Source organism: Peromyscus maniculatus, chromosome 1 (genome assembly GCF_049852395.1).
Source record: "Peromyscus maniculatus bairdii isolate BWxNUB_F1_BW_parent chromosome 1, HU_Pman_BW_mat_3.1, whole genome shotgun sequence".
NCBI lineage: Eukaryota > Metazoa > Chordata > Mammalia > Rodentia > Cricetidae > Peromyscus > Peromyscus maniculatus.
The window spans coordinates 41,150,866-41,222,954 of record NC_134852.1 but is presented as its reverse complement, the minus strand read 5'-3'; positions in this window follow the sequence as shown (position 1 = coordinate 41,222,954).

The following is a 72,089-nucleotide window of genomic DNA, read 5'->3' as shown; positions in this document are numbered from 1 at the left end:
GCAGCTGCTTCTTCCAATCTCCCTCACCAAGACAACCATCCCCTATGACAACAGTGACCACTGGAGCCACAAGCCCATGCTGCACCCTAGAAATAGCTGCTCCCTGAGATAGGTTCCACTAATGCCTTTTGGACTAAGAGTTGCTCCCTGAGACACAGAGTCCATCATCACTAATTGGACCAAAAGCCTTGATTAGACCAAGAATATCAAGTTGACCAGGAGAGGCTCACTCAGACACAGACACAGCTTACAATGAGTTGAGGAAGAGATAGGTAGATGCCAGTGCAAAAACACAGTCAACAACATAAATACCAACATGGCACCATCAGAACCTAGTGGTTCTACATCAGCAAGACCTGAATATATCAACACAGAAGAAGCAGAAGTAATTGACCTTTCAAATGACTTTAAGAAGATGATAGAGGCCTTTAAAGATAAAATGAAAAATTCCTTTAAAGAAATTGAGGAAAAGACAAACAAAAAATGGAAGAAATCAACAAATCCCTTAAAGAAAGCCGAGAAAAAGCAATTAAATGGGTGAAGAAAACAGTTCAAGATTTGAAAAATGAAATAGAGGCAATAAAAAAGACACAAACTGAGGGAATACTGGAAATGGAAAATCTGAGTTAATGAACAGGAACCACAGATGCAAGCATAACCAACAGAGTGCAAGAGATGGAAGAGAGAATCTCTGGCATTTAAGATATGATAGAGGAAATAGATTCATCAGTCAAAGAAAACACTAAAGCCAAAAGAGTCATAAGAAACAACGTCCAGGAAATTTGGGACACCATGAAAAGACCAATCCTAAGAATAATAGGGATAGTAGAAGGAGAAGAATACCAACTCAAAGGCATGGGAAATATATTCAACAAAATCATAGAAGAAAACTTTCCCAACTTAAAGAAGGAAATGCTTATGAAGATACAGGAAGCTTACAGAACACCAAGTAGACTGGATCAAAAACAAAAAAAAAGTCCCCTTGCCACATAATAATCAAACCACTAAAAATAGAGAATAAAGAAAAATATTAAGAGCTGCAAAGGAAAAAAAGCCAAGTAACATATAAAGGCAGACTAATCAGAACAATACCTGACTTCTTAATGAAGACTCTGAAAGCCAGAATGTCCTGGTCAGAGGTTATGCAGACACTAAGAGACCATGGATTCCAACCCAGACTATTATACCCAACAAAACTCTCAATTACCATAGATGGAGTAAACAAAATATTCCAAGATAAAACCAGACTTAAACAATACCTATTCATAGATCCAGCCCTACAGAAAGCACTAAAAGGAAAAAAATTCAACCTAAGGAAGTAAGATGTGCCCATAAAAACAGAAGCAATAGATAATCCCACACTAACAAATCCCCCAAAAGGGAAACACACAACACTACCACCAAAAAATAACAGGAATTAGCAATCACTGGTCACTAATATCCATTAATATCAATGGCCTCAATTTTTCTATAAAAAGGTACAGGTAACAGAATGGATATAAAAACAGGATCCATCCTTCTGCGGCATACAAGAAACACACCTCAACTTCAAAGACAAACACTACCTCAGAGTAAAAGCCTGGGAAAAGACTTTCCAATCAAATGGACACAAGAAACAAGCTGGTGTAGCTATCCTAATATCTAATAAAATAGATTTCAAACTAAAAACAATCGAAAAAGATCAGGAAGGACATTACATATTTAACAGAGGGAAAATCCACCAAGATGAAGTCTCAATTCTGAACATTTATGCCCCAAATGCAAGGTACCCACATTTGTAAAAGAAACATTACTAAAGCTTAAATCATGCATCAAACCCCACACACTAGTAGTGGGAGATTTCAACACTCCACTCTCACCAATGGACAGCTCTGCCAGACACAAACTTAACAGAGAAATAAGGGACCTAACAGATGTTATGACTCAAATGGATATCTACAGAACATTCCACCCTAACACAAAGGAATATACCTCTTCACAGCACCCCATGAAACCTCCTCTAAAATTGACCACATGCTTGGTCACAGAGCAAATCTCAACAGATTAAAAAAAAAATGGAATAACCATCTGTATTTTGTCAGATCACCATGGCTTAAAGTTAGATTTACACAACAACAAAAATTACAGAAAGCCCACAATCTCATGGAAACTGAATAATGCCTAATGGAATCACCAATGGGTCAGGGGAGAAATAAAGAAAGAAATCAAGGATTTCCTAGAATTCAGTGAAAATGAATATACCACACCTGTCAGAATGGCTACGATCAAAAACACCAATGACAGCCAATGTTGGAGAGGATGTGGAGCAAAGCGAACACTCCTCCACTGTTGGTGGGAATGTAAACTTGTACAACCACTGTGGAAATCAGTATGGCGGTTTCTCAGAAAATTAGGAATCGAACTACCTCAAGACCCAGCCATCCCACTCTTGGGCATATACCCAAGGAATGCTGATTCATACCATAAAGATACATGCACAGCTATGTTCATAGCAGCAGTATTTGTAATAGCCAGAGCCTGGAAACAACCTAGATGCTCGTCAACGGATGAATGAATGGAAAAAATGTGGTACATATACACAATGGAGTACTACTCAGCAGAGAAAAACAATGAAAGCATGAAATTTGCTGGCAAATGGATGGAACTAGAAAAAATCATCCTGAGTGAGGTAACCCAAACCCAGAAAGACAGTCATGGTATGTACTCACTCATAAGTGGATTCTAGATATAAAATAAAGAACAATCAGACCACAACCCATAGAACCATAGAGGCTATATATATATAGCATGGAGGTCCCTAGGATGACTGTGGCTTATAATAAATTTACTCAATTATTGAAAAAAATAGCCAAATGAATGGAAACACATGAACTATGAACCAAAGGCTGAGGGGCCCCCAGCTGGATCAGGCCCTCTGAATAGGTGAGACAGTTGATTGGCTTGATCAGTTTGGGAGGCAACTAGGCAGTGGGACCAAGTCCTGTGCTCATTGCATGAGTTGGCTATTTGAAACCTGGAGCTTATGCAGGGACACTTGGCTCAGTCTGGGAGGAAGGGACTGGACCTGCCTGGACTGAGTCTACCAGGTTGATCGTAGTCCTCAGGGGAGGATTTGCCCTGGAGGAGGTGGGAATGGGGGGTAGGCTGGGGGTAAGGGGAGGGTATGGGACGGGGGAGAATAGGGGAACCCGTGGCTGATATGTAGAACTGAATGGTATTGTAAAATAAAATAAAGTTAAAAAAAAAGCTGCTAAACAGGGTTCATAAATTGTCCAGAGTAATTAACATGTAAAACTATTTAAAAATATATTGCCTTACAGATGTTACTTGAAGCTTTCAAAAATTTCTTCACTTTGTGCCCACTTCAACAGCATCAAATAAATATGCCATTGTTTCTTTAAAAAAAAATGAAAATACCACATACCCAAACTTATGGGACACTATGAAACCAGTGCTAAGAGGAAAATTCATAGCACTAAATGACCACATAAAGATGATGAAAAATTCTTACACTAGTGACTTAATAGCACACCTGATAGCTCTAGAACAAAAAGAAGCAAACTCTCCCAGGAGGAACAGATGCGAGGATATAATCAAATTGAGGGCTGAAATCAATGAAATAGAAACGAAGAGAACAATACAAAGAATCAATGAAACAAGAGCTGGTTTTTTGAAAAAAACAAGATAGACAAGGTCTTATCTAGACTAACCAAAAGGCAGAGAGAGAGCATCCAAATTAACAAAATCAGAAATGAAAAGGGGGATATAACAACAGTGAATGAGAAAATCCTATTTCAAAAGCCTGTGCTACACAAAATTGGAAAATCTGAAAGAAATGGACAATTTTCTGGATAGGCACCACATACCAAAGTTAAATCAAGACCAGATAAGCTATTTAAAAAAACAAATAACCCTAAGGAAATAGAAAGAAATTTTAAGACTCCCAACCAAAAAAAAAAACCAAAAACCAAAAACCAAAACAAAAACCACCAAGGATCAGATGGTTTGAGCACAGAATTCCGCCAGATTTTCAAAGAAGAGCTAATTGCAATACTCTTCAAATGGTTCCACACAATAGAAACAGAAGGAACATTATCAAACACTTTTTATGAGGCTACAGTTACCCTGATATCCAAACCACATTAAGATGCAACAAAGAAAGAGAATTACAGACCAATCTCCCTCATGAACATTGATGCAAAAATACTTAATAAAATATTGGTAAACTGACTCCAAGAACACATCAAAAATTATTCATCATGACCAAGTAGGCTTTATATAGGTATGCAAGGATGGTTCAACATACAAAAATCTGTCAATGTAATACACCATATAAACAAACTGAAAGAAAAAAATAACACATGATCATCTCATTAGATGCTGAAAAAGCCTTTGACAAAATCCAACACCCCTTCATGGTAAAGGTTATAGAGAGATCAGGAATACAGGGAACATGCTTAAACACAATAAAGGTAATTTACAGCAAGCCAATAGTCAACATCAAATTAAATGGAGAGAAACTCAAAGCAATTCCACTAAAATTAGGGACAAGACAAGGCTGTCCACTCATCCCATATTTATTCGACTCAGTACTTGAAGTTCTAGCTTGAGCAATAAGACAACAGAAGGAGATCATAGGGATAGAAATTGGAAAGGAAGAAGTCAAACTTTCAATATTTGCAGATGATATGATAGTATACATATGTGTACCCAAAAATTCTACCAGAAAGCTCCTAAGGTTGATAAACTCCTTCAGTAATGTTGCACAATAACAATATTAACTCAAAAAATCAATAGCCCTTCTATACACAAATGATAAAAGTGCTGAGAAAGAAATCAGAGAAACATCACTCTTTACAATAGCCACAAATAATATAAAATACCTTGGGGTGGTAACTATAACTAAGCAAAAGAAGGACCTGTAAGATAAGAACATTAAGTCTCCGAAGAAAGAAATTGAAGAAGACACCAGAAAATGGAAAGATCTCCCATGCTCATGGATAGGTAGGTTTAACATAGTAAAAATGGCAATTTCACTAAAAGCAGTCTACAGATTCAGTGCAATTCCCATCAAAATCTCAACACAATTCTTCACAGACTTGGAAAGAACAATACTTAACTTCACATGGAAAACCAAAAAACCCAGGATAGCTAAAAGAATCCTGTACAATAAAGCAACCTTTGGAGGCATCATGATCCCTGATTTCAAGGTCTACAATAGAGCTACAGTAATAAAAAACAGCTTGGTATTGGCATAAAAACAGACATGTGGACCAATAGAATTGAATTGAAGACACTGACATTAATCTACACATCTATGAACACCTGATTTTTGACAAAGAAGTCAAAATTGTAAAATGGGAAAAAGAAAGCATCTTCAACAAATGATGCTGGCATAAGTTGATATAACATGTAGAAGACTGTAAATAGATCCATATCTGTCACAATGCACAGGATTCAAGTCCAAGTGGATCAAACATCTCAACATAAATCCAATAACACTGAACTTGATAGAAGAGAAAGCAAGAAATAGTAGTCTTGAATGCACTGGCACAGGAGACCACTTCTCAAATATAACACCAGTAGCATAGACAATGAAAGCAACAATTAATAAATGGGACCTCCTAAACTGAGAAGCTTCTGTAAGACAAAGGACATGGTAAATAAAGCAAAATGACAGCCTACAGAATAGGAAAAGTTCTTAACTTTTCCTCACATCTGACAGAGGGATGATCTCTAAAATATTATATATTTTAAAATATATTATATATTATATATGTTGTATATTATATATTATATTGTATGTATTATATAAATATTATATATTTTAGAATACAAGAAACTAGACATCAAAACACTGAACAATCCAATTAAAAAATGGGCTACAGAGGCCCACTTTCAAGAACATGGGATGGTCCTAGAAACGCCAGCCAGAGTGGAGCAGCACCACACAATCTTGGAAAACCCAAGCTTCTCCCCAATGGGAGTTCTGCTGAGAATGTACCATGCTATCAGGCACCTCATCCCCATCACTTCCATCACATTGATCTACTATCACCTCAATCTCAAGGAAGTCACCCTTCATCTCTACCTGATCCCCAATGACTGCACCATTCAGAAGGCCATTGTTGATGAAGAAACGAAATTTCAGTTTGTTCGAATAAACAAGCCACCACCACTAGACTCTCTTTATATTGGCTCCCGCTACACAGTGTCTGCTTGTAAGAAGCTGAAAATCATCCCAAAGGAACTAGAGCTGTGCTACCGGAGCCCTGAAGAATCCCAGCTCTTCTCTGAGATCTATGCTGGCCACATGAGTTCAGAGATTAAGCTGAAAATCAGAGACAAGAAACATATGAATCTCATATGGAAAGCCCTGCTGAAACCAGAGGATCTCAGATCTGCACTGCCTATGATTCCTGCAGCCCACAAAGATGCCCGTGCCTTGCTACACTTTGTGGACCGGCATCGGGAGCAGCTGGTGGCCCGAGTGACATCAGTGGACCCTCTCTTAGACAAACTGCATGGTGCTGTGCTGAGTGAAGAGGAGCACGAGGCAGTGTGGGCTGAAGCCACCAACCAAGGCAAGATGAGGAAGCTCTTCAGCCTCAGCAGGTCCTGGACCAGGGCCTGCAAAGACCGAGTCTACCAAGCTCTGAAGGAAATCCATCCTCATTTGATCATGGACCTCTTTGAAAAGTCAGGCGGGATCTCTGTGGGATCCTGACATCTTAGTGGATGAGAGGCAAGTACTCTCCTTTGAGTCCTGGCTCTGCCTGACATTCCTTTGGTCCTCAGTTTATCTATAAACCAGTGGCCATCTGAGTTGCCTTTTTGATGGCACTGTTTCCAGGCCAGGGACCCAGATGTTCCCCCTTGGCCTTCTGCAGCCAGATGTTCTCATGGGATGAGCATCTCAGAAAACTTCCAGTGGAACCAGCAAGTCTACTCAGGCCCTGTTGAGCCTGCTCTCATGGCCTGAGTGGCCCGGCCTGTGCCCATCTGACCCACTGTGATACAAGCAGAACTGGAAGTGTAGGAATGGACACAAGGAGATGGTCCTTTCCCTGGAAAGTCAATATCTTATGAATAGGAAAGGATGACGGCTTCTCACACATTTCCCATCTCTTTTTCCCAAATAATTTTTATATAACTTTAGGTATTTAGATATATAAGTATATAAATCAAACACTTTTACTGAATATAAATCTTAAAGAATTTTATATTAAAACAACTGCTTGTTATAATATAATTTTACCATTTGTTAAAGATGACAGCAAATTTCAAAACTAGTGAGATGGATTATTTATCTTTGCATGTGGAGTTAAATCTTGGTTGAATATTTGATGCCATAGACATAGGGAAACTTCAGTGTCTCTCAGACTCAGTGGATTTTTGCATCTCTTGTGCTTTCCACAGATGTGCAGTGCACATTCCCAGTTGGAAATTCTGTCCTAATCCCAAGCCAAAAATTTACTTATCATCCCTTTGTGTAACTCAAGTCAGAAACTCAAAACAAATTTTAAAATCAAATGGTCTCACATAATACAATGTAAAGATATGCTAATGATACTCACATGTTAAAGAATAAGTAAGAAAAAAATATAAAGAAAAAAATGGGCTACAGAGCTAACAGAGAATTCTCAACATAAAAATTTCAAATGGCCAAAAGTCATTTAAAATAATTGCTCAGCATCTTTAGTCATCAGGGAAATGCAAATCAAGATGACTGTGAAATACAATCTTACACCTCTCAGAATGGCTAAGATCAAAAACACTGATGACAGCTTATGTTGGAGAGGATGTGGAGCAAGGGGAACACTCCTCCACTGCTGGTGGGAGTGCAAACTTGTACAGCTACTTTGGAAATCAGTACGGCAGTTTTTCAGAAAATTATGAATCAATCTACCTCAAGACCCAGCTATACCACTCTTGGGCATATACCCAAGGAATGCTCAATTATACCACAAGGACACATGCTCACCTATTTTCATAGCAGCCATAATAGCCAGAACCCAGAAACAACCTAGATGCTCCTCAACCAGAGAATGAATAAAGAAAATGTGGCACATATACACAATGGAGTATTACTCAGCAGTAAAAAATAATGACATGAAATTTGCAGGCAAATGGATGGAACTAGAAAATATCATTCTACCTGAGGTAACCCCAGCTCAGAAGGACAAACATGATATGTGCTCACTAATAGGTGGATACTAGAAGTAAAGTAAAGCAAAAGATTACCAGACTGCAACCCACAGCTCCAGGGAGGCTAGCTAGGAGGGAGGACCCTAAGAGGTCCTCAATGGACCACTCAATGAAGAAGAAATAGATGAGATCTACATGAGCAAACTGGGGATGAGGTGGGTAATGAAAGGCAAGTTATGGAAGATGAGAACATAGGGAATGGGAGGTTCTAACTAGAACAGGGACAAAGTAGGAGAGCAAGGAAAGAGATACCATGAAGACATCATGGGAATAGGGAGAAATAGGGTGCTAGAAAAGTTTCCAGGAATCCACAAGGATGACCCCACCTTAGACTATTGGTAACAATCAAGAGGGTGCTTAAACTAGTCTATTCTGGTGATCAGATGGATGATAACCCTAACTGTCATCATAGAGCCTTCATCCAGTGACTGATGGAAGCAGATGCAAAGATCCAGGACTGGGCTACAGGCCAAGCTCTACAAGTCCAATTGATGAGAGAGAGGAGGGATTCTATGAGCAAGAACATTGAGATTATGATGGGAAAACTTTCAGAGACAGCGAGCCAAACTAGTGAAAATGCATGAAGTGTGGACCAATAGCTGTGGAGCCCCCATGGTACTGAACTAGGCCCTTTGGATAGGTATGACAGTTATTTAGTTTGAACTGTTTAGGGACCCCTAGGAAGTGCAATCAGGATCTGTCCCTGGTGCATGAGCCAGCTTTTTGGAACCCAGTGCCTATGGTAGGATACCTTGTGCAGCCTTGGTGCAGGGAGGAGGGGCTTGGACTTGCCTAACTGAGTGTACTTGGCTCTGCTGACTCCCCATGGGAGACCTTGCCTTGGAGGAGGTTGGTATAGGGTGGATTTGGGGGCAAGGCTGGGAGGCAGGAGGAAGGAGGAGAGAGGGATCTGTGGTTGGTATGTAAAATGAATAGAAAATTTCTTAATAATAAAATTAGTTAATAATAATTTAAAAAAATAAAATTTGCTTTAATCTTCAATAAGTTGTTAATATGCATTCCAAAGGATTGTTTTTTAAATTTACTTCATTATTATCAGTAAATGCTTGAAATATTTACCTATTTTACACAGTTACATGTCCAAAATGATGTACATATTTCTAGAGTGAAAGGGTGCTGCTAGTAGAAATACTCCAGAAGCTCTGATCTGTGTCTCAGTCTATACATGATGGGGCAGAAAGTCAGGAGAAAACAATGTGTAAGCTTCAGTGGTAGGTAAGAAAGGAGTGGATGATCAGACACTGAGGTTGGTGGTTACAGGCCAGCGAGAAGGGCCTGGCTGCAGGGATACAGGAACTTATGCATTCAAATTTTGTACATGCGTATTGAAGCAATATCATCAAGTATGAACACTGTAGAGTGAAATTAGAAAACTAGACATTTGGTTTTCCTCATAACATTGACTCTGTTGACATGTGGTTCTGGTTCTGAGAATTAAATTAAATTATTAAATTAAATTAAATTATTTAATTAAATTAAATCCTGAGGATTAGTAACCTTAAGGGAGAATGTTTTCCACAGGATTGGAGATTTGAGTTCTACTTATGATTTTTTACTTTTCCCTTCCTTTTCTTTAAGTACGTATCACTGTGTAAAATACTGATTGCATTACACTTTCACACTCATATCACGACCACATTCATCCCTCCATAAAACTCTTTAGTCTCCTTCCCTCCTCCTAACAGTAGTTCCCTTCTTAGCTTTAATGCCAGTCATCCCTTCCAGGTGTCCATGTTATATGATTCTAAGTCACATCCTGTATCCATGCATAAGAGCTGAGTTTCCAGCTTCTCATAGTAGACTCATCCTCCACTCCTGGCCCCAAGCAAAGGCTGTGCTCCTTTGTACCCCAAGCTTTTGTGTTTCCATTGACCTGATTAGCAAGTTACATCTTAGCATTGCCCTTGCTGTATCTCACAGATCCTGGTAAGTGCTACTTCATTTTTATTTGATTCTGGTAAGTTTTAACCCTTCAACTCTGAAATTTCTATCATTGTTCACAGAGAATTGAAATGTATTATTGCTAAATCTCATTTGTTTGTATATTTTCTGTAGTTCAAGTTTTACTTCATTGTGATCTGATAAAATAACATATTATTTAAATTTTGTGCATAGTCTAGGAGTTATTGTGGTTGTCCTCTTTTCCCCCTCAGCCTGTTGGCCACAGATCAAGAGAAGAAAGAAGCAGAAAGAGTGACAGAAAGCTTTGTACATGGCCTATGAGCATGAATAGAGACAGCCCCCCCTGGAGACAGATTTCAGTGAACTAGCTCAATTTTATTTCAGAATATAAGGAATATATAGGATTGGGGATCCTGGGGACAAATCCTAATTTGCATTAAGTGGCATGCTTCTATCACAAGGCTTATTTTGTGGTGCAGTGTCATATTGCAGAGTTCCCAGCACAAGTCTTCTTTACAAGGATCTGTGCCAAGGGTCAAGCTAAAGATAAATCAGGCACCTTGTTTAGAGAGAGGCAGCTTTCAGATAAAGTCAGTCCTCCAAACCCAGGAGCATTCTCCAGATAGGGGCAGGTAGAGAGTAGGAAGATTTATTGGGGAGGAGGAGAGTTCCATATTGCTGAGCTTAGAGAAAAAGCTGCTAGGCTTATGACAGCTTGCCACCTCTAATCAGCCAGCAATGCCTTCAAACAACTTATGGCTAAAATGTGATCAATTTTATGTTCTATTGAATAGGCCCCTAAGATGAATGAGTTTTCAGCTGTTAGATAGAGTATTCATTAGAATGTTGTCTATTTGATTTATGGTACAGTTTAATTTTGTAATTTCTTTGGTGGTGGTGGTAGCATGTGCGTGCGTGCGTGCGTGCGTGTGTGAGTACATGCGTGCATGTGTGTTCTTTCTATTGATAAGAGTGGTATATTGAAATCTACTTTTGGCGTGTCTGGGTCTATCTCCTCCTCTATTTCAAGCAGTATTTGTCTTATGAAATTTGGTGCATATATATTATATATCTGTTACATTTTGATGGACTAGTCCTCTTCTCACTATGTAATGAGTTTTTTTATTTCTTCTGATTGAATTTTGTTGCAGTCTGCTTTGTTGGATATAAGTGTGATACATGGCATCCATTCTTGCTTTCTTTCAGATTCTACTTGTAGGACTTTCCATCCTGCCACTTTCAGTCAATATATTACTCCTTTAGTGAGGTGTGTTTCTTGCAGGCAGAAACTGTTGGGTCTTGGTTTTTAAATTCAATTGTACCATTTGCATCTTTATTTAGGGAATCAAGATCATTTACATTCAGAATGATCATTGATAAAGTTACAAACTAATTCTCACTACTTAGCTGTGTTCTTTTGTTATTCCAAGTAGGCTGTGATTTTCTTTCACCATATTCATCTGAGAGATTCAGTGGTTTACTAAATCACTGCATGGATATAGCCTAATCCTCAGGATGATCTGCCATTTCTTATATTGCTCTGGTTTGCTTTTTTCCCCCAATTTTATGTGGCCACTCAAAGGTTCTGACATTCTATCTTCATTAGCCCATTTGACAGTTTAACTGTGATGAACCACAGATGTTTTTTTCTGGTTCTTCTATTTGGAGTTCTAGATATCTTCTGTACTTGGATTCCAAATATTTGAGACAGTTTCTGGTAGTCTTTGCTGAACAACTTTCTATTCCTTTAGCCAGGACTTTGGAACCTTCATGTGTTTCTGTTTTGCATAAATTTGACCTTTTGTGCCCATTGGCTTTGCATTATTTTATTAATTCTTGCTTTTTTTATTATCAGAGGTGGTAAGTCATCAACCTTTCTTGAAGGTTTGCTGTTCTTTCTTCTACTTAATATGGTCTGTTACTGAGACATTATAGAAAGATTTTGATTCACTGTGATTTCTATTTACAAAATTTCTATTTGACTGTTCTTAGAATTTCTTTTAGCAAACCATTCTTTCAGATCCCACATCATCTTTCTTAGTTCATTCTGCTATTGATTCATGAATTCATTGACCATTTTTAATTTCACTAGCTTGAACAACCATACAACAACCTTAATATCTCAAGACATTATAGTTGAAAGAAACATTGGAATAGCCTCAGAAAAATTTTCCCCCTAAAGTTGAGAAATGACTGGCCAAGAAACACACAACTTGTTGAAACACATGTCATCTCCATACACTCAAGACTATTGCCAACACAAAACTTGTCCCCATGAGAGACTTAGAGACAAGGAGAGATGCTTACCTCCAGAGACTTCCTGTCTCTTTTTGCACTCATGCCTTCTTCAGAAAGCAAGTGATGAAGTAGCAATAACAGCAAAAGGTCTCATACACCTGTAAAGAAACATAGGGAACATTCAATTGGCAGTGGAAAAAATCTTCCTTTTCTAAAAAACTTGTATCTGTATAGGAAAAGCCAGTTAGATATCAGAGAGAGAGAGAGAGAGAGAGAGAGAGAGAGAGAGAGAGAGAGAGAGAGAGAGAATGAAAGAGTCTACTACATACCAACCAGAGTGTGTTAAATAGACTCCTGAACAGGAAATAGAATCTCATCATCTGGTAGGGGGGAGTATCAGCATCTTCAGGCCTTAAGGATAGTTTCTTTTTTTTAAGTTTTAAGAAATTTTCTATTAATTTTACATACCAACCTTGCCTCACCTTCTTTCTCCTACTCCCCAGCCTTCACTCCCAAATCAGTCCCCATTCCCATGTCTGTAAGGCAAGGCCTCCCAAAAGTCAACAGAGCCTGGTACATTCAGTTGGGGCAGGTCTAAGCCCCTCCCCCTAAACCAAGGATATGTAAGGTGTCCCACCATAGGCACTGGGCTCCAAAAAACCTGCACAGGCACCAGGGAACAGATCCTGATCCCACTGCCAAGGGGCCCCTTAATCAGGTCCAGCTACACAACTGTTTTTCCTATGCAGAGGGCCTAGTTCAGTCCCATGAAGGCTTCACAGTCATTGGTCCATAGTTCATGAGTTCCCACTAGTATGGTTTGGTTGTCTCTGTACATTTTCCCATCATGATCTTGATGTACGTTGCTCATAAAATTCCTCTTCTCTCTCTTCGATTGGACTCCCGGAGCTCAGTCAGGTGCTTGGCTGTGGCTCTCTGCATCTGCTTCCATCAGTTATTAGATGAAGGCTCTATGATGACAGTTAGGGTATTCATGAATCTGATTACAAGAGTAGGCAAGTTCAGGTACCTTCTTCACTATTACTAGTAGTGGAAGGTGGAGTCATCCTTGTGGATTCCTAGGAACTTCCTTAGCACTTGATTTTTCCCTATCCCCATGATGTATCCCTCTATCATGGTATCTCTTTCTTTGTTCTCCTACTCTGTCCCTGTTCCAGCTCAACCACCCTTTGCTCTTATGTTCTCATCTCCCATTCCCTACCCTCCATTGCCCCGTATTTCCCCCAGTTTACTCATGGAGATCTCATCTATTTCACCTTTCCAGTGTGATCCATACATTCCTCTTAGTGTTCTTCTCATTTGCTAGCTTCTCTGGAGCTGTTGAGTATAGTCTGGTTATCCTTTGCATTACTTTACATCTAGTATCCACCTATTAGTGAGCACATATCATGTTTGTCCTTCTGAGTTGGGGTTACCTCAGGTAGAATGATATTTTCTAGTTCCATCCATTTGCCTGCAAATTTCATGATGTCATTGTTTTTTACTGCTGAGTAGTACTCCATTGTGTATATGTGCCACATTTTCTTTATTCATTCTCTGGTTGAGGAGCATCTAGGTTGTTTCTGGGTTCTGGCTATTATGGCTGCTATGAAAATAGGTGAGCATGTGTCCTTGTGGTATAATTGAGCATTCCTTGGGTATATGCCCAAGAGTGGTATAGCTGGGTCTTGAGGTAGATTGATTCACAATTTTCTGAAAAACTGCTGTACTGATTTCCAAAGTACCTGTACAAGTTTGCACTCCCACCAGCAGTGGAGGAGTGTTCCCCTTGCTCCACATCCTCTCCAACATAAGCTGTCATCAGTGTTTTTGATCTTAGCCATTCTGAGAGGTGTAAGATTGTATTTCACAGTCATCTTGATTTGCATTTCCCTGATGACTAAAGATGCTGAGCAATTTTTTAAATGACTTTTGGCCATTTGAAATTTTTATGTTGAGAATTCTCTGTTAGCTTTGTAGCCCATTTTTTAATTGGATTGTTCAGTGTTTTGATGTCTAGTTTCTTGAATTCTAAAATATATATTTATATAATATATAATACAATTTATAATATACAATATATATTATATATTATATATAATATATTCTAAAATATATAATATTTTAGAGATCATCCCTCTGTCAGATGTGAGGTTGGTTAAGAACTTTTCATATTCTGTAGGCTACCATTTTGTCTTATTTATCATGTCTTTTGCCTTACAAAAGCTTCTCAGTTTTAGAAGGTCGCATTTATTAATTGTTGCTTTCATTGTCTATGCTACTCATGTTATATTTAGGAAGTGGTCTCCTGTAAGGGCTAGTTTCTGTGTTACAAGTCTTCCTGAAGGGTGATGCTTGAGACTGGAACTTGATGATGTCACTCAGCACCACACAGGTGGTCATACACTAACTTGCTACTCCTTTTAATGTAAGTGTGGGTGGTTGCTTCCCTTGCCTGGGTAAAAGAGAGGATAAAGAATGAATAGCTGCACAATGACATGGACAAAGCTGGTGTGATGAAGATGACAACAAAGTTGATCCCCAGCTGTCTTATCACTGTAGCCAAAGAATGTTTTTGTTTCAGACATTTCATCTGTGTTCACAATGATATTGTTAAGTGCACACAATCACTCATTGCCAATTTTCTAAAGAAACAAGACAATGGGAGGTTTATTAACCTGCAGGTAGAAACAGAACAAAACTTAGGTCTGATCCTGATATCTAGAATCCTATTTCTTTCTTGATTTGCATGCATCAATTGTACAAAGTAAAGAATTTTGCTCCTGCATTTTTATGAATATAATGAACATTTTCTCCCTGTATTACCCATTCTTAATTCCTCTTCCAGTTTTCCTTTTCCACATGCTATATAGTCCCTCTTCTACTTTTATGCCTATTCCTCCCATGGATTCCACATGAGAGAAGAATATACAAGAGTATCTGTTGTAGATGTAATTCTGATCTGTTTTATTAAATAAGAAACACAGAGTCAAATGCAGAGTTAAAGGCCCGAGAGGTCAGAGAGCAGTAGCTAAGAGCTAAGACCAAGACCATTTCTTACCACCTGCTGCCACTGCCATCCTTCCCCTGAGAAAGAGACCTACTTCCTGTGTGTCTGTCTTTTTATTGACTTTCTGTTCTGCCTTCTCATTGGTTGTAAACACAACCACTTGACCTCCTTGTCACTGCTTGTCTATACAGACCCCCAGGTCTCTAGGGTTGGTACTAAGATTAAAGGCATGTGTCTCCAAACTGGCTATGTCCTTGAACATACAGACTCTGCCTGCCATGTGATTGGGAGTAAGGGTGTGTACTACCACTGCCAGACTTCTGCTATGGCTTGCTATTAACTCTGACCCCCAGGCAACTTCGTTTATTAACATACAAAGAAAATCACATTTCAGCAGAAATAAAATATCACCATAGCCTGTTTTGCAGTATCAATTTGTTCTGCTTACTTTGATGACCTTCAATTCCATCCATTTTCCTGCAAATTATGTAATTTCATACTCCCTTTTAAAAGAAAAAGAAAACTCCATAAGAATCATACATTATCTTTTTCCATTCACATACTGATGGACACCTGGTTAGATTCCATAGCTTGCCTGTCATGAATTGTGTCCCAATGATCATGGTTGTATAAATATCTATTGTTAGAGTGCTGCAATTTTGGGGGATATCCAAAGTCTTAGTCATAAACTATCCAGGTGCGCTTTTGTGTCTGAATAATCTCTAGAAAGACTCAAAGTACCTTTTTTTTTCTTTTTAAATCCCCAATTAAATTTCTGAATTGAAAAGCTATATCAGCACATTAGACCAATGTGTTGAAGTAGCCTGTGAGCCTGAACAGAGAAAGATGTGGAGTCCCTTGCAGGTGATATTCAGCTGCTATTACATGATGACATTTCAAAGTGAGGTCATGTTTAAATGTGTACAAGTCATCAGGGCTGGGCTCTCAAGCTGTTCCCCAAGGCTTAGCTTTCATTTTCCCCAGTGTGTACTTTTCCCAGTGGGTTCTGGGAGACCTACTCACGGGCATCCAATTCATAATCAAGCTTTAAAAGCTTGGTAGCATTAAATGATTAATGCAGTCATGATGTACATATAGAAATTAACCCATTCAAAAATGGTAGTCTGTATGTCTGCCGCCAATATTGTTTCATCATGTGTTAAATATTAAACAGGTTTTTTTATTGCTTTATATTATACAGTTAGGGTAGGTTTTAGGGCATCATTTTCCCCAGTTTGAATAATAGAATACTGTTTCTCACTAAACAAAATGTCACTGCCCACCATGTTCTGTTTAGACTTTGGTAAGTAGAAATGCTGTCAACTAACTGGTACTTAAGAGTCACCCCTTTCTGATAAAACTAAAAGAAAATTCTGAAACCTCTCAATTGGTTCTGGCTTCACATTGATGTGACTGCTGTGTGGGTGGGAAGGTCACATCCCTGAGACTCTCCTAGACATGTGTTCCTAGGCTGTGAACATGTGGTATGGTGGCTCAAGAAGAATAGCTGTCCCTACCTTGTCTGGAGCAAGCTCCATGTAAAGAAGGCCACCTGGTCTTTTCATTCTTTGTAGGTGTTTATTAATTTGAGTAGTTCAAAATGATGTTCCAACATAATACTCTGCACTGTAATTGTTCTCATGTCATCTCATAACTGAATGTTTCATTTACCCTGGATGCGAGGAAACAAAGAGGGGACTGGAGAGCTGTCAGGATCATTGTATAGAAAAAGGATTTGAGGAGTCTTTGTTATCTTGAAGGGCAGAAATTGAGAGCCTTAGACAGGCAGAACCAGCTCCCCACAAAAAAGCTGTCCCAGACAAAGGGGTCTGCTGAGAGGCTGACTTGTCTGAATTGTATAGTGTATAAAGTGTGTGCATGGGGTGTGATATTAGCACCAATAGGGAAATGATGAACTCACAAGTCTTGGTGTTGTTGTTTAATTAACAAGCCTATAACAATCAGATTACAAGAGGTATATACTAATATTGCTTAATTCAATCTGACACTATGCAGGTTCTTGTGGTGATATTTTATTTGTGCTGAAATGTGGTGATATTGTATTTGTGCTTTAATAAATAAAGCTTGCCTAGAGACCAAAGTAAAGAGCCAGCCATAACACAGAAGTCATGCAATGTTAGCACATGCCTTTAATCCAGTCATTTGGGAGGCAGGATCTCTGTGTGTTCAAGGCCACACTGGAAACAGAGCTAGGTGTGGTAGCACACACCTTAAATTCCAACACTAGTTAACCATGGAGGTCTGGAGGTCTGTACAGACAGACAGGAAGTGACAGAGCTGGGCAGAAAAAGGAAGTGATGTAGCTGAACAGAGAGAGCAAATCAGATGGCAGAACAGCAAGGCATATAGGCATGGGTAAACAGGAAGTAACTCGCATTTGATAGCTGGAGAGTTGGTGAGGTAAGGTTAGCTGTGGCTTTCCCTATTTCCCTGATCTCTCCCAGGCTTTCACCCACATATCTGGCTCCATTTTTTATTTTATTTTATAAGACCATTTAGAAATTCATCAACAGGTTCTATAGATTAGATTATAAATGTGTAATATAACATTATATAGGAACTGGGAGGTGAATCTGGTAAGAAATAAAACATACATTTCCTGCTTCTAATCTGTCCTCTGATCCCATAATATTAAGTTTTGGTGTCTCCCCCTCCTAATGCAGTTTTATTCTTGGAGACTTGGGTCAGTTTTAAGCTGGATATCTGAGAGTGGAAATGGAAATTGAAGTTCTGTGAGATCCCTGTGATCTGTATCTAAGGGTTTCACAGAGGTTAGGGAACTGATTTTTCCAAAAAGCACAATACATTTTGCCTCTAATACAAAGAATACAAGCTGAAATGGGAGTAGAGGTCAGGCTAGTGAGAGAGTGGGCACCACATAGTGAACTGGTGTTGTAGCCTGGAACATTGAGATTGATTGTGGTGGGTGAGGCTAGGGAGGAAAGTTGGATTAGAGTTGACAAAGCTTCAGTTTTTTTTTTTTTTTGTATAAAAATTTTAGCTTAAATTTCTAGGAGTCACTAATGAATTAAAACACACACACACACACACACAATCACACATATGCAATGCAGAAGAACAAAAACAAAATATAACCATTTGCTAATTTTAAGCAGTGGTACATTAGTTTGCAGTATTTCCTTCCATTTGGCACATTTTGTTTGAGTCTCTAAGATTCAAACAAAATGAAGACTGTGAATCCCCCCTCCCCAAAAATAGCCCCCATGAATAAGTATCAGCTGTTTGGCTCATTGGCTGAGATGGGGTAGCTTCTAGGTAACCAGAAATTTGTGTCTACCCTCTTTTTGAGAAGCAGCTTGTATCAATAAATAGAAAGTATGCCAGGTAGTGGTGGTGCATGCCTTTAATGCCAGCACTAGGGAGGCAGAGCCAGGTGGATCTTTGTGAGTTCGAGGCCAGCCTGGTCTATAGCACGAGATCCAGGAAAGGCGCAAAGCTACACAGAGAAACCCTGTCTTGAAAAACCAAAATAAATAAATAAATGAATCATTCATAATCTCACTGTTACTTTTTGATGTGCTATATTTTACTTCTAGATGGCTGCATAAATTAACATGTGAGACCTTGATGAGTGTACCCATAATCCCCCTAGATGTGCACACAACAAAAAAGAAAGGGGGAAGGTAGGTAAATCACCTACTCTTAAGCAAATATGTCTTCAGATCTTGTTTACAATGGTCCAGTCCATCAATTACTCATCAGGTGCCCATAAGGACATTGCCAGAGTATCTACCTTTACCCTCTGTATTGAAAGGTTGGAACAGGTGTGAGTTTAGGGGTTCTTATAATGCTGAACTAAAATTTGCTTGTTTGGGGAAAAAGAAGATTCACTGAATCTGCCAAGTCTTTAGTTTGTTGCTCTCAGATATTGTCATAATATCCCAGAGTCTTCCATCCCACAAGGGTCCAAAACACACAAGCATCTGCATAGCACTTTTTCACAATAAAGGGCTCCAAGTTGGGGAGGGCCTGAGTTAGAAACTCGACTATCTCCTGTCACCTGTGTCCTCACCCACTCCCAGCAATGTTGGGTTTGTTCTCCTTTGGGTTTTTTGGATTTAAAGGGCATCACTATATTCCTCTGGCTGGCCAAGAAGTCACTATATAGGCAGGATGGCCTCAAACTCTCAGCAATCTGCCTATCTCTGCCTCTTGAGTGCTGGAATTATTAAAGGCATTCTATACCATGCAGACACTTGGCATTCTCTCTGTAATGTGTGTCTAAGGAACATTGAGGGTGGGAGAGAACCTATCATACTCATTATTTAGCCACATCATGCTGAACAGTGCTAATGGATAACATACTGCCATGTGGACAGGTGCTAAAGTTCCATCCATTGCTAAGTTGGGAGAATTAGAGGGGCTACCTTGCCTTGCATGGCTCCCAGTTGTGTCAGTAAAGAACATGCTTATGTTTGTTTATGAGGGTCTGTCATTTCAAGTAGGGGAGCCAAGATGTCATCCTCAGAGGTTTTTCTTGTCACTATCTGGATTCAGGATACTCTCAATAGTGTCTGAATACCACACTGGTCATATAAACTGAATAAGGCATGGGATGCTTCACAGCTCTGGTTTTTTGTCTATATAATGGGATTGATTTTGAAAACAAGCAAAAAGTCAGCAAGCTACACTATCTGTCTCATAAGCATTTTTTTTATGAGAAGGAATCAGGTGCAAATGAAAGAAATTGCCATGTGCCTTCAGAATACATAATTGTCAAATGGTGCATTTGTTTCTTATTCCAGTTAGTTACCACAAATGCAATAGATTAAAAGCACACAGTCTTTGTTAACTCACAGTGCTGGAGATAAGAATGGGTCATACCAGGTTAAAATTAATGTGTCAGCAGAGCTGAGTTCCTTCTGGAGTACCTGAGAGTGGGGGATTCAAGTCATTGCCTTTTCCAGTTTCTATTACCATCCTGCAAACCTTGGTTCATCATTCCTTTTTCCATCTTAAAAACCAGCAAAATAGTTATAAAAACCCTATCTACTCTCTCACATTATGTTGTGTAGGCTTCTGTTGATAGGTTGTCTTCTGAAACAAGGTGCCCTGGGCAGCTTTCATAGTGTAGTGCCACCTCTCCACATTCCTGGACCCTATTCCACCTTGACATCAAAATTTCATCTTGTTTCAGTGCCGTTTTTGAAGTTGTATCTAAAGTGACATTTCTAAGGAAATGTGCACCCTTGGTGACTGATAAGATGAGAAGTAATGCAGATGGAGCTGGTAGATGAGATACTGGTCTGGTTTCTCCAATGTCTGCTCAAATCATAGATGGAAAACAGTACCCATAGAGTCTATATCTTTTTCACTTCTGAGACTCTGCCTTTTGTTTCACCACTTCTTCTCTCTAAGCTCAGCCTGACTCATGACATAGTTATCAAGTCCAGAAGCCAGATGGTGAGGTAGCCTAGGAGCTAGCTTACAACATCACAGAATAGGACCAGGGCATTTTGACTAAGCTGATACCTAAGTGCATTTCCTGTAGGGTGTAGCGGCTCCTGTTAAGTAGGGAGATGTGATTGGTTTCCCACATTCTGCCTACTCACTCTGCTTTAAATGTTTTTCAGGTCCTTCTCATCTCTTTAGTCTCACCTACTCCTCAAATTTCTTCTTTGTCATCATCCATAGCAATAGATATATCAGGAACATGACTACTTGTTGGTATCACATTGTAACCAGGTGGTCAGGATCTATAATTACTTCCTTGCCTACAGAATATGAAACACACACACACACACGCACACACACACACACACACACACACACACACACACACACACACAGCATATATAGGCATTTTTGCCTTTTTTGCTTAAAGAAAATCCAATCTCCAGATTATGTCTTTCTTCTATTCTTGTTGACTGGAATAGTGTTAAAGTCAAATGCTTGAAGGCTGAAGAGTTTATGCTAGCCTGACAAGGCAATGAATATCTGATAAGATGTTGGCTGACTTGATAAATCTTCCTGCCACCATCTTCTCCATGTCCTGAAAGTTTTATTCAGTCATAATTGCCTCTCTGCCTACAACCAGCCTTGAGATCAATATTCAAAAGGAATCCAGCACTCCCATCACTTTGGAGGCCGTTGAAAATTCCCTTTAAAGGGTCAACATTTAACATAAAATCTGTTGTTTTAATAACTTAATAGTGCTTAATAACTAGTAAGGTAGGGGCAAAGCTGTTGTGACTATGGCCACTTCCACTGTCAGCATCTCCCTCCTCTTGCACTGTAACTGGCTGAGGGTACTACTTTGTTTTTCAACTCCTAGGAATAGGCATGAACTTTGAATTGGGTAATGAGAAAGGAAGACATACTGTCTTGTATCATAATATAGAGATATTACTGAATGTGGGGAATAGAATTCCTTTATTTTTATTAACATGAAGGTCAACCACAGCCCTTAAGGCAGGTGGCAAAAAGCACCTTGCCATTTCTGATGTTCCTAAGCTCAGCCTGAGATTCATAGAGTTCAAGGATACACATACCTTGACATTGGGAATCTACCTTAGAGCATAGAGGATAGGGTAACTTCATATGAGGTTAGATTCCTAGATTGAAAAGCCAATTTTCTATTTTCCTTAATAGAATTGTCTTAGTTTGGTTTCTGTTGCTGTTATAATCCTGATGGCCAAAAGAAACTTGGGTAGTAAAGGGTTTGTTTCATCTTATAGCTTACAGTCCACCTTAGAGGGAAGTCATGGCAGAAACTCAAGGCAGGAACCTGAAGGCAGGAACTAAAAGTAGAAGCTATTGAATAAGGCTGTTTACTGGATTTCTCTCCTTCATTCTCCCAGGACAACCTGCTCAAAGTTGATATCACCCAAAATGGGCTGTGCTCTTGCAAATTAATCATTAATCAACAAAGTGTCCCACAGATGTGCCTGCAGGCTAATATGATGGAGGCATTTTTCAACTGAGGTTCTCTCTTCTCACATAAATCTGGCTGTTGTGAAGTTGACAAAATCTAATCAGCACAGGGACCAAGCAATCTATCACAATAGTTAAAACATGGACCAGTTCTCTTTTCCTACTCTATGTGAGGACAAAAGCAATCTAGCAGGAAGCTGCTAAATTCCCTTTGCCTCCTTTGCCTCCTTTGCTTTATGACACCATTCTCTATGTCTTAATTCATTGTCAAACCAGAAAACATCAAACAATATCAGTCAGATAAAAAGAAGAGCTTCTACCTCCCCATATAAAGTGCATTCCACGGTTCCCAGCCTGAATATTTTTAGTATTTAAGACAGATTTATTATTTAAAAGCAGTGCAGAATAGTACTAAAATGGATTATAGAGGATCATAAATACATCTCACAACATTATCATCACATAATGAATATACTAATTCACATGGAATAATAGGCTTATGGAAGGAGAAAATGAAAATGGACATAGACTAGACTTCGGTGGCTTCCTGCTGTGAGCAATTCACTGATTCCAATATGCCCCCAACCAAAAGAACTGGCCTGTTGATGGTGACCTCAGCATACACCTACCATCACTATATGATTTTTTAGCCATAACTAGTACTCTAAATCATCCAAGTGTGTTCTCTGATCAACCAACCTCCTGCTTTCCACTTTGCCATAATCTGTAGCCAAAGCTATTTCTTCACTAAAAACTAAAACAAAATGAACGTTTTGATGAAATTACTGACTATTGGTTTTGTCTCCAAACCCACATATCTCCCATGTCTCACTGCACAGTCTGAGCTTTTGAGACATATGTTCCAAAAGAGCATCTGGGCTGTGTCTATGTTTGTTTTGAACATAAGCATGGGAGGGATTTTGATATCACACATGAAGTGACAAGGGTGAACTCAATACTTCAGAAGACCCTCACATTATTCCTACAAAAGACATGACTTTGCCACAGGGTAAAGCCATATGCTAAAATAGAACCCCAAAATCTTCCTGTCTACTGGATCAAAGTAAAAAGTTGCTTCACATTATCCTTTCTAATCTGAGATGACTCTTATTGGATTGCCTCAGGATTTTAACATACAAAGCAAGATGTGCCTTTCTATGGGAACCCTTCTTCACACTCCTTTTATTTTATAAAGGGAGAAACAGAGGCCAGAGTATGAGGGATGTTTTGCTTAATATTAAAATTTGATGTAGTTGTTAAACCAAGGCTTAAACTTAGGTCTGAGCTCAGCCCTTTTTCAAATGTCACACAATGTGTTTCTTCATTGATCACATTGGGTAAGACACCTGATTTTTCTGAGTCCTGTCTTGTTTGCTTATGCATCAGATGTTATATTCTTTTATCTCACCGGAATGTTGGGAGGGCCCATGTAGGTAAGAAACAGTATAGAACTTTTGTAAAACCTTACTGTCATGTTAAATTAAGACATATTAAATAGTGTCACTTATTTAGCAAATGGGAATATCTTACTGGGGAAGTCATGTTTTACCATTCTGGATACAGGGCCAAGGATGGGGACTGGCTAGATAGATACATTAAATGACCCTTGGGGTCCGCTCAAGAGTCTTAGGTACAGAGTTATTTGGAACAACATTCAGAAGCAACACTTGGGAGCAAAGTGGTTTTCATGGAAACTACTACCCTCATCCCTCGCACCAGGAAGCCACTACCAAGTATTAGAGACAGATTACAGATTACTGAAGATACTCCCCAAACAACCCCAGTCAGTGTCCATTCAATTTTGAAGCTCATAAATCTCTCATATAAGATGTCATTAACTATTATGATGGTGGCACATGAAGACAATAATCATTATTACTTTTTGTTTACTTATTTTTATTTAAAACTTAGTTATGATATGGAGGCAAAGCTACATATATAACCAGAGCAGATGACATCTTGATATAATTATCTAAGTGCTGTCCTAAGGCTTTCAAAAGGTAACAGCCGTGTGACAATACAGAGTAAGGAGTTCTTAGGATCTGCCAGGTAAAATATTCATTTTTAATGAAAGTAACCCCAAATGCCATCAGCTTTTACTCTGTGAATTATCCTGGAAGAATTAATCACTGGGCATCATTTCCCTAAGCTAACCCCTACTAGTGATCTCATATTCTCCCAAAGGAACTCTACCCTTCAGATTAAGACTTTGATGCCTTAAGAAAAAAAATAAGTTCCCTGAAGAAATAACACTTGAACTTGTTAATCACATATAATTTAGTATAACTCTTATGAAATGCCTGGTATAAGCTAATTTTATTTTTAAAAAAAGAGTGAGATTTATGCATTTCAGGTGTGGAGACTCAAAATTCAAACACATGCTATGGGTTCTGGTGATGCCTTAGATGAGTTTCTTCATGGGGAGGTGGATCACAGGAGACATGTGTATCAAGGTTCACATCTCAAGGCAGAAAGCACAGTGCTAAGTGGGTTTTCCCAGAAAGGCTGTCATTAGTGGATCAAGAGAGGCAGTATGGAGAACACTTAAATCCTAAATCATTCTGTGGGTGCTCTCCTCATGACCTAAAAGACCACCTGTTATTAGAATTTCCAACCATCCCTAGTCCTTCTAGCTCTAGTACCAAGCCTCCAACTCTTTGACCTTCAGGAACACTTGAGGACATGATAATGTATCAAAACTACATCATTTCATGAGGAAGATCTCTGAGTGCTCACTCAAATGAGAAAGTCTAAAATAGCAAATTGCATCATACATTGCAAACTTTGTGAGTTCATCACAGAATAATAGATTGCTTCACATTTATTGATGCTAAGTCTGTATAATAATTTTAATATGCATTATCTTATTTAGCCCTATAGCCTATATATAAGGAAGAACTGGTTGTGTTCCCATTTTATAGAGACTGAAGCTTCAATATGGAAAATCACATGGCCACTGTCACATAGCAATTGATCTCTTGGTAGGGGTTTGAGCCTAGTTGATGCTCACTCCGGGGGTCACATGCCAATCACCACACTGCTTAGGGGCTTTTTCAAAATTTAAGAATCCTTCTGATGACAGTCAATATGGGACTGAGGCTAAGAGATGATGAGACAGTCTCTTCCAACAATTAAATCTCTTAGGTTGACTTACTTCAAGAATTATCTTTGCTTTGCCACCAATTTATGTACTGGATGTGTATGTAGTTTTCTCCTGTCATATGTGGTGTGTGTGTGTGTGTGTGTGTGTGTGTGTGTGTGTGTGTGTGTGTGTATTCTGTTTAGCATGATGATCTTAAGTTTCATACATTCCCTGCAAATGACATGATTTTGTTCTTTATGACGGAAGCAAACTCTCTTGTGTATCTATACCTTATTTTCTTTATTCATTAATATGTTGCTGGGCATTTAGGCTAATCTCATAACTTGTACCATGTGAATAGAGTTTTAATAAACATGGACATACAGGTATCACTATTGTATGCTACTTAGATACTTTTGTGTATCCACACTGATTTCCATGGTGGCTAGAATAACTTAGAATAATTAGCAATGTATGAAGTCCCACCTCATCCTTGTCAGTGTTTCTGATAGTTTATTTCCTTATGGTCATGCAATGTATGAGACTTTTCATGTTTCTGTTTTATGAGTGAAGAAACCAATACCCAGGGGGTCACATTACCAGTCAGTAAGCTGAACAAGTCCTCAAGCCTGAATTCTTCAGAGTGCCTTATTTTAATCCAACATTAAGAAATGCTTACACCATTGTTCCTTCTATATCATTGAGTATATCTTACTAAGATGAGTCAGGCTGAAATTTAAGAGAGTAATTGTATGTTTCAACTTAGGAAATGAAAGAATAAATTGGACATTCTGTGCATCTAATGAAGTAACCCAAGGTATATCCATGCCACTTGAGAGATAGGTGGTGGAATCCCACAAATGGCTCAGTAAACATAGAAACTTAAGTGCATATCCCAATGAGCATACACATATCCACAAATAGAAAACAATACGTTCAGTTTTGCCTTTCTGAAGTCATACATATATCAAAAAAGAAGAGCTATTTGGGACAGGTTTGCTCAGCTGGATCTTACAGCACATCTTTTTAAAAATTTAAAAATAAAAATAAATTTATTCATTTATTTTACATCCACAATTTCCCCTTCCTTCTCCCCTTCTATTCCCTCCCCGCCACTTCCCCTTTGTCCCCTCTCCCAAACCACTCCACCTCTGTTTCTGTTCAGAAAGGGGCAGGCTTCCCATGGGTATCAACAAAGCATAGCATATCAAGTTGAGGTAGGACCATGCTCCTCCCCTTGTATTAAGGCTGGGCAAGGCAACCCAGGATGAGGAATAGATTCTCAAAAGCCAACCAAAGCATTAGGGAAAGCTCTTGCTCCCACTGCTAGGAGTCACAGAAGTAGACTAAGCTATACTACTGTCACACTTATATAGAGGGCCAACCTTGGTCTCATGCAGGCTCCCTGGCTGTTGGTTCAGAGTCTTTGAGCTCCTATGAGCACAGGTTAATTGTTTCTGTGCATTCCCCCTGTGATGTCCTTGATTTCCCTGGCTCTTATAATCCTTCCTCCCTCTCTTCAGTTGGATTCCTCAAGGTTGGCCCAGTGCCTGGCATGGATCTCTGCATCTGCTTCAATCAGTTCTGGATGAAGGCTCTTTGATGACACCAACCTATGAGTATAAAGAATATTGTTAGACATCCTTAACATTGACTTTTTCCTTCCAATAGTGTTTGGTTCTATCTTAGGTCTTTGTGCCATCCTGCTTGTGGGTCCTGGCACTCCAGGCAGTGTCAGGTGGGGGGAGGGGGCTCACTCTCTTGGTATGGGTCTGAGTTTGGACCAGTCATTGGTGGGCTATTCCCACAATCAGTTAGCCATTCTTATCCCCCTTCACCCCAGCACACCCCATAGACAGGACAGACTGTAGATCAAAGATTGTGTGGCTGGGCCAGTATCCCAATCTCTCCACTGGAAGTCCTGCCCAGTCATAGGAGATGGCCAGTTCAGGCTACACATCCACCATTGCTAGGAGTCTTATCTGGGGTTATCTTCATAGATTTCTAGGAGTTTCCCTTGCCTCAGGTTTCTACCTGATCTGGAAATGCCACCCCTTTCCAGTCCTCTCTTTCAGTACTCTCTCCCTCCACTGTAGTGGGTAGCTGTTCCAGCTTTGACCTGGAAGTACTACCCCCATTGAGGCTTCTGGTAACTGTCATGCCTACAACGTGGGCCAAGAGAGGAGCCATTAAGACCTGAGATATGGATGTGCCAGCTCTCTTGGTTCCTGGATCCTGGATGCTGGAGGAAGACCAAGCAGAGTTCTCCAGAGAACACCACTAGACTTCACTTCACCTCTCCCAGATCCTGTAACCTATCCCTTTATTTGTAAGTTACCCCACAAAGAAAACCTCCCTTTTAACTACGTGGAGTGGCCTTAATATTTCCACCAATACTCCACCCACTCCAACCTGATCCTTCATGTTCCCACCCCCACCAACCCCCAGTCCACCCATGAGATCTCTTCTATTTCCCCTTCCCTGAGAGGTCTTTCCTTATTACACAGCCTCTCTGAGACTGGAGTGTAGCATGGTTTTCCTTCACTTTACTACTAATATCCATTCATAAGTGAGTACATACCATGTTTGTCTTTCTGAGTCTGGGTTACCTCACTCAGTATGATTTTTTTCTTCCACCCATTTGCCTTCAAATTTCTTGATATCTTTGCTTTGAAGAGCTGAGTAATCCTCCATTGTATAAATGTGCCACATTTCATTCATCCATTCTTCAGTTGAGGGGCATCTAGGTCATTTCAAGGTTCTGGCTATGACATATAAAACTGCCATGAACATAGATGAGCAAGTGTCCTTGTGGTATGATTGAGCATCCTTTAGGTATAACCCTAAAAGTGGTATAGCTGGGTCTTAAGGTAGATTGTTTACCAAATTTCTGAGAAACCAGTATATTGATTTCCAAAGTAACTGTACTAGTGTGCATTCCCACCAGTAATGGAGAAGTGTTCCCCTTGCTCCACATCCTCTCCAGCATAAGCTATCATTTGTGTTTTTAATCTTAGTCATTCCAACCAGTATAAGATGGAATCTTAGAGTCATTTTGATTTACATTTCCCTGATGCCTAAGGATGTTGAACATTTCTTTAAATGTATCTCTGCCATTTGAGATTCTTCTGTTGAAAAATATCTGCTTAGATCTGTACCCAATTTTTAAATTAGATTATTGGGATTTTTTATGTCTAGTTTCCTAAGGTCTTTATATATTTTGGAGAGCAGCCCTCTAATGGATGTGGGGTTGGTGAAGATCTTTTCCCATTCTGTAGGCTGCCCTTTTGTCCTATGAATCCACACACCTATCAACACCTGAGTTTTGACATAGAAGATGAAAATATACTTTGGAAAAAAAGAAAGCATCTTCAACAAATGGTACTGGTCAAACTAGATGTCTGCATGTAGAAGGCAAATAGATCTATATCTATGACCCTGCACAAAACTCAAGTCTAAGTGGATCAAAGACCTCAGTAGCAATCCAGGCACACTAAACCTAATAGAATAGTAAGTGAGAAATAATCTTGAACACATTGGCACAAGAGGCAACTTCCTGAATAAAATACTAGTAGAATAGACACTGAGATCAATACTTAATAAATGGGACTTCATGAAACTGAAAAGCTTATGTAAGGCAAAGAACAGCACACTTTAAAAAGTGGAAAAACAATAGAGGACCCAGTTTTACACTTTCTCAGGAGCAATAAATCCTGGAAAGAGATGGTAATGCACTGCATATGTCATTAACTCTTGCCTGTCTCCCAGTATGAGCCTGAAAACACTTGAAATCTGATGGGCCTCAGAACCTGGGATAAGATTCCACTCAACTTAGAACTGTGAAAAAAATAAGCTCATCTGAATAAATGGCTTACAATAGTCCTTGTACTGTGACTTTAAAGAACTTCTGGTTTTGCATTCTTAATAACTACATGAATCAGGCTAGTTTTTAATTGACCCATTGTGTAAAGGATTAAACCACACCCAGAAAGACTACCTTACCAAAGCCACATAAGCCAGTAAAAGGAGGGCCAGAATGTCACCAGTCCTTCAACACAACAGGTCAGTACCATCTATGGGTTTATGTTTACACTTTTCTTCTTTTTTTCATCATGGATAATGAAGCATGAAGAAGTACTTTTATTTATTTGTTTGTTTGTTTGTATGCAAAATTTTTTTTACAATTCTTGCAGCTTCTTACTTTTGGCAATACACTTTCTGTATTACATAGATATAATTCAGTTAGGTATACATAGATATAATTCAGTTAGGTGGGTAATCTTCAAACACTTCAAAGACCTAGAGAATATGGCACTTAAAATGTTTTAAAAACATAGACTTTCTGGACAGTGAGATACATCTGCTCCTGGCAGGAACGATTTACTTCAAAGAGAAAGAGGGGCATCGAAGACAATCTATATAGAGTTTATCTTCTTCTTGGCAAAAATGGTAAGGTAGCCATTTGGGCAAGAAACTGTTCTTGCCTAGACTGCCTGACAAAATGTTGTATCGACTGGACATGCAGGACCAATGGCAAGATGGCCAATGAAATTTGCAAGGAGAGATGGTCCTTTAGGTTTTTGCTTCACAGAGGAAACTGCCAGACATTCTACAAGCCACAGAGAAAAGTGACTAAGAGACTCTATGCCTGTGGGCTGAAGATGGATGCTCCAACATTACAGAGGAACTTTGGATGACTATCTAGGCAGGCAGTTGTCTCTGTCATTCTAGATTTTTGGCAGTTGCTTACAAAGCCTTTTCTGTTTACTTAGGTAATATTATATCCTTCTGAGGTCTTTGATGTAGTTGAAGACTAGTTATAGTTTTTCTTGATTATGTTAAAAGATAAGTTAGATATGAAACCTTAGACTCACAAATACAGGATAAATAGAATATTTTCTTTGAATTTGCCAAATATAAGTAGACCAGATATTGTAGCTGTAATTCATGCTTGATAACTCTTTTGTTGTATATACTTTTACTATATTAAAATTAAAACCTTCCTTTTTAATTAAACAGAAAATGGGAAATGCTATGGGATAATGCTATGGGATAAATGCACTGGTTTAATAAAACTCTCATAGGTCAGTAGCCAGGCAGGAAGTATAGGCAGGATAAGCAAACAAGGAGAATTCTGGGAAGAGAAAGGCTGAGTCAGGAGATGCAAGTCTACCATCCAGGGAACAGCATGTAATGGCACACAGGTAAACCCATGGAACATGTGGCAACATATAGATTAACAGAAATGGGCTGAGTTTAAGTGCCCGAGTTAGTCAGTAGTTAGCCTAGCTAATGGCCAAGCAGTTATAAATAATATTAAGCCTCTGTGTGATTATTTTATAAAGCAAGCCACAGGACTACAGAGCCCAGGCAGGACTAGAGAAACTTTTAGCTACACCTGTCTTCTGCATAAGGCACACTCATGTTGGGATCTTTTATAAGCAAGTGGTATGCTTAGTGTAATGAGTGAAGAACAAGGCATCTTGGGAAGTTTCATGTCTCACTGACCAGATTTGTGTCATGACCTGGGGAACTGGAAATAATTTTGTAGTAAAGGGCAGGCCAGGCAAGGATAGCATGGGGGGACCTTGCTTAGAGCCTACCCTATTTTATTTCACTATGTGCTGAATGGTCATGCATCTCTGAAAGGCTCAAGAACATGGCCTCAAAAGAAAAAATTAATAGTGCTTCAAAGCTGAGCATACATGAGTTTGGGTGACCAACCTCAAGGTAAGAGAATATAAAGATACCCAACACAAGTGCTGTTTCTGGGTAAAGTTCAATGCAGTGTGTTCCTGGACAAATGCTTATTTAGGAGTTAAAAACACTGGCATGTGCACAGAAAGATTAGGTCTTGTGATATCTAATTTTAGGTGAAAAGAAGTGTTTAGTTATAGACGACAGTTATGAGTAAAGTAGAGAAGGAAAAATAAGCTTGACCTTGGTTTACTTTAGAATCTAGGAAAGACAATAACTAATAACAATGACAAATAATTTTTTTTTTGTTTTTTGTTTTTTTGTTTTTTTGTTTTTCGAGACAGGGTTTCTCTGTGTAGCTTTGTGCCTTTCCTGGAACTCGCTTTGGAGACCAGGCTGGCCTCGAACTCACAGAGATCCGCCTGCCTCTGCCTCCCGAGTGCTGGGATTAAAGGCGTGCGCCACCACCGCCCGGCGACAAATAATTTTTTTCAGCACTTACTATATAATAGATTCCATATGTCAAGGCTTTTAAACACCACACCTTACTTAATCCCCATGACAGCTGCAGTAAGTAGATCTTAATCTGGACTGAGACTCCAGATCACCCTTATTGGACAGTGAGCAAAAGCTGAGCTTACACAAACACACACACACACACACACACACACACACACACACACACACACACATGTTGCTGGAGAGCTTCTCTCCAGGTTCCCCAAGCGCCGCAGTCCCACAATCCACTTATAAAATAATCACTCAGATACTTATATCACTTATAAACTGTATGGCCGTGGCAGGCTTCTTGTTAACTGTTCTTTTATCTTAAATTAACCCATTTCTATAAATCTATACCTTGCCACGTGGCTGGTGGCTTACCAGCGTCTTCACATGCTGCTTGCCCTGGCGGTGGCTGCAGTGTCTCTTCCTCAGCCTTCCGCTTCCCAGAATTCTCCTCTCTCCTTGTCCCACCTACTTCCTGCCTGGCCACCTACTTCCTGCCTGGTCACTGGCCATCAGTGTTTTATTTATATAGAATGATATCCACAGCACGCGCGCACACACACACACACACACACACACACACACACACACGGGAAATGGCTGTGTCTTAGTCTGTAGTAGGAGAAAACTGGGAGAGAGATCTAAGATCTAGGAGCCACAGAAGCAGGAGGACTCCAGGGGTGAACCACCCAGCTACATAGCAAGCCATGGAGTAAGAGTAAGATTTATGTAAGTGAGAGAATGGAAAAAGCCAGAGGCAAAAGGTAGATGGGACAGTTTAAGAAAAACTGGCTAGAAACTAAGTCAAGCTAAGACTGGGCATTCATGATTAAGAATATGCCTCTGTGTGTAATTTAATTGGGAGATGGGTGGTGGGCTGCCCAAAAAAAGAGCCAAAAAAAAAAAAAACCCCAAAACAACAAATTGTTACCCAATCTGGGGCACTTGAATTTCCATAGGGCCTGAGAAAGCTTGTAAAGAAAAGGAAAAAGAAAAAGGACATGCTCCTTTAAGAGGTGCTGCTGTTCAGCTGGCAGCACTAAATAAAAACTGCAAGCTAAGTAAAAAACCACCTGTGGCAACACAGGTACTGGTTTCCTTAGCTGGGAAGGTTGAATACAGTTTTTGGTCACCTACTTCAGACTGGGAGAATGATTTTAGGCTTGGCTCTCATGTGAAGTGGGCAGAGTCAGCCAAGAGAGCCACTTGGAGATTCCAGGTGTACCTGAGTAGTTTAAAAGTTTGCTCATGCAGTCAGAAAAGACTAGAGATACACAGTAAAGGAGGTCCAGATGGAAAAACCTCTAAGCAGGTTACAATGTGTTTAACAATGAGTGTAGGTTTAAGACAAGGAAAAGGGTATAGTCATAGAAAAAACATGAATACTTTATAAAATAAGAGTCTTTAAAGAGAGAAGTAAAGTAGCATTACAAAAGAAAAAAGAAAAAAGCCACAAAAGATGGGAAATACACAGATAGTTTGGATTCTCTTTGTTATTGTGTTGATTTTGAATTTTTTGACTGTTGAGAAGCAAAAGACAGCTGCTAAGACACATGGGATTGTGAACTGGACTGCTAAATTGAACTAATCTAGATATCTTAGAAATGCCTTAACTTTAAAAAGAAGTCAAAAAATATATTTGTCAAATGAAAATCAACAATGCTTTGAAATTTTGTTCCCACAGGAGATGAGAGGCTATGGATTCCTACAGGGTTAATATGGATCAGGTTTGATCAGGCGAGACCTCCTGAGACTTGACAGGTAATATCTATCAGCAAAGGTTACTACTGGTCTTCCCAGGACTTGATCATTATCTCAAATTTTCTCTCTGGAACCCTAAAGATACTTGGTCCACAGACAGCAGGAAGAAGTATGGAGAATACTACAATCACATTCCTAAGAGATGGGTGGGTGATCTTTGGTTATTTGGTGAGTTTTGGATGTTTGTTAACATTTAGAGGAATATAGACTATTGATACAAATTTAAAGTTTTTTTTACACTATATGTATGTTTCTACTCTTGTTTAAAGGATTTTTGTATATTGACAAAATTTTAAGGTTATTTTTATTACAACATGTTGTATATATGTTTCTATTCCTGTTTAAAGTATTATACCTATGCAGTTTATTTAACAATGCAAAGTGAAGTTCTAGTTTTTGAAAGCTATTATCATAAACTATATAGGATAATCAGGAACATAGGTTAGTGGTTAGTCATTTATAACAATCAAAACTGTAGATATGTTTGTATGCTTTTTCAAATCATATCGAGATATATTTTAGATAAATAAATGATCTTCAAACCTTTCAAAGACCTACAGAATATGGCATTTAAAATGTTTTGTTAACTTAGGGCTTTTCATGACAATGAGACACATCTGTTCCTGGCAACATTAATTTACTTCAGATATATGGGCATTAAAGAAACTCCTTATGTAGTTTTCTTTCATTGGCTGAGATTAGCCACTGGGCAAAGAAACTGTTCTTGCCTTTGACTGCTCACAATGTTCTGTGCAGGATGGACATACAGGACACATAGGAAAGTGACTGTTGAGCTTTGCCAAAACAAAGCAGGACAGCCTTTCAAAATTCCTGCTTCACAGAAGAGTCTATCAGATATTCTGCAGGACACAGAGGAAAGTGACTGATGAACTTTGCCAAAGCAAGGCAGGACAGTCCAAAATTCCTGCTTCATAGAAAAGTCTGCCAGATACTTTGGGCCTATGGGCTGAAGATGGATGCCCCAATGTTGTAGAGGAACTTTGTGTGACTGTCCAGGAAGCCAAATGTCTCTGTTGTTAGATAATACTATATCCTTCTGGGTCTTTGATGGAATTGAAGTTTTCCTTAGTTAAGATAGAAAATAAATTAGGTGTAAAATTTTGGATTCACTAAGATAGAATAGATAATACATTATTTTACTTGAATATGCAAACTATAAATGGACTGAATATTGTAAATTAATTCTTACTTGGTAACTATTTTTGTTGTATGTAGTTATACTATGTTAAAATTAAAAACATTTATTTTTATTTTAGACAAATAGGAGGAAATGTATTAGAATAGTATTTTAAGGTGTGTTACTTTTGTTTATGTTGCATTTGTTTAACTCTGTGAACATATGTTACTGTGCCTGTGTAAAACACCTGTTGGTTTAATAAAGAACTGGCTAATAGCAAGGCAGGAGAAAGGATAGGTGGGGCTTGCAGGCAGAGAGTATATATAGAAGGAGAAAACTGAGAGAGAGATCGAAGATCTAGGAGCCATAGAAGCATGAGGACTCCAGGGTTGAGCCACCCAGCTACACAGCAAGCCATGGAATAAGAGTAAGATGTATGAAAGTAAGAGAATGGGAAAAGCCAGAGGCATAAGGTAGATGGAATAGTTTAAGAAAAACTGGCTAGAAACTAAGTCAAGCTAAGACTGGGCATTCATAATTAAGAATAAGCCTCTGTGTGTAATTTAATTGGGAGATGGGTGGTGGGCTGCCCAAAAAAGAGCCAACAAACAACAACAACACTACTCAGCATTCTACCCATGTGAAGAGATACCATGACCCTGGCAACTCTTACAAAGGGAAGCATTTTATTGGAGCTGGCTTAGAGTTCATAGGTTTAGTCCATTATCCATATGCCACCATGGTGGGTGTCCAGGTAGATATGATGCTGGACAAAAAGCTGAGAGTTAAACAATCCACAGGGGGCAAGAAAACAGAGAGCCACTGGGCCTGGCTTGGGCTTCTGAAACTCCAAAGCACACCCCCAGTAATATACTTCCTCCAACAAGGTAGTGTTTGCCCCAACTAGGCCACCCCTCCTAATCCTTACTAATAGTGCCATTCCCTGAGCATTCAAATATATGAGCATATGAGGGCATCTGAAAACAGCCATTGGTTTTATAGCTCTTTCTATAGGCAATTAGGAAGCACTGTTTGTCAAGTACCACTCAGGCATCTCTTGTGCTTATCATCTGAAACCAAACCTTGATCCTGAGTGCTGAGGACTTGGAAGGTAGCCCTATGATAACGAAAATTTACTCAGTAGAAGACAAGTCTCTAACATGCAATATGTATCATTTATAGAAAATCTGTAGATGACATGTGCCTTTCTAATGGCACAAAGGGTCTGCTAGCTGCAAAAATACAGGAGAAGTGTTTAAGGTCAGCCTGGAAACTCTGGCATTTAATTGTTACTCTACTTACCAACTCAGGTAATTAAAATAAGAGAAAACTCAAGCCATTTGCTTTTATATTATAGATTTCTAAAGAGCATTTGTTAGGCATTGTTTAAATCATCTCTATTTCTTCTTGGGGGAGAGGGGTTATTAAAAGTTTATACCTAACCTCAGGTATCACTGTAAATTCATCAAATATACACAGTTTGAAAGCGTGAAGGGAGTGGTGAGGGGCAATTTTGAATTAATGAAAAGCAGCAAACATAACTGTCCAAGAGATAAGTTCCAGAGAGTAAGAGACAGCCTCATGAAGGAAAATAGCTTAGGTTGATTCTGGTGATGTGAGACACAGCTTCTTGGCTGACGAGGAATTGGTACACTGTTACTCCTTGCTTGATATTCTAGGCATTACTACATATACATGTCTAAATGTAATTAGAGATACACACAACAATCAAAATATAAATAAAAATAAGCATCTGCTAATGATCATAAAAAAGAGAGGTGAACCCCACTTCTGTCTCCTGCTTTTAGTTTCAGGATGTTTATACTCTCCAAATATCCTTACTGGTCTCTATTCCTGCTCTAGGACTTTGCAACAGAGATGATACCCAGGTTGCCGGTCTTAAGGCCTTTCTGAAGAGAAACATCTCAAACACAGTCACATGTGTTTGTGACAAAGGATATCTAAAGAGAAGTTTCTATAACTGAATTATTTTGACACCATGAAAGAGGGTTTTTATTGCTGCCTATTAACAGAATCCTGGTTCCCGCCTCTTGTCCTGGAACTTGGCAGTGTCCCTCCTCTGGGAACCAGGTGTACTTTTCCACCTCTTGATTCTGTTTAACCACGTGATTTGCTTAAGGGTGATGGTGGATAAGATCCAAAATGAGCTTCAACAGCACTTGTATAAATGACTTTTCCTCCATGCCTCTCAGTCACTGCCATGATGAAGGGGTATGAGTCATCTGCTTGTTTCTGAAGACTATGAAACAATGCTGAAACATCTCCAAAGAACTCATCAGACATTGTGTAGAATATCTTTTCCTGAAAATATGTCTTGCTTTTAAAGAGACTGAACCTTTGTTGCATCTTGAAAGTAAGTAAATAATACACCTTATGATCATTTAAAATTAAAATTTGACTCAATATGCTGTCCTACTTTACACTCAGCCTGTTTAAGTTTAATTTGCCTTTAAAAAAAGTGTGGCCAACCATACTCTCTCCCTTGGATTTCATACACAGCTTTTACAAAATCTAAACTAAATATAGCTTTAATCTTGAGGTCTTCCATATAGCCCCAACCCAGAAGAACATATGTGTGCATGTGTGTGTTGTGGAAATCATTTGCTGAAAACAGCCAACAGTTGAAAGCATCCTTAGACAACAAATACCCTTTAAATGTTGGAAGCTACATGTGGATATAAGTTGATAACATCTGTGTGTGTTTTTGTTGAGTGCTATTCTGGATCAGTGAAGTAACTTCTTCCCTTGTAAAGCTCTGTTAAACATTTTTATAGAAAATCCTCTCTCATTCCTTTCTCACACTGTGTTTTTTGTGCTGTCCATGAAGTACAGAGCAAAACCTTTGGTTAACAAGAGGAAACAGACAACAGGACAGAGACATATTTCTCTCTCTCCCCTCCCTCCCCCTCTCCTCCTTCTCCCCCCTCTCCTCTCCCTCCCACTTCTCTCTCTCTCTCTCTCTCTCTCTCTCTCTCTCTCTCTCTCTCTCTCTCTCTCTCTCTCTGACAAACACACACACACACACACACACACACACGAGAAAACAGCAGACATGGAGCACAAACTACAGACAGATGGAAGGCACAGGAGGAGAAGCACAGAATTCAAATTTGGGCATGCTTTTGGTCTAAACTACTCCATGTTTTCATTCCTTAACAACATCCACACACCCTTGCATCTACATCAGTGATTCTCAACCTTCCTAATGCTGCAACAGTTCTTCATGTTGTGGTGACCCAAAACCATGAAATCATTTCCTTGCTACTTCATAACTGCAATTTTGCTACTATTATGAATTGTAATGTATGAATCTGATATGCATGATATCTGATATGACCCCTAAATGCGTCACAACTCACATGTTAAGAACCACTGATCTATATGAATGAATGAATTTAGCAGGGGCTTGTCTCACATAGATTTTTTTTAAGTTGGCAACAGCAAGATGTTGATACCATAGAAATAAGACTACTACATGTAGCAGCTTACTGTCATATTTCAAATCAAACCTTATTCCACAACTATCTCTGAAGAATCAAATGTCCCATAGGAGTGTAAAGTTTCATTTGTTCCTTCTACCTGATCAATTAATTGTAGGTAATATATTTTCTATGTTAGTAAGTTCATGTGGAGTCAGACTATCATATTCTTCAATGTTTTACTTTCTTATTTTGTGATGTTTTTCTGTTAGCTTAGCAGCTGCACGTGAACCTACTAATATTTTAATTACAATCTGTGGCTCCACAATCTTGCAGTTAGTACCCTGACAGCCACTCAGACTGCAGCCTGGCAGGACTTCTGGTCCCATGGCCCTGGCTCTATTGTTCTATTTACCAACAAAGACTTGAAAGTCAGTTGTGGAGATGAAAATCTGCTAGATCAGAGAGGCCAAGAAGCAACCAGCTGACCTTGCTTTTTGCCCAGAAACAATGCAAGAGATGTATTTCTTCCCTCATCCCAGAACCAAAAAGAAATCTCAGACTCCATTCCAAGTCTTTTCCTTCATGTGTATCTTCCCTATCTAAATTTCTGGCGTCTCTATGGCTTATTATGGTCAGCTAATCACTGGCTCCACTCCCTGATTAAAGGTAAACATTATTGACAGTCTGGACTGTCACAGTGTGATCAAAATATCTCACAACAATTTTGTTTCATTTTGCTTTTTTTTTAATTCAAGATCTCACTTTGTAGCCCTTGCTGTCCTTAAACTTAGACTGATCATCCTGCCTCAGCCTCCTGAGTGCTGGGATTAATGGCATGAACCATTATGATTGTGATTGTTTATCTACAAGTATAAATATTATAAATTAAGTGTAAATATGGTAGATCAGAGTTCAGAAAAGCTAATTATAAATAAAATCAAAGTATCAAATTTGATATAAACAGATTCTGATAAGAAAACACAATGGCTAAAATTATCTGATTCCCCACCAGAGAAAACATAAAAATAAGCAAACAGAAATAATATCAAAATTTCCTTATGACTTTCTCAAAGGTCTTAGTGTTAATTATTCTTCCACACATTTCTCCCTCTACCCTTTTCTCCTATTCTATACCCCTACTCAATGTTTCCGGCTCCATTATTCCCCACCCCTCCTTCACCCCACCTGTGTTCCATCTCCTGTCCATTGAAAGTCATGAATTTATTTCATCAATGCTTTATAGGCTTGAAATTTGTGTGTACATGTGTATGCATGTGTCTGTATTCATGCACATGAATGCAGTATGTGTGGATGTTAGAAGAAGGCATCAGGCCACCTAGAGTTGCAGTTGCAGGTAGTTTTAAGACACCCAAGTAAAATGCTGGAAAATGGATTTGAGTTCTCTGTGAGAGAAACAAGCTCCTTTAATCTGGAGAGAGATCTCCCTCCAGATCCTGTGATTTCTATTTTAGAGAACATTTGCCTGTTTAAGTGTATTCCTAATCATTTAATTTTATAGCTGTTCAAAATGAGATGATTTCCATTTCAAATATTTAACTATTGACCAAAAGCAACAATCCTGATTTATTTTTGTTGTTTTTGCATCCTGCCACTCTGTTGAAATAAAGTATTAATAGTAACAGTTTACTTGTAGAGTATTTGGGGTTTTCTTTGTATAAAATCATGCCTTCTGCAGACAACAATAGCTGAGTGACTTCTGTCCCATTTTGGATCACACTGGGTGGTACTTCCAATACCATATTGAAATAAAATGCTGGCAGTGGACATGCTTGTCTTGCTCTAGACTTTATAAAGTGCTTACCCTTTCCATTTACTATAACATTAAAAATTGGATATTCTTTTATGATCTTCTTTCTAAAAGTATTTTTACTCTGTATCTTTCAGTATTTTATCACAAAGAGATATTGAATTTTACTAAATGCCTCTATTATATTTATTGAGATTACTACATTGTTTCTGTTGATCTGGTGTACTATGTTTAGTCATGTTCATTTGCCTATTTCAAAATAGGTCTATCTGCGTACCTACATAAATAATATGTATTTAGAAGAATCCTTTCCTCTCATAAGCCTTGGAATGACTTTAGGATAATTGATATTATTTTTTCTATAGTTCCTAATAGAACTTAGCAGTGGTAGCATATGGTCCAAGGCTTTTTCTATGATCAGAGACCATTACTGAATCTGTCTCATTACTAATTATCAATATGTACAAATCTATTTCTTTGTCTTAATTAGGGTTTCCATTGCTGTGATGAGACACCATCGCCATGGTAACTCTTATAAAGGAAATGGGTTGGATTACAGTTTCAGAGGTTTAGTCTGTCATGGTGGAATGTGGTGGCCTGCAGGCAGAGATAGTGCTGGAGAGAGAGCTGATAGTCCTACATCTTAACCTGCAGTCAACAGAAAGTGAACTGAGACACTGGACATGGCTTGAGCATGTATAAGACATCAAAACCTGCCTCCACAGTGACACACTTCCTCTGATAAGGCCAGACCTACTCCAAAAAGCCATACATCCTAATAGTGCCACTCCCTATGAACCTATGGAAGCCAATTACATTCAAACTACCACACTTTGTGATTTAACTTTGTTAAGTTGTATATGTGTAGGAACTTTCCCAGTTTTCCTAGATGTAAATATTTGACAGAGATCATTTTCCAAAATAACTTCTCATGATTCTTTGTAGTGTCAGCTGCTGTCTCTCTTTTCATCTTATTGATTTTTTGTTTTATTTCTTTGTCCTTTTCTCTTTCTCAGTCTAGGTAACTGTTTGCTTATCTTTGTAGATGTAACAGTCTTAACAGAGCCAAATGCAGAGTTAAAAGCCCAAGAGGTCAGAGCAGTAGCTAGGAGCTGAGACTAAAAACCTTCTTACCAGTCATTGCTGCTGCCATCCTTCGCCTGAGAAAGAGAGCTACTTCCTGTGTATCTGTCTTTTATTAACTTTCTGTTCTGCCATCTCATTGGTTGTAAACCCAACCACATGACCTCCTTGTCACTGCCTGTCTATACAGACCTCCAGGTCTTCTACGGTTGGTATTGAGATTAAAGGCGTGTGCCTCCATGCTGGTGGTGTCCTTGAACATGCAGAGTTCTACCTGTCATGTGATCAGGATTAAGGGCATGTGCTACCACTGCCAGACTTCTGCTATGGCTTGCTATTAGCTCTGACCCCCAGGCACTTTTACTTATTAACATACAAATAAAATCACATTTCAGCACAAATAAAATATCACCATATGTCTTTTTAAAGAACATGCTTCTTTCCCATTGATCATTTGCAATGCTTCAGTTTTCATTACATTTACTGGTATGATCTTAGTATTTCTAATTTTAACCTATAGTAAGTTTAGGTCTAGGTTTTCTTACTATCCTAATTTCTTGAAAAAATGAAAATAGGTTATTTATCTGAGTTCTTTCTACTCTTTTTTTGTTTGTTTGTTTGTTTTTTGTTTTTTTGAGACAGGGTTTTTCTGTGTAGCTTTATACCTTTCCTGGAATTCACTTGGTAGCCCAGGCTGGCCTTGAACTCACAGAGATCTGCCTGGCTCTGCCTCCCGAGTGCTGGGATTAAAGGCGTGCGCCACCACCGCCCAACTTCTCTCTACTCTTTTGATGTGTGATTATTATAAATCTCCAGCTAATATTGCTTCTACCATATCCTCTTAGTTTCAGTATGTCTCATTTTAATCTGTTGCAAGACATCTGAAATTTTCCTTCTAGAAACATTTGACTCACTGGTCATTTAAAATTATTTTGGTAGCCATACATTTGTATAATTTCCAAAACTTTTCCTGTTATCAAATTTTTTATTGCCTTGCAGTTTGAAAAGATACTATATATGAATTGTTTTCTATCATTTGTTGAGGCTGGTGTTAAAGTCTGTTATATGATCTGTCCTCAGTAATGGTTCATGGACTGTTGAGAAGAATATGCATTCTGCATATTGGATGAGGTGTTCTGTAGATGATTGTTAAATACATTAAGGCATCATTAAGGTTTGCTGTACCATCATTGATTTTCTTCCGAGATCTGTATGTTTATGGACATAAGATTTTAAAGCCCCCAACCAGCATTGTATCAACATCTACAAAAAAAAATAAGATTTTTATTTATATCACCTCACCCATTCTAGGCCAATTAGATAATTTGAAACCATTTATATGGATGCATTTAATCAGTTCTTAAATCAGCCGTTCTGCATTATTTTTTCAATCTTGTAATTTATTTCTTTTCCTTGCTCTTTTTATTGTCCACCTTAATATTTAAGTTAGTGATTTTTCTCTAATGGTATGTTTTCATTCCTCATTTACTTCTTTACATTTTTGTTTCTTTAAATACCACAAGACTTACAAATACACCTTTTGACTATAACATACAACTTAAAAAAATAGCAACTAAGTAATTATAAAGATGAAACAAAATGAAAATATAATAAAGTCATATACTTGAACATCATTCTTCCCACACTTAGTATTTCTACCATCTTATTTTATGTCTTTCCACAATGCCATTCTACTCTCAATTTAAAGGATGGTTATTATTTTGTCATTTTTTTATATACTGAAAATATTTGTAGTTTATGTACTGCGTTTACAATAAACATTATACTATTGTACATTGTTGTAAATTTTTCATGGGGTTTTATACCTCTACATGTGTTCTTCTTAATCACAAATGCCTTTTTCCTTCCTTTGGAAGAATTCATGTTATGGAGATACTATCTGTTGGCTCCTGTTGAAGATTCCCTTATCATTGCTCTATTTACAAAGGAAGGCTTCACTGCCTACTATATTCTGGGATGACATTGTCCTCCTCATTTCCAAGAAAAATCTCATGCTTTTCTCTCCTAGATTGTAAGGCTTTTTTTCTTTTTTGCAGACAGGGACCTTAATAATGAACTGACACAAGAAACTGTAGCAATCATGTGACACTAAGCACCTGATATGCTTTGCTTGGAAAATATTTTTTTAAACAGACAATGAAAGAATTGGTCATAACGTAGCAGGTGATGATGTGGGAGAGGAGGGAAGATAGAATCAAACTGAGTAGTATAATTCTACCCATCTCTCCTTGGGAGAAAGACTGGATTAACTGAGGCAATATGAGGGAAAGCAGCCCTCAATAAACTGCTTCATATGTGCTACTGGGAATACTCAGTTATTATCATCTGAGATTCTCATGAACATTGGGGAATGAAAGACAATAGAAGAACAGACATTTCTAAGGGAACTGAGAATGAGAGATGCCACATTTAATCCTTAGTTCACCAAGCCAGACATAACTGTGTTCAGAGGAGAATTAAAAAGGAAATTTATTCAGCATGGACCTCAAGACTGATATGAGGCTTTAGTATTTTGGGTTTGTTGTTGTTATTGTTGTTTTCTGAGTCCCATGGTTGGACTTTCTCCTGCAGTTGGGGCTTTAGTGGATACTGGGACCAAGACTACCTTCATTCTTGGCAATCTGCTAAAAGCACCAGGGGGCAATGATCAGTGGTGAATAGATAGTGAAATAAAACAGTACAAGTTAAAAACCATCAACTTTGTTCTATAGAAGTATAATAATTGTCCCAACCAAACTGTATAAGTTTCTCCCCTGGAAAAAAAATAATATTCTGGGGAATGGAAGTTGTTCACCTATCATGAGGCTCCCACTACAGTTAGGAATGACTGAGGGAGAAACAATGGAAGTGGCTGCAACTGTAGTTCAGACTCCAAGTCAGGTGAGGGTCCTGAATTAACTCAAGCAGCTTGAGCTAGCCTCACCATACCCATGAGAGTACAAAATTGATGAAGGCCCCAAGAAGTTGCCCCAGGATAAAGACAGACAACTGATAGAAGAGATGAAATCTTTTACAAACTATATTAGTTCCTGTTAATGCTCTTTTGAAAAAAAAATTCACTTGGTTCCTGGATCTTAAGATTAGTTTGCATCTGCTTAAAATGTTCAACAATGAGTTTTCAGAATAAGTATCCATGCTCACTGTAGAGCAATAGGCCAATGGAAAAATTACCCTGCCACCCTGCCCCTTGCATGTCCCCAAACCTAGGAATTGGAAATCTCCACCCTCATGACTCAGGGTAAATGGCCACTCACTACTTTAAGGCATGTTATACTTTTCCACTAGCTCACTGAGCATGCTCCATTAGCTCACTGTACACACTACAAAGACCCTATAAAAGCCTGCCCATCCACCCAGCCCCCTTTTAGTCTTTTATTCTCTCCAATAAACCTCTTGTTTGAGGTTTATTTCTTGGTGTGACTTGTGGTATTCCTTAACTCTCAGCTTCCAAGATGCACTTGTGTGAGGAAAAAAAAAACCATTTCATTGGTGTTATGACTCCTACAGGCTCTTCTGGTGCCTGTGCTCGCTCTCAGGGTCAGAGTTACACCAGGACCCTATTCCTCATTTTCTGTTCACCCACAACAGACTCACTTTTCAGCTTACTGAATTCTCAGCATCCCATCTACCACTGGTAATTTAGTAAGTTTCCCCTTTGATTGGCATAAGAACTTCCCTGAGACAAGCATCCAGCACACTTCTTGTACTCTTGAAGGAGGAGATACCCCCAGCCACACTCTTTATGGCTACAGCTGGCCTTCTTCACTGACATCATCCCTGCAACACCATCAGAGCTGAAATCCTGGGTTATTGGGACCCTTTCCTGATCCAGTTGCTGTTTTGCCTCTCCCTCATGCTGTCTGTAACCCATAGCTTCCCCATGCCCTGTTCCCCACCCCTTCCTCATAGATGAGACCTCATTCCTGAGCCCAGGTTTTTGTTGCCTTCTGGCAAGTCCTCTGGCCTTGTCAAAAGCCCTGGTACCAGATGCTGAGACTCCTCAGGCAGTTAGCACTGACTCCTGTTGAGTGTGGTGATGCCAGAAAATGACTTGGTCCTCCCTGCATTCTGGGGATGCTCTCAACTACAACCTGCGACAACTTCCCCCCACCTCATCCATGAAATGGTGTCAACTATATGCTCTCATTCCCTCTTGGGACACCACTTAGAAAACTTCCAGCCTGTCCATCTGGCACCCAACCTGAAGGGCCCCAAAATTACTTTTGCAATCAGATTTGACCTCAATATCCTTCAGATAACCAATACAAATGGCAACATAATGGCACCCTAGATACCAATATTATTTGGGACTTTTACAACTACTGTGAATGATTGGGGAAATGGGAAGAGATTCCGAATTCCCTACATTCTAGCTTTCTCTTATCTCTGCTCCAAGCTTGCTCTCTCTCTCTCTCTCTCTCTCTCTCTCTCTCTCTCTCTCTCTCTCTTCTTTCTCTTCTCCACTTAAATTTAGCTATGAAGCCCAAACCACTTCTGATCTAGCCAATGAACCGTCCCCCTGTTGTTATCAGCTCAAAGCTCCCTCTCTTCTCCCAACCCCTTCAGTTTCCCCTTTTCCCATCCAAATCAAGTCTCTATGTTGCCCATGTTCAGCCCACTGGCAATCTTTAGTCCTCCTGCTATTCACTCCTGCTCTGCCAAAGGACCCATTCTACCTTCCCCTACCTAGCTTAATCTGGTCACAGTTCTCCCTTTGCAGGAAGCTGCTGGGGTGAATAGCTTGGTCAGGGTATATGTCCCCTTCTCACTAAGTGAACTGTCTCAAATAGAAAAAAGAGTGGGTCCTATACTGCTAATCCCTCCACCTTTTTAAAGAATTTCAATATTTTACCCAAGTTTACAACCTCACCTTTCATGACAGTCACATGATTCTCACTGATAACCTTCTCTCCAAGGAGTGCAGATGAGTCTGGGACCAGGCTAGAGAATGTGCATATGAAACTCACTAAACTAATGCAGGTCACCCATTTGGGGCGGAGGCAGTCCCCTACAGGGATTCATAACAGGAATACAGTATCATGGGGGACATTCTCGAATGTGATGAATTTATAACTTGCCTCCTGGCCGGTTTCATTAAGGTGGCACTTAAAAATTATATATATATATATATGTATAAAACTAAGAGATCATCCAGGACAAACATGAAAACCCATCTTAATTCCTAGAACACCTTACAAAGGCCCCCTTTCAGTATGCTAATATGAATCCTGAAACCCCAGGTGGGAAACAACTCCTTATGACCTACTTCTCCCAGAGTTTCCTCTATATTAGGGTAAAATTTAAATGCCTAGAGAGGGAACTGCTGACCCCACAGGCAAATGTCTTAGCAGTGGCCTTCAAGGTGTACCATAAGAGAGATGAAAAGGCCTAAAATAAAAAATACCTGATGTTGGGTAAGGCCTTTCAACTGATCATAGGAATTGCTCAAGCTCCATCACCTCCCAAACCTTGAGAACTTCTGGGTCCCTGAAATAAATGCAGTCAGAAGAGACACTGGGCCTGGGACTGCCCAAGCCTTTGTAAACCACTTCAACCATGTCCAAGGTACTATCAAAAGGGACAATGGGCTGTTGATTGCTTTGATGTCCCTCATGGCATGGAAACATCAGGCCCAGATTGCTCTATAGCCAACCTCTTAGGCCTAGCCATGGATGACTGAGGGAGCCTGGGCTCCCTTGGCCCTACTACCTCCATCTCTGACAGGGAGCCCTACATAATCATTACGGTAACAGGGCAAACCATCTGCTTCCTTCTGGAGACCAGAGCTGACAGAGTTTTGGGGACCTACCTCTCTTTCTAGTTCCCTATTGTCAGGGTAGAGGGACAGTATAACCAACCTTATTAGACCATGTCTTACAAATGAACCTTAGTTGTATCTTACCTACTCCTTTCTAATGGTACCAACCTGTCTTGTCTCCTTGCTGGGGAGGGTCCTCCTAGCTCAAATGGCAGCCTCCCCCATTTGCTTGACTATATGCTTACCAGCCATTCCCCTCCCCCTTCTCCAAATCACGTAATTCAACATACTTTTTGACCTTGCAAGCTCTCTTATACATCTGAGTATAAGACACTCAAAACTCCTCTATAGCCAAACATTAATAATTACCCTCTCATCCAACTACAATGCCCTTTTACTCCCATTAGGACAAAAAGCAAGATGTCATCTGCTTGCCAGGTTCTGATTATTTGGAAAGTTTTTTTTATTTATTTATTTATTTATTTATTTATTTATTCATTCATTCATTCATTTATTTATTTATTTATTTATTTTGTGCAGATGGGTCTGTGTTGCCTGGTATGTCCATGAGTCTTGTCATAAACATGAGAGATGAGGTAGAAAAGAATCAGGCTTAGTTGAATATATGAATAATGGTGGCCACTGAATGTTTTGTTTCTGACTGGTCTCCTTGGACTGTGTGAGCTTTCTGTGTTCTGTGATTATTGGTTTTGTTTTTGCTTTCTCTGCTGCTGCCAACTGCCAGTCATTACCACTAACATTGACTCCATTGGCTGCTTTGTGGCCAGAACTCAAAATTTATCTCTGGGCTTTCTGGTCACAGGGTTCAGTTTAGCAGGGATTCAAATGTCTTTTTAGTGTGGATAATATTAAAGTTGTTTTGTGCTGTTCTGCTTCATTGGAAAGCTAACTCTGGAACTGGGTTGTGGCTTCCCCTCCTCTAGACCCAAGCATGTTTGTTTTAAGGTTTCCTCCACAATCTCTATCCCTGTCGGATGGGTCACCTGACTGTGTCAAAGAAAGGAGAGCAAAACAAGACAAAATGATTTAAATCAGTAGTTCTCAACCTTCCTAATGCTATGACCCTTTAAGATAGTTCCCCATGTTATGGTGACCCCCAAACATAAAATTATTTTGTTGCAACTTCATAACTGTAATTTTGCTCCTATTATGAATTGTAATGTTAATATCTGATATTCAGGGTAACTGACATGTAACCTCCAAATGGTTGTGACCCACAGGTTGAAAACTGCTGATTTAAATGAACTTGTTTTGCAATGGATCCTCTCAGTAATAACTACTTGTGTCTCTGATAAATGGTTAGATGGGAAACGTGAAAGCTTAAGTGGGTTCCAAAGGTCTAAGAAAGTGTCTAAGGATGTGAAAGCTAGTGTTTTACTATATGTAAATGCAAATTGTAAAGGTATAAGAAAGTAATCTAAGGTAATGAAAAATGTTTCAGATTCCTTTCCCCCTTTATTTTATTTATTTTGAAGGTTCAGCGTTTTAATGTTGATCAGTGGAGTTCTGATAAGCTGATAAAGCATTGATAACTATTATCAGTCATAAGCTCAAGATTTTAAATTTCCTTCGGTTGTCTTCTAAGTATAGACTTAAAGGTGCTTCTCATTGTGCTAAAACATCTCTGTCCAATCCATATTTTCAACTGTCTGGACAGAGGAAAACATTCATTTTTTCTTTATTCTACATACCAACCACAGTTTCTCCTCCTTCTTTTCCTCCCATTCCCTCCCGCAACCTCCCTTCTGTCTCCCATCCACTCCTCCTTCCTCTCCATTCAGATGGGGTAATGTCTCCCTCTGGAATCAACAAAGCATCGCATGTCAAGTTGCAGCAGGACCAAGCTCCTCCTCCCTGGATCAAGGCTGAACAAGGCACCCCGCAATAGGGAATAGCTTCCAAAGAGCCAGCTCAGGCATCAAAGAAAGGTCCTGGTGCCAGTGCTAGGGACGCCACAAAAGATCAAGCTACACAACTGTCACCCAGATGCAGAGGGCCTAGGTCAGTCCCATGCAGCTCTCTAGCTGTTGGTCCAAAGTTCATGAGCTCCCACAAGCTCAGGTCAGCTGTCTCTGTGGGTTTTCCAGTCATGATCTTGACCCCTCTTGCTCATATAATCCCTCCACCCTCTCTTCAACTGGACTCCTGGAGCTCGGCTCAGTGCTTGGCTGTGGATCTCTACTTCTGCTTTCATCAGGTACTGGATGAAGGATTTATGATAATTAGGGTATTCACCAATCTGAATACCAGGATAGGCCAGTTCAGGAACCCTCTCCACTATTGCTAGGAGTCTTAGCAGAGGTCATTCCTGTGGTTTCCAGGAAGTTTCACTGGCACCAGGTTTCTTTCTAGCTCCATAATGCCCCCCTCTATTGAGATGTCATGTTCCCATCCCCCAATACCTACACCCCCAGTTTACCCAGAAGATCTTATCTATTTCCTCTTCCCCAAAAGATCCATGCATCCGTCTTAAGGTCCTCCTTGTTAGCTAGCTTCTCTGGAGCTGAGGATTGTAGTCTGGTTATGCTTTGCTTTACAGCTAATATCCACATATGAGTCAGTACATACTATGTTTATCCTTCTGGGTCTGGGTTACCTCACTCAGGATTATTTTTTTCTATTTCCATTCATTTGCCTGTAAACTTCATGATGTCATTGATTTTCTCTGTTGAGTAATACACCATTGTGTAGAAATACCACATTTTCTTTATCCATTCTTTGATTGATGGGCATCTAGGTTATTTCCCACCGCCTGAATCCCTCCCAAACAGATCAAGATAATCAACTGTCTCACTTATCCAGAGGGCCTGATCCACTTGGAGGCTCCTCAGCTATTGGTTCATAGTTCATGTGTTTCCATTCATTTGGCTATTTGTCCCTGTAATTTTTCCAAAATTGGTCTCAACAATTCTCACTCATACAAACCCTCCTCTTTCTCGCCAATTGGACTCCTGGAGCTCCACTTGGCACTTGGCCATGGATCTCTGCATCCGGTTCCCTCAGTCACTGGGTGTGGTTTCTAGCATGATAATTAGGGTGTTTGGCCATCCTATCACCAGAGTAGGTAAGTTCAGGCTTTCTCTCAACCATTGCCAGTTGAGTGGGGATAATGAAGGGCAAGGTTCGAGGGAAAGAGAGCTTAGGGGAGCAGGAGATCTCAGCTGGATCAAGAACAGAGAGGGAGAACAAGGAATAAGAGACCATAATAAATGAAGACCACATGAGAATAGGAAGAAACAAAGTGCTAGAGAGGTCCACAGAAATCCATAAAGATACCTCCACAATAGACTACTGTAATCCAATTTTTTAATTAGATTATTTGGTATTTTGATGTCTAGTTTCTTGAGTTCTTTATATATTTTGGGTATCAGTCCTCTGTTAGATGTGGGGTTGGTAAAAATCTTTTCCCATTCTGTAGGCTGCTATTTTGTCTTACTGACAGTGTTTTTTGCCTTACAGAAGCTTTTCAGTTTCAAGAGGTCCCATTTATTAATTATAGATCTCAGTGTTTGTGCTGCTGGTGTTATATTCAGGGAATACTCTCCTATTCCAGTGTGTTCAAGGCTATTTTCCACTTTCTTTTCTATCAGCTTCAGTATAATTGGGTTTGTGTTGGGGTCTTTGATTCACTTGGACCTGAGTATTGTGCAGGGCAAGAGATGTGAATCTATTTGCATTCTTCTACACGCTACCATCCAGTTATGCCAGCACCATTTGTTGAAGATGCTTTCTTTTTTCCACTTTTTTTCCACTTTTGGCCTCTTTGTCAAAAATCAGGTGTTCATAGGTGTGTGGATTTATGTCAGTGTCTTCTATTCAATTCCATTGATCCATGTGTCTGTTTTTATGCCAATATCAAACTGTTTTTAATAGTATACCTCTATAGTAGAGCTTGAAGTCAAAGGTGGTAATACCTCCAGAAATTCCTTTACTGTACAGGATTGTTTTAGCTATCCTGGGTTTTTGTTTTTCTATGTTAAGGTGAGAATTGTTCTTTCAATGTCTGAGAAGAATTGTGTTGGGATTTTGATGAGGATTACATTTGATGTCAATTGCTTTTGGTAAAATTGCCATTTTTACTATTTTATTCCTACTAAGCCATGAGCATGAAAGATCTTTCCATTTTCTGATCTCTTCCCTATTTTTTTCTTTAAAGACTTAAAATTCTTTTCATATATGTCTTTCACTTGTATAGTTAGAATTACCCCAAGATATTTTATATTATTTGTGGCTATGGTAAAGGGTGTTGTTTCTCTTATTTCTTTCTCAGCCAATTTGTCATTTGTATGTTGTAGGGCTACTGATCCTTTTTTAGTTTATCTTGTATCTGGCCGCATTACTGAAGGTATTTATTACAGTAGGGTATTGGGAGGTTCCCTTTGAGGGAGGGGTCAAGTAGGCACAGAGTCAACAACATAGACTATGAGAGGGTGGTTGAAAACAATAAGCTCAGTTTATTCAGGAAGAGGCAAGCCTTAAATACCCTCCACCCCATAAGGGGGGAGGTCTGATGAATGTGCATCTGCTGATGTCGCATGGCTGCCTCTCATTGGTACTAATAACAAGACTCAATCATGAATCCTACCTGTCCAGAAGTTCAAGGGTATTGGGACCCAAGTATCATCAGCTAACAGATTTTCCTAGGGCAGCAACATCTGTATCTTGCCATTCTTAAGGCCCTGTAGTTCTGATCTTTGAGTACAACTAGGTTATGATCGTATATAATACCTCTTTGGTTCTGTACAAAGAAGGTCAACTGTCTTATCTTATTGCAGGACCATTTTAGTTAATAAATTTATCAACTGACAATTCTGAATCATATAGTTGGCCATGTTGCCCCTATGCCAGGGAGTTTCCTTTTGATCCAGTATTTTAGCCTATTCTGGATGGGGAATATGGGAAGATGTATTCTCTTCTAGAACTGCTTCTAGCTCATATTGGGGTGCCATTGTCAGGGCTCCAAAAAAGGCTGGAAGGCTTGTCAAAGGTTGGGTAATGGGGCATCTGTCAAAAGCATGTGGCTACTGACCCTGCTGAGCTAGTCCATGTCAGCTTTAGCAAGTCCAGAGCTCATAGTTGTCTAGAACAGGGTAGTCAGAAACTGAAGCTTGGAGGTATCTGCCAGCCAAGTGAAAACCTGTTGGAACATACTTAAACTAGAAACAGAAGTTAAAATTTATGAACTTATTTGGTTTCACATTCTTAGTAACTAGGAAGATCAGGAGTCCTGTGACCAGGAGAGAGAGAAAATACCATCCTTAGGAATAGACAAGTAGAGAAAACTCAAGCTATACTTATCTGGAGTCCTAACCTCTGTGAAGTGGATCTAGGTTTTATGACTCTTTTAATCCTCTGAGGCCTACATGAACTATCTTACAAAATGACATAAAAGCTTTAGATATATTAATATTACCAATCTGTACTGAAATTTATATCATAGACAAAGCAGGTGATAGATATCTGTAAAAGAGCAGAAGTGGACTCATACTTTTGTGTCCCAACAAGAACTACAGATTTGGCTTAAAAGCTTGTGCATTTTCCTTCTGTCCAGAGGGCCAGGTATAATTTAGACAGAGTTTTTTATCCTGATGAGAAACACTTTTAAGTTTATATTTAGAAGACAACCAAAATAAATCTAAAATGCTGAGCTTATTACTGAACAGTAAGTAGTCATTGCTCTACCAGCTTATCAGAACTCTATTAAATATTAAGCTCTGAACTGTTATACCATAGAAGGGGAGAGCAATCTGAAACATTTCTCATAATCTAAATCATTTATATATCGCTTTACAACTTGCATTTATATCTTAAATAATTTTCTGAGATCCTCAATGCTTGTAAGCTTTATACATCTTAAAGCATTTTCTTAAAAATGAGCTAACAAGCTGGCTATAGCCTTGCAAAAGGATCTGGTTGTCGGATGCTGTCAAGCTGACAAAGTTATAGGCACAAGTATCATAACAGCATCAATCTTCTTTGGCCAACAGGCACATAAGGCAGAGTTTTTCCTGTGAAAGAAGGACACTGGGGGAAGACTGACTTCACTTTGACTAGGCAAAAGGGGTGCAACCAATTTTTAGTGTCCTGCTGATTGTCTACAGTCTGAGCTGGACCCTGGTGGCAGACATTGCATTGGGGGCATCTTGTGCGGTGGTCAGTATTGCCATAACACAGGTAGAGATGTTGTGGTGCCCTGTACATTATCTTCTTTGGAGACCTTGTGTCACTGCTAGGATCTGGAAGTATGTCTCATATAACAAGCTTTTATATTTAACAACATTTAAATACCATATTGTGCAGATCTCTGAAGTATGAGGGCTGTCCAAGTATATCTGAATAGACAAACTTTGTTTCTAGTTACTTGTTTTAAGCTTAATTTTAAGCTCATATAAAAACATATTCAAGGTACTGAGTAAAGCTTATCCCTGCAATGAGCTACATCAGTACTTAGCATCACTACAGTTAAAGAACTTGATTATTTATAAGATGACTATTTACTTATGTTCTCTAACAGTCTACAATAAGTAGCCTTAAAAACAATGATTTTTGAATTGAAGCTCTTCTAGTATCAAATATGGGTTCAGTAAAAAAAAAAAAAAACAAAATATCAATATAAAATATTTGTATGAATCAATTTATCCAAACAGTTTAAGCTTAACAAATTTAGCAAAGACAAAGAGGCTAAGCATACATTCTTAAGCCTGAATATACCTTGAGTAAGGAAAAACATTCTCCAAGTCACTGGTTCTCAACTTTCTCAATGCTGTTCCATAACTTCAGTTTTTCCATTGTTATGAATCTCAATGTAAACATCTGACATGCAGGTGGTTCTAAGCTACCCCTGTAAAAATGTTTTTTCAACCCCCAAAGGGTCAAGAATCATGGAGTCAGAAGCTGTTCCAAGCCCTTTGCCTAGGTCACTGCCTTGCTATATCACAAGATATGAACATTTTAGTTCTTGGTGACTATCACTTCAGTGGTTCTTACATTACAAAGCTTTGCTGCCAGAGAAAGGTACATTCTTGCATATAAAAGCAATGAGGTGCAGCTTTAATACTTTATATATTAAACACTTGTAGCTGTTTATTTAAATTCTTTTTAATAATAATAACTTGGCAAAGACATAAATACTTAGGTGTAAATCTCCAAGTTAGCTTTGTTAACCTGAATAGAGCTTTATAACCTCTAGTAAAAGATGGCTGCCAGACACATGGTTGCCTATGAGGTCACCAGCCAAGATGGAGGAAAGCCACATGGTTGTTGTTTAAAACATATTTTTCTAAACAACAATTACTTGCATACATACGCACAGTTGGATCCATGTTATATACATACAGTTAAAGATAACTTATATTCACACTTAGAGTAAAAACCAAGTCACATATGTGTCCGCATACATACATGTATATATCTCCATTTTTAACAAAAATGGTTTTCAGAATCATCAGCTAATTTAAATGAAAATCAGCCTGAATTAACTTTTAAATTCAGTGTTTTCAGGTAAAAGAAACCACAACAAATATAGTTCACATCATATTCCCTCTGACCTTCTACAGCCTTCTATGTACCTTCAGTTCATTCCTTTGATTCCTTAGACATTTACTTCAAACAAATTTTTCTCTTCCCTTTTGAAACACAGAAACTTGTATCAAAGTCTTTCTTCTGATTTCCCTCAGTAGTCTAGAACATATTGTAAAGCTACTATAATAGAAATACATGCATATATCATAACAAGAATAACTCTAAGTTTGTATCAACACTGTAATGGTGTGCAGAATCTTTTGGATCTGAATGATCAAGGCAGCCCAGCTATAGCATTATAATATAGCCACCATAGCTTAGCAACCATAGGCAGTGACATTCCATTCCACCTTTGGAGCCAAATCTTGGTCAGGTTTGTCAGGCAGCCCTGAAGGCAGGTCTGGGGGCCCCACCCATCAGCATGGGAGAGGAAGGGCACAGTGTGCAGCATGGGGACAAAAGACTGTTGTTAACCTCGGATTCTCAACTGCACAAGAATGGCAGACTGGAAGGGACTCCATGCCCCAGCCAGGCCCATCTGGGGCTGTGACACCAGAGGGACAGTTCTCCATCAGTCCTAAGTTCCACATCATGTCTGGGTCAGGCATGCTCCAAGCTACACAAGGCCCCACATGCTCTGCACTACTCTACCCTTTGGCTCCCCAAGCAAGCAGGAGCCTGGCCCTGAACCTGCCATATGTAGGCCCTGCAGTACACACAGCCTGCTCTAGCTCCTGGTCATTCAGCAGTGCCCCAGGTCCTTGCAGTACTCTGGCTGCCCTGGAAGTGCCCACCCTATTCGCCACACCACAACAGTGTGCTCCCAGCCTGCCACAGCCTGTGTTCCTGGTCAGAGAGCAAGGAAGTGATGGAGAAGTACTCTTAGTCTTTCCCAGTTGAACCAAAGGGGCCCTCTGTCCCTTCTGCTGGCCATCCATCCCCAAAGACTATCCACAGGAGTCACAATGCACACATAAGCCTAGGCATAAAACCACAATTGTCACACATTCCCACATTCATGTAGGCAGGACATTCCAACAGAAAGGCAAACAATTTTCCCAGGGAAACAGTATCAACTGGCTACAAACAAATATGGGGCGCTCTGCCCCACTACAGATCTGAGGTCCTCTGTCTTCCTCAATCAGATATGGAGGGGTCTCCACACTACTACAGATAAACAGATGTGGGGGTCTCCATCCCCACTACTGGGGTCTGAAATGTCTTTCAGCCCCTTGTAATCATTATCCTCAGGTGCATGCACCCCTTAACCATTCCTGATCACAGTCATTGACTTAGGCATGCCACATAAACAAAAGTGAACACAGACAAACAGGACAGGCGGACACTTAGAGACACACTTACCCCCTAGTTCAGTGTTCAAATTACATGCCTTGACATCTTGGGACTGTGTAGAAGGGATATGGGGCAAGGTGATTTTTTGAAACTATTGTTCTAGACTTTTAGCATGAAACCACATTTGAAACTATTGGCTTAGATTTTTGGAACAGAACCACAACCTGCTGACAGGATTATCTAGATATCTGCAAGAGCCATTGTTATTTATTAAGCGGCAGTGTTTCCTGTGTGAGAGAAGCTACGAGGCACAACAAAACCCACTATAAGAATTTATTAAGGGAAAAGAATAGAAAAGATGTGCATAGGCCTGTGGAATGACCACACAGAAAGAGTGAGAAGAAATAGGTGGAACCCAATTTTATAGTCCACACACACACACACACACACACACACACACACACACACACACACACACACACATGCACATTGGGCTTATGTAGTTACACCATACATGAGCATAGATTATATGATCACACTCTGTGTAGATTACGTAATCAAGCAGCACACGGATTACATAGGACATAAGGACCTAGGATGACTAAACATTTTGCCTGGCTACTGGACAGTGCATATGCAGTCATGTAGCTGAGGAAGTGGATAGGAATTCCAAAATTCCAAACTTCTTGTTCTTATAAAAAAAATGGCAGGAGAATGGGAATGGGGGTGCTGTGTCTCCTGAAACTGCTTCCAGCTGACTCAGTGGACATCAGTCAACTTTCGGGGGTAGGGAAGTGGATTTTTAAGTTAGCCGGACATCCTGAGGTAGTTGATTATCCTCCACTGCTTTAGGAATCACCCATCGCCTTTTGCTGCTTTGGGCTCTGCAGAATCATCTGTTGCCACTTGGATCTGACTGTTTGGGTCTGACAAGGTCCTGACAAGGCAGAAGAGGAAGTTTAGAAAAAACTTTATCTTGGGGAGAATCCCCAGTGGGTCCCAGGGTGAGGGATGGGGCGTCCCAGGACTGGGAAAGTTTGAATTATATTTATCTGAAGTGGATCTGACTTGTCCAGAGCTCAGAAAAAAAATTTAAGCATAATAAGAGGCAGCCCCAGGGAATTTAAAATCTTGAGATGGTAGTCATGACATAATGTTTGGTACTCTGCTATCAGAATTTTATTGGTTAGTGTTAGCAAGAGAGAGAGAGAGAGAGAGAGAGAGAGAGAGAGAGAGAGAGAGAGAGAGAGAGAAATCTGGAACATGTTTTTTGTTTGTTTGTTTGTTTGTTTGTTTTTGTCTTTTTCTGAGATGGTCAGAAATGATAGGCTTAAGTTCCTTAAGGCTCTGGAGTAAGAGAGGGCACTGAGCTTGGGTAATGTATCTGGTGGGGTCCTGCAACTGGATAATAATAGGGAGATGGTGCCTAACAATAGAAGGATTTGGTTGTCCCAGACTGTGGGGTCTACTTGAGAGGCTGGCAAAGGAAATGAAATATTAGAGGTAGTAGGCTGGGTGGCTAGGAGGAAGAGGAAAGGAGCTGCTGATGAGTCTGGGTAAGGCAAATGGGGTTTGCAAACAAAATAAAAGCTCCTGCCACAGCTAGAAAATCTCTTCCCATTAGTAGCATAGGGCAGGTTGGCACAACTAAAAATGTGTGGGTGAAAGGGATACCCCTAAGAATACAATTAATTGGTAGGATCTGGTGAGGTAGGTAAGGCTGTCCCAATACCCCAATGATAGGGAGATGAGAAGGAGATTTGGGATCCCCAAATTCCCTCAGGACTTCAGTGTCCAAAAGGAAGGAAATGGATCACCCCAATGATGAAATGACTACCCTAGCTTCCTTGTGAGAGATGGCTGTTGTGGGCCGGGAACAGGGCACTTCCAGTCATCCATCACCAAGCCTAGGAGATCAGCTGGAGGGTGGTCTTCATTTGATGACCCCATGCCAAGAGGTGTACAGAGGCAGTCAATTGACCAATGTCCCTCTTAGTGGCATTTTGGATAAGGCCCAGCTGGCCCATGTGAGTCAGGGCAGGCAGGATCCCAGTCATCTTCTCTACCACATTTAAAACAGGGACCTCCAGGCCTTCAAGTAGCCAGTTGGGAAGCATGTGCTAACACTTGGCAGTTCTATTTACAGGCTTTCTCATCTCTCCCATGGTACACCTTAAAAGCCACCACTAAGGCTTGTGTCTGTGGTGTCAGAGGCCCTCTCTCCAGATGCTTAAGTTTAGCCCTAATGCCAGGGAAGCTCTGTGAGATAAAATGGGCCATAAGGAGCTATCTGCCTTCTGGGGTCTCAGGATCCAGACTAGTATATTGTAGGAGAGCCTTTGTAAGCTGTTCTAAAAAAATGAGATAGATTTTCTTCCTTATCTTGAATTATGTTTTTTTTTTTTTTAGCTTTTCATAGTTTACTGGTTTGAGGGCAGCCTTACAAAGACCTGCCAGGAGGGAGGTTGTAAACCAATCCCCAGTTAGAGAGCCACCTGGAGTATTATAATCCCAATATGGGTCCTGATCAGGAACTACCTCAGCCTCGGGTGGATGGGCAGCATTAGTCTGATGAACCTCATCTGCATGTATCCTATCCTGCTCCCAAACCTATCTGTGCTCTACAGGAACTAGGTTATTGGAAAGGATCATGTATATATCATGAAAGGTGAAACTATAACATTGGATAATACATTGAAATTGCTTAATAAGTGAAATAGAATTAGAGATATAAGAACCCAGGCTTTTTTTTTTCTGAGAATGTTCCGAGAGGAACAAAGGGATGTGAACCTTAACCACTCCAGCCACCTCTTGCAAAGTGAGAATGGTTGCCAGGTTGCCATGGCTGGAGTTGGGCCCCTTAGCAGCTCAAGAATGAGGGATAGAAAGAACAAAGGTTGAAGCCAGAGTCAGACAGTTGGAGTGACCCAATATCAGAGAGGAGAAGGGGGTTAGAGGAGCCATAAGAGCAGAAGGCCGAGGAGTGGGAGCGGGCAGTTAAATAGGCAGAGGCTCTTTAGCAGGGTCCAGAGCAGTAGTCAGAGATTCCTCAGGTTGAGGTTGCATAGCTAGGAGCATGAGGGAAGGAGAAAAAGAATCAAGAAGGGAGAGTGTAGAGCTGAGATAGTAGAAAGCTTGGATGTAAGGTAAGTCTTTCCATTTGCCTGTTTGCTAGGAGAAGATAGATAATTCTTGTAAAATATCAGGGTCCAGGGAACCATTACATGGCCATTTTTTTAATTGTTATCTAAGGGATATTTAGACCATTTTTAGTGCATGGGTGGAAAAGCTTAGAGGTTTTTAAGTAAAGCATTAGCTAAGAGGCTTAAGAATTTCTAGAAGACATCCCAGAAAAGTGGGACTAATGGAATTGGAAGCCTTGTTTCCCATGGCTACAGCAGAAAAATAAATAAATAAATAATAAACAAATAAATAAAACAAATATGATCCAAAGGCTGCAATCTCAGGCATCCCCAAGATCAAGAAAGGGCTGAAGCTTATGTAACCCGAAGACAAGGGTCCAATATCAAGAACAATATCTCAGACTGCAGCCCTGGTGAATGGCTAAAGATTTAAGCCTGCAGTGGGAGCTGACCATAGCCAATGAAGGCTGTGGACAGCGGTTCCCCCAGTCTGAAGGACACTAGAGGGACTCCAGACAATTGATGGTCATTCCCATGGGTTCAGGGAACAGTTTACACTGGCTGGTAAAGAGAAAACTCACCAGTCTAAGCAGCCAGTAGTGTGTGAAGTGTTCGGGAGGCCTGGCAAATGGAAAAGTGGGCAGTTGTAAGTAGAGCACACTTCAGTACAGGATCCCAGCACAGGGTTCAGGGAAGGCCCACTTTGTCTTGGCACCAATGTTATTTATTAAGCATCACTGTTTACTGTGTGAGAGCAGCCACAAGGCAAAACAAAACCCACTATAAGAGTTTATTAAGGGAAGGGAATAGAAAAGATGTACATAGGCCTATGGAATGACCATACAGGAAGAGAGAGAAAGAATAGGTGGAAATCACATTTACAGGTCCGCCCTGCACATGCACATATGGGCTTACATAGCTATACCACACATGTGCATAGATTATGTGATCATGCAGCTCACAGATTACGTAGGACATAAGGCCTTAGGATGACTAAGCATCTTGCCTGGCTACTGGACAATGCACACACAGTCATGTAGCTGGGGGAGTGGCTAGGAATTCTAACAACCATAAACCACAGACAGAATGTCTGCAGGAGCATCTGGATCTTGTTAAATTTTACTGCCCTGTTTCTTAATTGACTGCTTCTAGGGTATCTGTTTGAGTTGTCATGGCACATTCCTGAGGTTCTTCCTGGAATTGAGTACAGCCCTGGTCACCAGGTGACCTAAGATGGTGGCCTTTCCCTAAGATGTAGTCTGTAAATTCAAGTCTAGGCCTTCATATTGCCTTCACAGTTATGTCCCCTTTTCATTTCTGATTTTGTTAATTTGGATATTCTATCTCTGCCTTTTGGTTAGTTTGGATAAGGGTTTGTCTATCCTGTTGATCTTCTCAAAGAACCAACTCTTCGTTTTATCGATTCTTTGTATTGTTCTCTTTGTTTCTATTTTATTGACTCCAGCCCTGAGTTTGAATATTTCCTGTCATGTATTCCTCCTGGGTGAATTTGCTGCTTTTGTTCTAGAGCTTTCAGATGTGTTTTAAATTGCTTGTATGAGATTTCTCCAAATTCTTTATGTAGGCATTTAGTGCTATGAACTTTCCTTAGTACTGTTTTCATTGTGTCCCACCAGAGGTGGTTCAATTGAGAGTTGTTCAGTTTCCATGAGTTTGTAGGGTTTCTGTAATTTATGTTATTGTTGAAGTCTAACTTTAGCCCATGGTGGTCTGATAACATACAAAGGATCATTCCAAGTATTTTGTATCTACTAATGCTTGCTTTATGACAGAGCATGTGGTCAATCTTAGAGATTGGTTCCATGGGGTGCTAAGAAGGTACATTCTTTTGTATTTGAGTGAAGTGTTCTGCAAATATCTGTTAAGTCCATTGGAGTCATAAAATCTGTTAGTTCTGTTGTTTCTTTTTTAAGTTTCTATTGGACAGACCTGTCCATTGGTGAGAGTAGGGTGTTGAAGGTGTTGAAGTCTCCCACTATTAATGTGTGGGGTTTGATGTGTAATTTAAGCTTTAGTAAAGTTTCTTTTACAAATTTGCATGCCCTTGTATTTGGGGCATAGATGTTTAGAATTGAGACTTCATCTTGATGGATTTTTCCTTTGATGTATATGAAATGTTCTTCTCCATATTTTTTGATTGATTTTAGTTTGAAATCTATCTTGTTTGGTATAATGATAGCTATACCAGCTCGCTTTTTAGGTCCATTTAATTGGAAAATCTTGTCCTAACCCTTTACTCTGAGGTAATGTCTGTCACTGAAGTTGAGGTGTGTTTCTTGTATGCATCAGAAAGATGGATCCTGTTTTTGTATCCATTCTGTTAGCCTGTGTCTTTTTATTGGTGAATTGAGTTCACTGATATTAAGATATATTATGAACCAGTGATTGTTAATTCCTGTTATTTTTTTGTTTTGGTAGTGATGGTGGTATTGTTTCTCTTCTTTGGGTTTTGCTGTTGTGAGATTATCTATTGCCTGTGTTTTCATGGATGTAACTAAGTTGATGGATTAAAAATTGGGTTGGAGTTTTTCTTCTAGTATTTTCTGTAGTGCTAGATATGTGGGTTGGCATTGTTTAAATCTGGTTTTGTCATGAAATATTTTGTTTTCTCTGTCTATGTTGGTTGAAAGTTTTGCTGGGTACAGTAGTCTGGGCTGGTATCCATGGTCCCTTAGTATCGGTAAAATATCTGTCCAGGACCTTCTGGTTTTTAGAGTCTCCAATGAGAGGTCAGGTATAATTCTCATATGTTACTTGGCATTTTTCCTTTGCAGCTCTTAAAATTCTTTCTTTATTCTGTATGTTTAGTGTTTTGATTATTATGTGGCAAGGGGATTTGTTTTTTGGTCCAGCCTATTTGGTAATCTGTAAGCTTCTTATACCTTTATAGGCATGTCCTTCTTTAGGTTGGGAAAGTTTTCTTCTGTGATTTTGTTGAATATATTTTATGTGCCTTTGAGCTGGTATTCTCCTTCTTCTACCTCTATTTTTCTTAGGTTTGGTCTTTTCATGGTATTCCAGATTTCCTGGATGTTTTGTTTTAGAAATTGATTGGATCTAACATTTTCTTTGACTGATGAATCTATTTCCTCTATTGTATCTTCAACTCCTGAAATTCTCTTTTCCACCTCTTGTATTCTGTTGGTGATGCTTGCATCTGTAATCCTGTTCATTTTCCATCTCCAAGATTCCCTTGGTTTGTGTTTTCTTTATTGTTTCTGTTTTAGTTTTCCAGTATTGAACCATTTCCTTCACCCTATTGATTGCTTTTTCTTTTCTTTCTTGCTTTCATTAAGTAATTTATTCCAACCTTTTATTTGTCTTTTTCTTGACTTCTTTAAGGAAATTTTTCATTTCCTTTTTAAGAGTCTCTATCATCTTCATTAAGTAATTTTCAGTTTGTTTCTTGTGGTTTAGCAGCATTGGAATATTCAGGTTTTGCTGCTGTGGGATTATTGGATTCTGGTGGTGCCATATTGCTTGTTCAGTTGTTGAATGTATTCTTTTTTATTATTTTATTTTATTTTATAATTTAATTTTACATATCAGCCACAGATTTCTTTCTTCTCCCCACTCCCCTCCCCTGCCTTTCCCCCACCCCACCCCCCTTTCCCATCTCCTCCAGGGCAAAGACTCCCTGAGGATTGAGTTCAACTTGGTAGATTTAGTCCAGGCAGGTCTAGTCCCCTCTTCCCAGGCTGAGCCAATTGTCCCTGTATAAGCCCCAGGTTCCAAACAGCCAGCACATGTACTTAGGACAGATCCCGGTCTCACTGCCTGAATGCCTCCCAAACAGATCAAGCTAATCAACTGTCTCACTTATCCAGAGGGCCTGATCCACTTGGGGGCTCCTCAGCTATTGGTTCATAGTTCATGTGTTTCCATTCATTTGGCTATTTGTCCCTGTGCTTTTTTTTTCCAATCTTGGTCTCAACAATTCTCGCTCATACAAATCCTCCTCTTTCTCACCAATTGTTCCACCTGGGGCCTGGCCGTGGATCCCTGCATCTGGTTCCCTTAGTCATTGGATGAGGTTTCTAGTATGACAATTAGGGTGTTTGGCCATCCGATCACCAGAGTAGGTCAGCTCGGGCTGTCTCTTACCCATTGCCAGTAGTCTATTGTGGAGGTATCTTTGTGGATTTCTGTGGACCTCTCTAGCACTTTGCTTTTTCCTATTCTCATGTGGTCTTCATTTTTCATAGTCTCTTATCCCTTGTTCTCTCTCTCTGCTCTTGATCCAGCTGGGATCTCCTGCTCCCCTAAGCTCTCTTTCCCTCGACCCTTGCCCTTCATTACCCCTACTCACATCCAGGTTGTTCATGCAGATCTTATCCATTTCTCTGTCATTGGGCGGTCCCTGTGTCTTTCTTGGGGTCCTGTTTTCTAGGTAGCCTCCCTGGAGTTGTGAGTAGTAGTCTAGTCATCTTTGTTTTACATCTAGTATCCTCCTATGAGTGAGTACACACCATGTTTGTCTTTATGAGTCTGGGTTACCTCACTCAGGATGATTTTTTTCTAGATCCATCCATCTGCCTTCAAACCTCATGATGTCATTGTTTTTCTCTGCTGAGTAGTATTCCATTGTGTATATGTACCACATTTTATTTATCCATTCTTCAGTTGAAGGGCATCTAGGTTGTTTCCAGGTTCTGGCTATTACAAACAATGCTGATATGAACATAGCTGAGCTAGTGCCCTTGTGGTATGGTTGAGCATTCCTTGAGTATATGCCCAAGAGTGGTATAGCTGGCTCTTGTGGGAGATTGATTCCCAATTTTCTAAGAAAGCGGCATATTGATTACCAAAGTGGTTTACAAGCTTACATTCCCACCAGCAGTGGGGAGAGTCCCCTAGCTCCACATCCTCTCTAGCATAAGCTGTCTTCAGTGTTTTTGTTCTTAGCCATGTTGAATGTATTCTTAGACTGGCATTTACTCACATTTTCCAACTAGTGTGGCTTGTGCCTGTGCCTGTTCTTCCAATTGTTGTGGTTTGCAACCTATGCCTATGTAGTCTGCTGTTTTCCCAATTGACGTGGCTTTTTCATGTATCTATGTAGTCTGCAGGGGTTGTGGGGAGCTGGCCATGGGGAGGATATTCAGCTGCTTGGGATTGGGTGGCAGAGTGGGTCTTGGCAGGACAGCATCCAGTGGGTGGCCAGGGTGGGTTGCAGCCTGGAGGCAGGTATCTCACCTGCTTGCAGGATGCTCAAGACTGTAGCAGAGCAGTAGAATTTCACCAATGGTTGGGGCAGGGTCCAGCTGCCTTGCTGGTAGTAGAATGTGAGTTGGAGTGGCACAGAATGTGCCCTGGGGTTTAGTTAGTTCTGGGCTTTGGGGCAGTCCAGCTGTGAGGCTAGTCACTCACCAGTTTTTCCAACTGGTGTTGTTTGTGCCTATGCCTATGTAGTCTGCTGGGCTTATGTGGGAGGGCTGGTCACAGAGAGCATGTTTAAATGCTTATGGTTGGGTAGCAGAATGGTTCTTGGGGGAAAGTGTCTAGGGTAGGCACACAAACTGGTAGGGACTGCAGCAGAGCAGTCACATTCATGTTTTTTTTTTAACCCTAATCTTCTGCTGTGACTTCTGCATAACACCTGGAAGCTGTTTTTTCTACAATGTGGATTTCAGTACAGATTACAGAGAGCAATAATGCTAATATATCTTACTTTTATCTCTAAACAAAAAAATCCATGTAAGCTTAAGGGAATTATAACATTTGGATCCATCTCTCACAGGCCAAAGGACTCCAGATAAGCACAGCCTAGGTTTCCCCACTTCACTATTCTTGAGGGTGTAATCCTCTCTCCTCTGGTCTTGGGACTCTTCCTCTCCCCCAACTACCAGGACAATGGTCCTGAAAGTTCCAAGTATATGATTTTCCTCTAAGTTTCTGAACTTTATCTTATGTCCCTAGTCTATATCTCCTTCAACATATTTCCACTCATCTGACAGATACCATCCAGGAATCAGCTACAGTTTAAAAACTACCCCAAATGGCTCTAAGTCATGTACTTGCTGAAAACTGGTGTGAATCATTCCAGACAATGTCATTGTTCCCTGTCTCTTCAGCTCTGTCAGCAACAATATGCTTATGATGAATGCTCCATGCTCCATGTCCTGAATTCCCTCGTGGCTTTTGACTAGCATTCCAGACTTCCTGGTCCCTGGTATCAAAGCCTTAACATCAGCTGAAGTCAGTTACAGAAGATAGAACATTGCCCCTTATCCTTTACAAAAGGCTGGAGTGTTAGGTCCAAATGAAACTCTCTGGCATAGAGGACAAAATGACTACCCATATAGTGCCTATTGGCATACCAGGAAAGGTACCTGGTAAAACCAAATAGACACAAATCTATAAATATATGGATTCATTAGCTGAAATAGTTCTACAATATGATAGGACACTTGACATGCCTTATGCAGGACAAGGAGGTTATTATGCGTCTTTAAAAAATTCTTGTTTCTGTGCAAACCATTTGAACACCATTAGAGAAGTTAGCAAGAATTTAACCTATTAACAGCAGAGAAGGAGGAGTGTGGTCTTTGCCTCTTGCTCAGGGAGAAATGCTTCTATGTTAATGAAATAAAGGACAAGATCCAACAACTACAGACATATCTCCAAAATAGTAACAAACAGCTAAATGCTGATACAGTGTTGACAGTCCATTATAGAATGGGATACTGCCCTAACCCCCTTTCTCCTTTTTTTAACCAGTAGTCAGAAGTTTTCCTGTGTCTTGCCTGTCCCACAGCCAGTCAGACAAGTAAACACACAGAGGTTTATATTATTTACAAACTGTATCGCCTAATGGCTCAGGCTTCTCACTAGCTAGCGCCTAGAACTTAACCCATTTCTATTAATCTATAAATTGCCACGTGGCCATAGTTTACCAGTATTTTCACATTTTCCTTCTCCTGGTGGCAACTGGCATTTCCTCTCTGCCTATGCCTCTCCTTTTCCTGTCTCTGTCCTGGCCTATGTATATTTTTACATATAATGTAAACAATTTAGATGTTTATTCTCTCTGAATCTGTTTTATTGTGAATCTATTGCTTTAAACTGTAGTGTGGCTAGGGCAGAAGCAGCAGCCTTGGTGCTGACTCCACCAACCTTAGATTCCCAATATGGCAGAGGTAATTCACCACCAGTTCTGGGAGCCATGCTGTCTGCTGACTCTAGGAGGTAGCGAGTCCCTGCCTCCATCCAGCAATCTGTAGCCCAGAAACCTCTTTGTTGTTGTTTTGTTTGTACTAACAAAAGCTAAATCCACCAAGCAGTGCACTGAATGGCTTAAAGAAACCTCTGTGTACCTCAGCAGGAATCTGCCATGCTGTAGCTCAAGCCTGCACACCACAAACCTGCCATGGCCAGGGAACATATCATTGTACCTTGGCCCATCATGAGTGACATGAACTAGGAAGGTGCTCTTAGCTATATTTATAATATCTTCTTAAGCTCTCTCAGGTGTTAGGTGGAAATTCTTGCCCCACATTGGGTACCATTTGTAGTCAGAAAGTTTTTGCAGTCCTGCCCAGCCCACAGTCCCACAGCCACTTATAAAATAATTACTCAGAGGCTTATATTAATTCCCAATTGTATGGCCTATGACAGAATTCTTGCTAGATAGCTCTTTTAACTTAACCCATTTCTATTAATCTGTATTTTGTCACATGGCCATGGCTTTACTGGTCTGCTGGCATCTTACTTCTCCTTTGGCACTGGCTGGCTTCTCTTCCTCTCTCCTTTCTTCTTCCTGTCTCTTTCTATATTTCCTGCCTGCCTCTAAGCTGCCTTGCAATAGGCCAAAACAGCTTTATTTATCAACCAATCAGAGTGACATATATTTACAGCATACAGAAAGGCATCCTACAGCACTAACCCTACCAACTGCTACCTGTTTTATAAACTTCTTATCTAGACTGCTTTGACAACAAATTCAAAAGTTTTCTAAATAGACCTTATGTGTGTGTATATATATATATATATATATATATATATATTATTTTACAATACCATTCAGTTCTACATATCAGCCATGGGTTCCCCTATTCTCCCCCCTCCCACCCCCTCCCCTTACCCCCAGCCTACCCCCCATTCCCACATCCTCCAGGAAAAGTCCTCCCCCGAGGACTGCGATCAACCTGGTAGACTCAGTCCAGGCAGGTCCAGTCCCTTCCCCCCAGACTGAGCCAAGTATCCCTGCATAAGCTCCAGGTTTCAAACAGCCAACTCATGCAATGAGCACAGGACTTGGTCCCACTGCCTAGTTGCCTCCCAAACTGATCAAGCCAATCAACTGTCTCACCTATTCAGAGGGCCTGATTCAGCTGGGGGCCCCTCAGCCTTTAGTTCATAGTTCATGTGTTTCCATTTGGTTGGCTATTTTTTTTTCAATAATTGAGTAAAACTGAAATTTATTATAAGCCACAGTCATCCTAGGGACCTCCATGCTATATATATATAGCCTCCATGGTTCTATGGGTTGTGGTATGATTGTTCTTTATTTTATATCTAGAATCCACCTATGAGTGAGTACATACCATGACTGTCTTTCTGGGTTTGGGTTACCTCACTCAGGATGATTTTTTTCTAGTTCCATCCATTTGCCTGCAAATTTCATGCTTTCATTGTTTTTTCTCTGCTGAGTAGTACTCCATTATGTATATGTACCACATTTTTTTCATCCATTCTTCCATTGACGGGAATCTAGGTTGTTTCCAGGTTCTGGCTATTACAAATAGTGCTGCTATGAACATAGCTGAGCATGTATCTTTATTATATGAATCAGCATTCCTTGGGTATATGCCCAAGAGTGGGATGGCTGGGTCTTGAGGTAGTTTGATTCCTAATTTTCTGAGAAACCGCCATACTGATTTCCACAGTGGTTGTACAAGTTTACATTCCCACCAACAGTGGAGGAGTGTTCGCTTTGCTCCACATCCTCTCCAACATTGATTGTCATTAGTGTTTTTGATCTTAGCCATTCTAACAGGTGTAAGGTGGTATCTCAGAGTCATTTTGATTTGCATTTCTCTGATGATTAAGGATGTTGACCATTTCTTTAAATGTCTTTCAGCCATTTGTAGTTCTTGTTTTTTGAATTCTCTGTTTAGCTCTTTAGCCCATTTTTTAATTGGACTGTTCAGTACTCTGATGTCTAGTTTCTTGAGTTCTTTATATATTGTGGAGATCAATCCTCTGTCAGATGTGGGGTTGGTGAAGATCTTTTCCCATTCTGTTGGCTGTCTTTTTGTCTTATTGACTGTGTCTTTTGCCCTGCAAAAGCTTTTCAGTTTCAAGAGGTCCCATTTATTAACTGTTGTGCTCAGGGTCTGTGCTGTTGGTGTTTTATTTAGGAAATGGTCTCCAATGCCAATGCGTTCAAGAGTGCTTCCTATTTTCTTTTCTATTAAGTTTAGTGTAACTGGATTTATGTTTAGGTCTTTGATCCACTTGGACTTGAGTTTTGTGCATGGTGACAGATATGGATCTATTTGTAATCTTTTACATATTGACATCCAGTTACGCCAGCACCATTTGTTGAAGATACTTTCTTTGTTCCATTGTATAGTTTTGATTCCTTTGTCAAAAACCAGGTGTTCATATGTGCATGGATTAATGTCAGGGTCTTCAATTCGATTCCATTGGTCTGTATGTCGGTTTTTATACCAGTACCAAGTTGTTTTTATTACTATAGCTCTGTAGTAGAGTTTGAGGTCAGGCATGGTGATGCCTCCAAAGGTTGCTTTATTGTATAGGATTCTTTTAGCTATCCTGGGTCTTTTGTTTTTCCATATAAAGTTGAGTATTTTTCTTTCCAAGTCTGTGAAGAATTGTGTTGGGATTTTGATGGGGATTGCATTGAATCTGTAGATTGCTATTGGTAAGATTGCCATTTTTACTATGTTAATCCTACCTACCCATGAGCATGGGAGATCCTTCCATTTTCTGATATCTTCTTCAATTTCTTTCTTTAGAGATTTAAAGTTTTATCAAAAAGGTCCTTCACTTGTTTAGTTAGTGTTATCCCAAGGTATTTTATATTATTTGTGGCTATTGTAAAGGGTGATGTTTCTCTGACTTCTTTCTCAGCCCTTTTATCATTTGTGTATAGGAGGGCTACTGATTTTTTTGAGTTGATCTTGTATCCTGCCACTTTACTGAAGGAGTTTATCAGCTGTAGGAGTTCCCTGGTAGAGTTTTTGGGGTCACTTATGTATACTATCATATCATCTGCAAATAGTGAAAGTTTGACTTCTTCCTTGCCAATTTGTATCCCTTTGATCTCCTTTTGTTGTCTTATTGCTATAGCTGGAACTTCTACTACTATATTGAATAAATATAGGGAGAGTGGACAGCCTTGTCTTCTTCCTGAATTTAGTGGTATCGCTTTGAGTTTCTCTCCATTTAATTTGATGTTTGCTGTTGGCTTGCTATAAATTGCTTTTATTATGTTTAGAAATGTTCCTTGTATTCCTGCTTTTTCTAAGACCTTTATCATGAAGGGGTATTGGATTTTGTCAAAGGCTTTTTCAGCATGTAATGAGATGATCATGAGGTTTTTTTCTTTCAATTTGTTTATATGGTGTATTACATTGACTGATTTTCATATATTGCATCCTTGCATCCCTGGGATGAATCCTACTTGGTCGTGATGGATAATTGTTTTTATGTATTCTTGGATTCGATTTGCCAATATTTTGTTGAGTAATTTTGCATCAATGTTCATGAGGGAGATTGGTCTGTAGTTCTCTTTCTTTGTTGCATCTTTGTGTGGTTTGGGTATCAGGGTAATTGTAGCCTCATAAAAAGAGTTGGGTAGTGTTCCTTCTGTTTCTATTGTGTGGAACACTTTGAAAAGTATTGGTATTAGCTCTTCTTTGAAAGTCTGGTAGAATTCTGCACTGAAACCATCTGGTCCTGGGCTTTTTTTGGTTGGGAGACTTTTGATGACTGTTTCTATTTCTTTAGGGGTTATTGGTTTATTTAAATGGTTTATCTGGTCTTGATTTAATTTTGGTATGTGGTATTTATCCAGAAAATTGTCCATTTCTTCCTGGTTTTCCATTTTTGTGGAATACAGGTATTTAAAGTATGATCTGATGATTCTCTGGATTTCCTCATTGTCTGTTGTTATGTCTCCCTTTTCATTTCTGATTTTGTGAATTTGGGTGCTCTCTCTTTGCCTTTTGGTTAATTTGGCTAGGAGTTTGTCTATCTTGTTGATTTTTTCAAAGAACCAACTCTTTGTTTCATTGATTTTTTCTATTGTTCTCTTGTTTTCTATTTCGTTGATTTCAGCCCTCAATTTGATTTTTTCCTGCCGTCTATTTCTCCTGGGTGAGTTTGTTTCTTTTTGTTCTAGAGCTTTCAGTTGTGCTGTTAATTCATTGGTATGGGATTGCTCCATTTTCTTTATGTGTGCATTTAGAGTTATGAATTTTCCTCTTAGCACTGCTTTCATAGTGTCCCATAAGTTTGGGTACGTTGTACTTTCATTTTCATTGAATTATAGGAAATCTTTAATTTCTTTTTTTATTTCTTCCTTGACCTATTGATGTTTCAGGTGGGCATTATTCAGTTTCCATGAGTTTGTGGGTTTTCTATAATTTTTGTTGTTGTTGAGGTCTAACTTTAAGGCATGGTGGTCTGATAAGATACAGGAGGTTATTACAATTTTTTTTGTATCTGTTGAGATTTGTTTTGTGGCCAAGCATGTGGTCAATTTTTGAGAAGGTTCCATGAGGTGCTGAGAAGAAGGTATATTCTTTTGTGTTAGGATAGAATATTCTGTAGATATCTATTAAGTCCATTTGAGTCATAACATCTGTTAGGTCCTTTATTTCTTTGTTAAGTTTGTCTGGTAGATCTATCTTTTGGTGAGAGTGGTATGTTAAAATCTCCCACTACTAATGTGTGGGGTTTGATGTGCGTTTTAAACTTTAGTAGTATTTCTTTTATGAATGTGGGTGCTTTTGTATTTGGAGCATTGATGTTTAGAATCGAGACTTCATCTTGGTGGATTTTTCCCATGATAAATATGTAATGTCCATCCTGATCTCTTTTGATTGATTTTAGTTTGAAGTCTATTTTACTAGACATTAGGATAGCTACACCAGCTTGTTTCTTAGGTCCATTTGCTTGGAAAGCCTTTTCCCAGCCCTTTACTTGGAGGTAGTGTCTGTCTTTGAAGTTAAGGTGTGTTTCTTGTATGCAGCAGATGGATGGGTCCTGTTTTCTTATCCATTCTGTTAGCCTGTGTCTTTTTATAGGTGAGTTGAGACCGTTGATATTGATGGATATTAATGACCAGTGATTGTTAATTCCTGGGTTTTTGTGGTTGTGTTGTGTTGTCCTTCTGTGGTGTATGTTGGTGTGGGATTATCTATTGCTTGATTTTTCATGGATGTGTTTAGCTTCTTTGGGTTGGATTTTCCCTTCTAGTGCTTTCTGTAGGGCTGGGTTTGTGGACAGGTATTGATTAAATCTGGTTTTATCCTGGAATATTTTATTTACTCCACCTATGGTGATTGAGAATTTTGCTGGGTTGGCATCCGTGATCTCTTAGTGTCTGCATAAGATTTGTCCATAATCATCTAGCTTTCATAGTCTCTATTGAGTAGTCTGGTGTTATTCTGATGGGTTTGCCTTTATATGTTACTTGTTCTTTTTCCTTTATGGCTCTTAATATTTTTTCTTTGTTCTGTGTGTTTAGTGTTTTGATTATTATGTGGCAAGGGGAGTTTTTTTTTTTTTTTTTTTTTTTTTGGATCCAGCCTATTCGGTGTTCTGTAAGCTTCTTGTATCTTCATAGGTATTTCTTTCTTATGTTAGGAAAGTTTTCTTCTATGATTTTGTTGAATATATTTTCTGTGCCTTTGAGTTGGTATTCTTCTCCTTCTTCTATCCCTATTATTCTTAGGTTTGGTCTTTTCATGGTGTCCCAAATTTCCTGGACGTTTTGTGTTATGACTTTTTTGTCTTTAGTGTTTTCTTTGACTGATGAATCTATTTTCTCTATCGTGTCTTCAGTGTCAGAGATTTTCTGTTCCATCTCTTGCAATCAGTTGGTTATGCTTGTTTCTGTAGTTCCTGTTCGTTTAGTCAGGATTTCTATTTCCAGCATTCCCTCAGCATGTGTTTTCTTTATTGTCTCAAATTCATTTTTCAGATCTTGGAATGTTTCTTTCATCTGTTTAATTGCTTTTTCTTGGCTTGATTTGATTTCTTCCCATTTTTTGTTCGTTTTTTCTTCCATTTCTTTAAGGGAGTTTTTTATTTCCTCTTTAATGGAGTTTTTCATTTCCTCTTTAAGGAAAGTTTTTATTTCCTCTTTAAGGTAGTTTTTCATTTCCTCTTTAAGGAAAGTTTTTATTTCCTCTTTGAGAGAGTGTTTTATTTCTTCTTTAAGGAAAGTTTTTATTTCCTCTTTAAGGTAGTTTTTCATTTCCTCTTTAAGGAAAGTTTTTATTTCCTCTTTAAGGTAGTTTTTCATTTCCTCTTTAAGGAAAGTTTTTATTTCCTCATTGAGG